The following is a 72,089-nucleotide window of genomic DNA, read 5'->3' as shown; positions in this document are numbered from 1 at the left end:
ATAATGTTGGTTTATTTTTTAGTATTTATTTTTAGAGGGGGATATGGTATGAGGAATCAGATAATGGATAACATTTTTGACAGAAAATTCAATTTGAAAGTTGTCCTTTTCCAACTACAATCCATGAAGAATTTTCCTTTACATCTGGATTTGTTCTAGTTAATTTAATAAAGCTTTGCTTTGAATTTGCTGTGGTGTAACAGTGCAAAGGCTTTGTGAAAGGCTATCCAGTCCCTCTGCACATTTCCTTTGCACAGGTTTATCAGGGGTGTACTCCAAGGTTTTCACTTGCACTTTGTTGAGGAGATTTATTCCTGGAGGTCCCACTGGGAACTGAATAGCAACTAACAGCAACTGTGACTCCTGGCTCAGGAGTGTGGAAAATGCTGTAGTTACACTGGAGAAGCATCCTTAGGAAGTGCAGACTTCTCTAAGGAGCTGTGGGAATTCTGTCAGTCTTGAGTAGATGGTGGAGACCATCATTGCACATAGATTCTCTGATGATTGGTAATGCGTTTGTAGATTATGGAGTGGGGGGTGTTACCCACCCTAGGGTGTATCCTAGGACTATTGAGATAGTAATCAATTATTCCGGGTTCCAAAGAGGAAGATGAATTGGAAAAAGATGATATCTGTGGGGATCAATCATTGTTGGGTTGTCTTGAATATGGTAGAATGACAGACAGAAAATGCAAAAGCAGAGTTGAAAGTTAAGGGCAAAGGGGGTGACATGAAGCAGAGATGGAGCTACAGGAGACAGGCAGTGCCCCATCCTGAAAGGTAGGGAGAGCAGAAGAAATTTGTTATTTCAGCAGGGATGTTAAAAGAAAAAAGTGAAATAGAAAAGTGGGAAAGGAAAAGCTGCATACAGGAAGCTGAGAAAGCACAAAAATATGTGAAAAGGATTCAGTGAGATAGAAATAGATTCTTGAAGAAGCGACTGAAAGGTTTGAGACTGAATCAATATTTTCCCTTAAAATTCTGCTGAGATTAATTTTGGCTTAAATGTAGGAATTACTTTTTGCAAGGGAGGAGGCGACAGATGGACCCAGAGAGGGTCTTGACTTTCATGTCCATACAGAATCTCTTTTTTATTTGTGTTTGTTGAAAGCATTAAAAAATACCTCTGGCAGTTTTTCCATTTCCTTTGGCTTTCGTGTCTAAAGAAATATTCAAACTGGGAGAGGGGATGGGAAGCTGAGCCAGGTGGCAAGTCTATTTATCACCTAGTCGGTGGTGGAAAATATTGAATGATCAAATGAAAGTGTTTTAAAATAACATGAACACAGAGACAGAAAAAAACTGCCAAAGGAAGGAATTTATGTTAAAAGAAAACTTGCAGTTTCCTTGTCCAATTGTAATAAGAGACTTCAACATTCAGTGGAAGGCAGTGTACGTACCATCTGCAGCCATGGATTTTTGTTATTGGGATGGTTTTTTAAAGTAGTTAGAAGGTAATTTAAAAAATTCTTTTATCTGAAAGGCATTCAATTTGAATAACTTGATGAAAAATACTTCTTGTATGTGAGTATACCTGTACACAATAGGTTAAAGTCTCTATATTTGATTGTAAAGAATAAAATTTTTTTTGTCCATTTATGTAAAGAAAAATTATTTCTGTAAGTAATTGAATAAATGGTTTGGAAGCTCTGTCAACTTTAGAATGTAAGCAAAAAAAACAGGAGAAAAAATCGTATTTGAAATAAAGAAGATTCAGATCTTCAGAAACTGTAACTGTGTGTGGCATAACAGCTACAGATCTTCATCAGTGTGCACAATTTAAGGGGGTGTGGTTAGTTTTATTATAACCCTTTGCCTATCCCTTATTTTCACAATCTGAAAAAGATCATGTGGTAGCAAAACTTACTTCTCACCTTTCTATTATTTCTTTACTTTGTATTCATGAACTGGAGTACAGTGTCTGCTAATAAAGACTACAGTGTTTTAAAACTGTTCTGGGGTTTTACAGAATGTTCAAAATGTATCTACTGGGAGCCTCTAATATTTTGCTGACAGTTGATATGCTCAATTATTTTTACTGCATTCAACTAAATTTTAAGGGTTTAGCTAACCATGAATTTTTGGTTATTTTATGCTCAGGGATCTCTTCCTTAAAACCCAGACACTTTAATCAAAATCATGCGGCACATGGGAACAGTGTAGCAGCAGGATTTGAAAATCGATTTAATGCTTTGTATTCTTGCAAATATAAAACTCTGAATTAATTAAATTGATATTTATAGGTAGGATTAAAAAAAATTGACCCTAGCAAATGCTGCTAGACTTCAGCTAGTTTTCTGAAAGATGGGAGCTCTACTAGGAGCATTCTGCAGTAGACAAAAGAGGGCTTAAAGCTGTAAGATCTGTAATTCAGAGAAGGCACAGCCAGAAGATACTGTTGTAAACATCTGCATGCTACCCAAATTCTGTATTAATTAGGTCCAGTCTATTTAATTTGTTGTTTAGTGTCTTAAATACAAAATGGAGTAACTAATTGGTTGGCAAGCATGGAAATAATGTGTGAGGAGAAATTAATTGCTTCAAAGTCTTTGAAGAAATGAAATATTTTTGAATCACAGATTTGGATTGATATATTCTATAGAAAGCAAAAACTTGAGGGGTTGTTTTTTTTGCTTTTTTTGGTTTTCTTGTTTTCTTTTGTTTTGTTTTTTGGGTTGGTGGTTTTTTTTTTTGTTTTGTTTTGTTTTGTTTCTTTTGTTTTTTTGTTTTTGTTTTTTTTTTTTGTTTGTTTTTTTGTTTTTTTTTTTTTTTTGTAAAAAAGGTACTTTGACCAAGCTGTTTTGCCAAAAGTATTTGGAAGATTTCTTCTTCCATCCACCCCCCACCCTAATTGTGAATGCGAATGTAGCTCAAGCTGCAAAAGCTTTAAAGACAGCTTAAAAGAACTATTCTCCATCCAGTTCTCAAAATAAATAACATCCCATTTTTAGCATCACTGTTTAACAGTTTGTCAAACATGTGAAATAATGTCATATTAGCATTTATCCATTGTACAGATGCCATTCATCAGCCAACACTATTTGCAAACAAGTAATTCTAATGGATTTTTTAAATCCAAACTGCTTAAATTAAAACCACATAGCTTTTGTGTAGCAGATGCTGTTTTCTCTGCAAAGACCTCTTGGGAACGTGAACTGTCCTAGCAAGTATTGCTCAAAGTTGCCCTGCTTGGTGACAGAGTTCTTAGGTGCTGCTGTGGTGCAAAAATCAGTGATGAACTGGAAATATTTTGGCATGCACGTAGACAAATAGAGGAGTAAACTGTTTCTAAAGAAATAGGTTTTAGTGTGAAACTGTCTGTGGCCATTGGGAAGCAGAGATTAGCAATTAACTTTATTCAAATATTCTTTGCTGGTTTTAAAATCCAGTGTTGCATATGCATTCTGAATCTGGAGTTTAACAATTGTAACTGAGCTTGAGCTCAAATGATTGAACCAATTTAATTGTTTTATGTTAAGTAGCTCTTGGAAATCTCCCTGCTTGAATGCTGGCTTACTCCTCAGCAACCTGAGGGTCGGTCTTAGAAAGTTCTCAGACTTATATCCCAAATGTATTTTTAAATCACATGCTGTGCTTAATGAAAAGCAGAGAGTTGATTGAAACAAGTAATATAGGAAAATAGTTTTCTACATATATGAGGGAGAGATTTATAGTTCCTGTAGTATATTTTGTGTCTTTGTAGGCTGGGAGGCAGCACCCTGTGACATGAGAAAGTTGGCATGAAAGAACCTTTTAGATGATAAAGGGAAAAGCAAAGAGCTTTCTTGTCCCAGACATTGAGGGTTTAGATGTGGCGCAGTTGTATTTGATGGAATTAGTGGGGAGTAGTTTAAAAAAACTGGCCATTTTCACCATAACTGCATATAGCAATATATTATATATAAGCACATTGTTTGGTAACAGAACAGTAAGTTTTATTTTGGGGTTCAAGTAGTACTATATTCAAATGATTTTCTGGAAGTAGATTACCTTGATTCCAACTCTGCCATCTACATAATAATGAATCACCTCTGTACCTTATTTATTTATGGCTGATATCTTTAATTTCTTTCCATGGAAAGCTTCTTAGGTAGAAGTACCCCCTTGCTCCATCCAAGTGATACCCAGCATAACAGCAAAAAGTTGGCCTAGCACAATATAAATATTTGATAATCAGTATTGTAGACAAATTCGTTGATATTCCAACAAGGAAACTTCGCTTTTCATTTTATCTGAATTTTTGCCCTAAAAATCTTGACTATTACAAACTAAACAGTGTCAGCTTTAAAGTCTCTCTTTCTAGAAATCCGTGGAATCACAAAGACTACTCTGGCACTTTCCTCCAGAAGCTTCAATCTTTACCAGTTTATGTAGCAGGGACATAAAAGTAGACAAGTTGACAGTTCACCTCTTTGGACCTGTGAGGAATCCTGCAGACACATTTTGTGTGGGTTTTTTTGACTAGATTTCCATGGAGAAAAAATTCTGCAATTGATTCAATGAGATGGATTCTAAAACACACTGCTCTTGATAGAATTGCACCTATGTATGCTTAATGGCTACCTAAACAAAGGTTGAATGCTGGGGCTAAATCCCATAAACACACATTAAACAACACTGTCTGACCCTTATGTGAACTGCAGGGTCAAAGCCCTCATAACATAATTGGTTTATCCCCTTGTGTCTAAGATGTTCTGTAGTAAACAGAGTGTTTTTTTGTCTTGGAATGTTTAGATTACAAATGAAAACTTTTCTGAATTTGGTAGATTTGATTAGTTGAAGCTAAACAATTTGTGTGGCTAAAAATGCTCTTTTAACATTTTGGTAAGTCACACTAATTCTGTATGTAAAACCAACTTTTGTTTAAGTTGCAGGGTCAGAGCTGTCACCATGTAATTGGTTTATCCTCTTATGTCTGAGATGCTCTGTAGTAAACAGACTGTTCTTATGTTCTGGAAAGCTGTAGCTTGGACACTGCTATTTTTGGTTGCTCTTCAGTAACTCTTGTAATGGGAAGCATGATCACTGATCATTCTCTGTTAATGCTGAATGGGCTGGTGATGTTGGACAACTTCATAAACATTTTCTCAGGCTGGAAAAGAGAGCACAAGTCTATGTGATCAATTCTTGTATGTGAGCTGTTCCAAGTAGTTGGTTGTGCAGATTGCCCTCCTCTGTACTTTTGTTAGCACTGCGAGACCTGCTCTGGAAAGGAGCAATCCAAAGACATGTTTTTCTGGTATAATTGTGTTGCCATATTGCAATTCTTGTATTGCCATAATGCAATAGCAAGTAAGATATCTCAGCTGAATTTTTTGTATTAGGATATGATTTTCAAAACTCATTTCAATACCTTAGACTATTGAACTGAAGTTTAAATTAAACCCAGTAACATTTAATACGATCTTATGATTGCAAACTTTTTGAGGAGTGCTCTTTGTCTGACCAAAGGGCAAATTCTGAAGTAATCTCTGCCCCAAATTAAGTCTTCTTCTCCTTTTTTCCTAACTCTCATAAACAGTTCTCCCAGGATGCATGTATGCATGAGGCTAGACTTAGGAACCTATGTTGATATTTATGCCATCTCTTCTGAAAATCCATTCTTGACACATTTAATATATAAGAAAACCTCAATAGACTGGGAGGAAAAAAAACCTTGCAATTAAATATTTCTCAGTGTGATTTTTAAAATTAATTACAAGATTTTGCAGAGGCTGCAAATGAACTTGGAATATATCATAAGGCCTTCTATCACCAAACACTTCCTAATACAAAGGGAAATGAGAAAGTTATGTCTTACATATCTAGATATAGACAACACTTGGGACAGTATGAAAAGGTTTTGTCTGTAGCTAAGCAGATTTTTATGCATGAGGGGTTTTGTCATCCCCTCTAAAATTAGCTTTAATTGCTCATTACTCATCTTGCCTGTGCACTACACCAGGGATGACAAGCCTAATAATTCTTCATATGAATAATGTAAGGTGATCATAGAGGTGTTTTCCTTCCACTGCTACTCTAAAAATAGGGAAAGTGGTATAAGGACTCTCAAAGCAACAGCACGATCTGTGACTGCAGAGTTGGCTTGTATTCAGTTTAACTGGATAGAAAAGCTAAAAAGTGTATCTTGGGCTGTACTCATCTTAAAATTGTGCCATTTGTCTCATCTTCAAAGAAAACTGTTGGAAAAGTTAACATTGAGGAATTTATTCAAGTATAGTGTGTATAAGGAACAGGATGTAGCTGTCTGATGCTTTTTCAATCCTTTATGTTGTTGCCATTGATTCTACAAACTTTCCTTTATGCAGTAGCATTGAGTGTTTTATCCCAAATTTGGAAAAGATCTGTGTTCTCTGAAATTAGTATGAGCTGACTTGCAGACTAATTTTGTGCCAGATGTTGGTGTGCCGAGGTGGAGTTGTGTTTCCAAACAAGGGGCCCTGGATGTAACTTTGTAGTTTGACTTTAAATACGATAAGTATTCCTAATATATCTTCTTAAGTTTAAACAAAATCAACTTATGTTTCTCCTTGCTCTGTTTTAGACAATGGATGCTCCATATTACCAGGATTCAGTTCCCAGAGGGTTGTGTTGTCTCCCTCATATTTAACACAAATAATACACTAGTGCCCTGTAAGGGAGATGGTGGAGAGCTAAGCAGCGTTTTTTTGGTTCTGCAGTTCTTTGCACTCTGGTAATGCTCTGTTTTGGAATGAATGAGACTTTGCAAAGGGCTGATGGACTTCATTGAACTTTCTAGAAAGTTAATGGGAATGGTTGAAGTTAGCTGGGCTCTCCCTTGAAATGGTTTACGGGACAGACAACTCCAAAGAACAGTTCATCCGGTAAAATGATGATTGTGTAAGACAGGAAAAGCTCTCAACTGCACGACGTTCTTATTAACCAGAATTAATAATTCTTCTTGCTGTGTTCATATTATCACTGATCCGTTTCGTTTTGGGGATGGGAAGCATGACAGCATTTGCTTCTGGAAAATCTGTATAGAAGATATATATATGTATGTAAATAAATTATATATAATTGTCAGTAGAAGGATGAAATAATTTCACAGTAATAGCTGCAGAAAATTCCCTTAGTGTCATCATGCATGTTGTAGGACTACAACGCACATGTGTGATTACAAAGCATTTTAAGATGCTTACCTCCTGAAAACTTTTCAAAATGGTTCCAAATACATTCCCTGCAAGCCAAGCTGATGAAGATTAAAATCAATTTTCATGTATAGCTGGTAACCTCTTATTTTGACCAAGAGAGTTACTTGGTTTTTATTACTTAAATTTGGAAAATAGGTAAATGTACTGGACAGTATCCACAGAGAAATGACACATGTACTTCAAGCTCACAATAAGATGTTGTGATTTTTTTATTTTATTTGCAGATATCCTGTTTTCCTCGTTTTACAAAGACAACTCAGTGTCGAGGGAACTGAAGACTGGCGTGTGCTGGGCTAACACAAATTTAACTGAAGCCAAGAATGCCCTGGTTTGGCTCTGGAAAGAGTACTAAGCAGCCAAGGACATTTGGAAGGCCAAATCTAAACCAGGACGGTGAGTTTCCTGTGCTGTACTGGATAGAGCCATAATTATATATGAGAATTTTATTTTCTCTTGTCTTCATATCTTTTTTTAACAGATGGTATTCTGCTTTCTGTGTGCAATAGCAGCAGAACAATAACTTCATGAGTGACACAAAGTATCTGTTCTCCTTTTCTAGGAAGAACTTTAATTTCTTGTCACTAGTTCCCTGCTTTTTAGACAAAATTGACTGTATGGCTCTAGTTTGCCCTGGTCAGGATGTGGGGAAACCTAAATCCAACATACAGACTGACCTAAAAAAGTTATATTGGCACTGAGAGAGATTCAGTAAGTCGTTTATTTTGCAACGTAAGTAGAAACCAAGGTAGTGATTAAAAAATAAAAATAAATTGCAACAATTGTTCATCTGCTTGTGTAATAACTGAGAAGACCTGGATTTCTTCAGAGGATTCTTATTTACTCCTGATACTGTGCTTCCAAAATATCTTTTTCTGTACTCTTCCTCTAAAGCTGTCTTTGTAGAGAATGTCCAGCTACATATTTGGTGAAACACTCTCTGACTTTTTGATATTGTATTCTGTAGATTCTCTAGCACTTTGAAAATACTTTAAACACCTAAAGCATAAAAAATGCCTTAGACTGAATGAAATGTAAGATCCCCTTAGTGCTACCATTCTTTAATGTAGTTCCTGTTCTGATGTTCCCTGCTTTCGTGAATGCACTAATATTCATGTGGAAACAAGTCTTTAGCTTATTCATACATATCCCTGGTTTATGTTTTCACCAAACTAATTATTCCATCTAATTTCAATTATTTTCAAGTTGTTTTCTAGAAGATCTATTTGCACTTACTAATTTAAAGCTTTCTTTTTTCTTTCCCATTTTTCTCTCTTCTTGCTTGTTATGCCTGAATTAAAAACATCTGGATTAAAAATGTTGAGGTTTTGATAATAAGTCGCTTACTCATTTTCTTGTAAAATGCCACAGCATCCCTTCTATACTTAGAATCCAAGAAACATTGAGACATATTGAAAGTTTTCACAAGAAACCATTTATTTAATAGAAAAGCACTGTTTTGATCAAGTTTGGGATTTTTTTAAATAAGAAATTTTTGCTTTATTTGGAGAGTTAGCTTTTCATTACACCTCAGGGAAAGAAAACTGGATATTTTTTGACTTTCAGCATCTGAGACAAAAAAATGAAAAATTGCAGGTGTTTTTAATCACTACATTTTGAATTATTTTGCTTCTCTGCTTGCATGTATTTTGTCAGCAAATGCTGAAGGGCAAAATGTACACACATACACAAAAAATAGATGAAAAAAAAAGGCCTGAAAAGAAGCTGAAAAAAACCTATGCACTGTAACATACATTAGCAAACCATTCTTCTTTCACTCAGCTGTAGCAAAAAGCTGTGCAAAAATTTTGCATATTCCTACATACTAGGAAGTAAATTCCATGCTACCAAGACAAGATTATGACAGAAGGAAAATGAATACAAGTACAGCAGTCTGGCCAAGGATCTTTTTAAAATTATTGTTGCCAATCTACTTCTGCTAGGACCTGCCCAGAAACAAGGACAGAGAGTGTAGAGGAGGGAATGAGCTGGTTATCATTAGGTCCAGTGCTACCACTTAAAAATGGATTATGCAGATGAGTAACCTCGGTCTCTTGACACAATTTGCAAGAGTGAGATTGTAAATTCAAGTCAGTGCAAATGCTGTTCAAGCTGGAACAGTTGCTATTGCAAAAATAAAATGGGTAAAACCAATTATGAATGGCAGACTTGGGGAGTTTTTGCAGTTTGTTTACTGCATATCATGTGCTCAAATCTAAGGGAAGTTGTTTTTCAAAAGTTGCTTAATTACTGACTCGGTCAGAAGCATAACAGTGATTCTGAAAATCTAATTATCAACACAGAGTTCTGTGTCTTCACAAGTTTTCTCTCTTCTGCTATTGGACTGCAGAACTGAATTTCCTGCACGTTCTGGGACAGTTCAATTGCAGCCTGAACGTTTCAAGTCAGATGTGCTGTGTAATTGGAGTATTTGTTATAAGATAAAAAGCTTTTGATCTCTGCTGTTGACTCATGAACACTAAATAAATATTATATGACCAGGAGTGGTATCCATTCATATCACATCAGGAGGAATATCCATTCATATCACATATACTCCTTTTAGTTTGTACTAACTCTTGTGGAAGTGCAGGGCCAAAAAGTCTGTGGCTCTGCCAAGGAGTGACTGCCTGAATTTCCACTGGAAATTCCAGTAAGCATTAGCACATAATTACCAGACTCTACCTTAAAGGCAGGAATTAAGTGATGTGCAGCACAGCTATGGCCTTCTGCATGTCTTAATGTGTCACACTACAACTGAAGTGTAGAGCTCCCTTGTTAATAATCTGTGCTTGGCAGGTCTGCAAGTACATCATAAATAACTGACTCCCAATTATGTAACATAAATTACTCCTGTTTCTCAAGAGAATAATTGCATATTAATCCATGCTCATTAATAAGTATTGCAGGTACTGAAAAACAACCTAATTTCCTTTCCTTGTTTATAAAGCTAGACTTACCTATTTTCAGACATATTCTACATACACAGAAGCTTATTCTGCCTTGACATAGTAATTCTCATAGGCAAAAGACATAAAATATCTGTCTTGCTTAACATTTCAGTCTAGAGCTCTGACCTCATAGGAATTAGGGTCAATTTTCAGGATTTTGGCACTCCACATGGTGCTGTGTAATGAATGTTTAGGCCCTCAGAACAATTGTGTCTGGATTAGGTTTTGCTCACATAAAAGTCAGGGAGGCAAACAGCTTCTTCCATTTGACTCCTCACAGGCAGAGTAATACTGCTTTCAATTAGCACTCTCCCCTTGTCCACCCACCCAAACCTCCTGGAGACCAGGAATGGGGTAGTGAGAAAAAGGAATTTTCATACATCACAATATCAAATTGATTCCAGGCTTTGCAGCCATTTTTCAACCCAAATTTGTCATGAAGTTTTATTTTAAAATATCTGGTATATTTATTTTCTCTGTCTTTGCTGCTAGCACTTCTTAAAAATGTATTGGCTAGGTCACATGCAAAGGTGAGGAAAGATTTTTAGTGGTGGAAGGGTGCTTTCATAGCATGTAATAGATTGTAAGCTTAAAATGATAAATGTTGTACTGCTTCTTTCCAGAGCTCAAGATCATGTAATTACTTTGAATAGGAACTGTACAGATAATTATCCTTTATTCATGATGAGAAATTCAAGTTACATATTTTCCAGTTTGTTCTTGTGTGTGTGTGTATATTCTATATCCATGTGAAGTCTTACAGAACTGAAGTAATGGGTTCCCACTGTGAAATTTTATTCAATGTACACTTAACACATGTAAATGCTTTGTCTGCAATCATGCCAGTCACCATGGAATAACATGCAATGAGTAGGAAACAGTTTTGTGGTTACTGTAGCCCACAGTGGTTTGATGAAAAGTCCTAGTCAGAAATTGCTTTCACATCAGAAAACTCTGTATCATCAGAAATTCCTTAAATGTCAGCAAGGGTGTAGTCCTAACAAAAATCCTTGAATACTCTGGGGTTATTTTTACTTATCTTCCTTTATGTCTTTTATTTTTTTTAATCAGGCATATAAGCAACCAAGTGTATAAATATTATGCAGACTTGTGTACTAATACAGAATAAGTCTTATTCCTTGGTTTATTTAAGCTTTTTGGGTTTTTTTTAAGGTAAGAAGGTTTTTAAAGAACTGACACTTCAAGAATCCTGTCAAAGGGCTGTCTTGTACAGAACCTTATCAGTTCTTCCTATATAAGACAAATACATACAATCTTCTGTTTGGTATTTGGCATTTTTTGATTTCATAGAAGAGCTTGAGGGTACTGCATGCTTATCTTTGCCCAAAAAAACAAAACTAAAAAACCACCCACCCAAACAACAACAAAAAAACCCACAGAAACCAAACAAGCAAAAACAATAAAAAAAATACAGGCAAGAAAATAGAATGGAATTGATTTCAAACATTTTTCCCAAATTGTAGCTAGAGAAGGTAAAAAGTCCACCCTGGTCTTTTTCTGACTGAAAGCAAAAAGGACTTAGAAAAATACGTCTTAGTCATCTCAAAATATTTAGAGAGCACTCTTGCCTTTCAGGGATGTCTGTGCCCTCCAGGGTAAGAGCAGGCTTTGAAGCTGAGGGTCAGAGCTGGACAAGTCACCCTGCAGAGGCTGCAGAGCAGGGAATGGGCTGGATGTGACATGGGTGGGCTCTGCTCTTCGCAGCAGGACCAGCAGATGTTTCTGCTCAGAGTGACTTGGTACTTGATGTGGGAGGGGTAGAGCCTGGAGGGGAAAGGAAGGAAGAAGAGCTTTCCCTTTGCTTTAATTTTTGCATGTGGTTCTGCACTCAGGTGAAGATGTCTGGTCCTGAATATTCAGCTATTTCAGTGGTCTATAGTCAAGGGCAGACTATTTGAAAATCCTAAAGTCTAAAAAATATAAATTGTATTTTATAATGCTTTCTTTTAATAGGATATAATTCAGGGTCAACCATCTTTTTCACTATGAGTTTGTGAAAATATTAGACCTTCTTTGTTACTATTTATTATAACAGATCTTATGAAATATGTGGTTTTAAAGAGAGGGATGTGCTTTTGTGCATTCTGGCTCCTTTTGAACTGCATACTGATGAACAGTAACAGTGTAGCAATTAAGCTCTATTTTGATGGGGTAAATCAACAGCAAGCTGTGTTTTTTTTAATTACAAAAGAATTAAAAATTATTTCAGACATTAAGCAGATGACACACAGAACTTTCTTTTTCCTTACACTCTTACACCTTAATGTGTTTTGCTTTTCTTTGTGTTAACTGGAAATTATAAGCTGACACACCCTAATTTTGACTATGCCTTTTACTGTAAATTTTAAGCACTTGAAGCAGTAGTCCCATAAATCACGTTGTCTGCCAAGGAACTATCTTAGATTGAGTTTTTTGAACCCCTCCCCACCTCTCTAAAGAACTCCTTAAAGTTCTGGTATCTGTTGGTGACAGCTGAAAAAAAGAATTTGCTGCTCTCATAGTCTCACTGTTTAGTTCTTAAGATTGCAATATTAAACCTTTTAAAGGTCTGATTTGACACACCTGAGCTAGGAGGCATAATTTTGGATACCGGTTATTTTAATGAGCTGTGAAGGAAGAAAATCGGCTTTATGGAATCATAGAGTGATTTGCATTGGAAGGCACCTTAAAGATTATCTGGTTCCACAGGCAGGGACACCTTCCACTAGAGCACATTACTGAAAGCTTCAATAGCCTGTATTTGAAGACTCCCAGGGATGGGGCATCCACAGCTTCTGTGGGCAACCTGGTCCAGTGCCTCACCACACTTTGAATAAAGAATTCCTTCCTAACATTTAATCCAAATCTCTTTTTTTAATTTAAAATCATCCTCCTTTGTGCTATCACTATCTGCCTATGTAAAAAGGTCACTCTCTCATTTTTTTGTTGTTTTTTTTTTTTCTGTAAACTTGCTTTCAATACTGGAGCCTTCTCTTCTCCAAGCTGAAAAACCCCAGCTCTGTCAGCCTGTCAGTATTACAAACATACATATTTACATGTGTGTGTGTATAAAATATATATTACATACACATTTCTATTATATGAGCATTCAGAGATATTGTCTGTGTTAACTCAGGTGTAGCATCTACAACAGAGCTTTTGTTCCTGTGTGTATTAATGATGCCTCAAAAATGGCATTCCACACACACAACTAAAATCAGCAATTGGTTATTGGTTGTTTTCTGAAAATTCCTACACCATGTTGGATGTAGTTGTGGTGAAGAGAGATTGGACTTCAGGAAGGCATTCACAATGTTTGATAAGTGACATTTGTTGTCATGCTTAAAGAATCACGTGTTTCTAAATGGTATGAGTATTGTATGTACACAGGGAAAAAAGCTTAAGTAGAGGACAGCTGAATCTATCATGAAGAAAAGGTTTATGAATAATAAGATGGCTTCCAAAGTAGTCTGCAAATTTGAACCAGTTGCTACAAGATGGTAAAAGCCCTAAGGCAAAGACCAAGTTTTAAGTGCGTACTTTATTACTCTTGTGTGAATGCAGCTTTATTCAGCTCAAACCCTGTATTTAACTATAACTGCTATCTGCCTTGTCTGGAAAAAAAAAGTATCAGGTTCAGTGAATTCTGTGGTAGCTCATACATCATCAACAGAGATTTTAAAGGACAGGGGAAAAAAATTCTCTTACTCAACTAGTATGTACATATGCAAGGAAGGAGAGGAGGAAGTTTTGAACAATGTTCTCTTTCCATTAGCTAAACAAACACACTGCTCCCTGTTGTAAAAATTGCTGCATTGCTGATGTTTAGGAAATTTTTGCATTGCATAGTAACCAAGAGAATCTACTATTTTCCATAGTGTTTAGTCTGTTCAAAACCTCAAATCTCCTCCTTGGATGTGAACAATTATCTGATTTTTTTTTTTTTTCTGAAGATTATAAGTAGCTTTAAATTTGCCAGGTTAGGGTCTTTGTTCAGGAAGAGCAAGTGGTGTGTGAATGATGGACAGTGGTGCTGGTGGCCAATGAAATAATCTTTGTTGTAATCTTTTGTTGATTATTAATCCTAAATCATCAAACACAGAAAATGGATGGGCTCAGATGTAGAAAATACAAACTTTTGCAAATATGAGCTGAATTGCAAAAAAAGACAAAGATATAGTTACCTGAACTAGGGAAAATTTTCTAATGGAAGAAGACATGTTTGCCTGCCTGAGACTATTCTCTTTCAGCTAGTGCTTGTCTATCAGCTAAAATGTCACATATCCATTCCAAAGATAAGCAAGATCAAACATCTTCCTTCTGCCTTTCCCAAAATTGCCTTGACTGATGTATATATTGCTCCAAAGTCTTAAGTCATGTCTCATGATTGAATTGCATGAAGAAGAGTGTTCTCAGAGATTAGATTAATAATTGGTCTGACTGTCTAACCTGTACTCACCTTAGTAGTCCCTCAGAGGGAATGGCATCAGGAATGACTCAGATGTGAAATGACTCTTCCAAAGTTGAGCCTTGTTTCATCAAAGGTAATCCATATTGCAGCCTTTTGGAATTTAAAGCACTGAAAAAACCTGAGTCTCCTTAAGCTTTTGCTATGACATTATATACTAGGAAGGGCAAGAAATGATTCTTTAAATTTTACTAAATAGTCCAGTTTTACAAACTGACTGCAAATCAGGGCATGGTATAAAGACGACTTGATTCTAGGAACTAGAAAGAACTACTCTAACCTGAGCTATTTTTCTTAGCTAATTTGAATTTCAAACAGAGAACTAAAACTAATTATGATGTAGTTCAACTCAAACATTTTGGGAAGATGTACCAAGTTCTGTAGGACATCTGATTTTCTTTAGCTGGTCCTTATGTTATTTATGCATGTTGATATTTGATTAGCAAAACTACAGATAATATGGCTAGGGATGCTGGTTTTTTTGTCTTTTTAAAAAGTTTTTAATTAATTGCATTGCAGAGGAGGTGACTTGCTGTTTACATGTTGGAAGAATGATGTGCTGTTTAGGGTCTTCCCCTTAAAGAAAATGTATGAATTTAGAGTGAGGGTAAATAAGACAGAAATATATCAACACAGTGATAAGGAAAAGCAGATGTGGAGAAGAGCAGTGTTCAAGGTTGAATTTACAAGCTGTTCATTACTGGTATACAGTCAAAGTACCCTACTGGGTTGAGCAGCATGGGCAGAGTGCTTTGAGTTGCTCTGGAAGCACATGGAATAAATCAGATAATTTCCTCATTTCCTTGTCACTGCTGACTGTGGGCAGAGGTTCACTAGCATTGCAGGTATCTCCATAAATAGAGCACGATGGCTAGTCACAGAGTAGCAATCAACCTGGGATCAATCTATTTATTCCTGTTTCTCTGTAGCCTTTACCCCCTGTATACTCTCAGTGTCTCCTAATTTTCCACCAGCTGTGTATTTTGTGGGCACTTTCCTGGTCCTTGGGATGGGTACCTTGAAAGAAAACTTGAAAGATCAAGGAACTACACCAGTGATACTCTTCATTGCTTTTCTAGTCTCCACTAATTTTCCTCTCATCTTAACCTTGTTCTAAAGCTGGCCTGCTATCAAGGTGTTTAGAAATTCAAATATCTTTAGTCCTTCCCCTTGTCAGAGCATTGCATTTGCTAGTCTCTTGCCTTAGAAATTGAGAAGGTAATAAAGCATTTCTTTTATTATCTTTCCTTTATTATGTTTGACTACTTAGTAGCATAGAGTAAAAAAAAAAAAAAAAAAAAAAAAAAATGTTTGAAGGGCTTTAGGGGTTGTTTCTGTGAACAGAAGAAAAACATGCTTTTTTACTTCACTTGTTCCTGTTCTTCATGTATGCAGCATTCAAACTACTACATTAAATATGCTTTTCCTTCTTTCATATGTGTGAATATTTTTTTTTTTATTTTTTGTTACACCAGAGAACTGGACTTGGAGGTGTATGTAAATGCCATCTCAAGTTCTTGCTGTACTATGTCAGCTGCATATATGATCTTTTTGGTAAATCCGTGGTCTTTTACAAAAATTCTCAGCTTTGCCTTTTGAACATTTGCTGCATAAAGGAGGCTGAGCTGTGGAATACTGTAGTATATATGTGGTAACTTAACCACTAATCTAAACTTCTGTTTTGTTTTCCTTTGGAGATGCAAAACCTTCCCTCAGTGAATGGAGATTTCCACTCTAGTCTGTTTCTCTGCTTTCACAAGTGGTGCAGTGTGTTTTATTTTTGACTTAAGGGGCAGGAGGGCATGGGTTGAAAGATAAGAAAACTGTGTTGTAGTATACTGGTTCCAAAAATGATAAAATGTGAAAAATAACAGACTTATTCCAGGGCCATGCAATCAAAATAGATTTTGCACTGGAGATATAAAAAGAGACTATGAAAAACATTCCTGAAATAATTTATGCTGAGTTCAAGTTTAAGCCAGAGGTACAGCAGTATATTATGTGTTCTTTTGGCATTCTGTCTTTAAATCAACAAAACTATCTCAACTTTTGCACTCTGGTCAGTGCAGCAATTCCCTTAATATTGTACAGTCAGAGCTGTGGCTCTCCCAGACTTTCAAATGGTTTGTTTTCAAAATCAAAAGACTTTATTGTTTTTCAGTGTCATCTATTCAGTTTCTGTTATGGTGATAGGCTGTGGTTTATTAGTATTCATGGCAGAGCTATCCACTTCTTTAATTCTGTATATTGCTCTGTGTCATGGGCTGTCTTGGTGCCCTGCTCACAAAGAGAAGCATTCATGTCTCTCTGCTTGGCAATTCCTGCTTTTCTGGTTATGCTTAGTTATGCCAACCACCTGTGTAACCTACCTGTTGGTAACCCAGTGAGTTGGCAACATTTTCCAGGCCTGGGCAGAGGCTGAGTCCTGCTTGGGCAAGGCAGCTCCACTTCTGCAATCCTGCTTTGGGGTCTAAAATGTTTTAGAGTGCGTGTGTGTGGCCTGAAGGCCAGCAGACGTGCCCTGGCTCTGCTTAGCCTGTTAGTACAGACACAGGGATAGCCAAAGGGTAGAAGCCTATCAGGACATCTCCTGAGATTTAACAGTTTTGTTGTAAGGTATTTATTCCTTCCTCTCTCTCTATCATTTTCCTCATTGCTTCCAGATATTTTATCATCTTAATTAAAATATCAGGAAAATACACTGGAGACTACTATGACTGGAGGGGTGTTAAATGTGAGTTAACTAAACTGAAGATGTACAAAGCCATCTGCCAAAGACTTCAGGAAACAAACCTAAATTCTCAGAATAATAGAACCTGTAAGTCTGCAAACTTAGTTCAATCTCTGAATAGCAGGGATTACTCCTATTTATTTTGAAGTATCTTCAACTGGAAAAGAAATTGTCATTTGAATTTGCAGTCTGGTGCCAAATCTGTTGAAACACTTGGTGGTTTTGTTGGTGCCCTCAACTGGGGCTAGATTTGGCCTCCAAATACAAGCACTATTAGTATGAAAAGCATTATAGTCAAGTGGAAATTACATTTATTATTCAAAATAATCTCTCTGTTCAGAAAGGCCAGGTCCTGAAAGTGTCCCAGAATTAAGACTTCACCAAAGAGTTGTAAAAGTTTCATGCAAATTTGTACACACTTCAGTAAGAAAAAATGAAAAGTGCATGGGAAACATACAAAGCTAACGGAAAATATTTTTTTTTCATAAATCACTTAATATGTGCGACACTACAGCAATCAAATTTAGAATAAGCCATTTCCATTCATTGAAGAAATGCTCTCCACATCTCTGTATGTTCCTACATGTTTATAGCATTTTGAAACCGAGTTGGTGTAGTGCTAAAGCAGCTCTCCCCCAGCACATGTGACAGAGCAGAAAGGAACAGCTACTGCTAAGACTGGTCTGTCCCATAACACCGGCTACAGTTTCACAGCCTGTATTTCCATCAAGGAATTTCCCAAAGATGCATTACTATTTTTTTTTTTTTCTGCTCTAATTGCCTGCAGTGGAAAGAATAGCTTTCATCTTGAAGAAATTTTGGTTCTGTTGTGTGCCAAGAATGGCTCATGAGGTGTATGAAGGGACAAAACTACATGAAAACGTTTGAAAGACTTCCCCAGGCACAGGGATGAAACATGGCATAGTCTTACCAGGTCCCAGATATGAGGAATCTTGAGTAACCCACATTACCAAGGTCCATAATTTCTTCTTTATGCTTGCAGTAGAAAGTATCTTAGAGGGGACTGGTGTTGCTCACAGTGTGAAGAGGCTCAAGGGCCAATGAGGGAGTTAAATTAAAGCACAATGTAGGTATATCATCTGCAAAGGTTGAAAGGAACCTGAATCAACCCTTGAATTGTAGCCTAACATGAAACTGCCTGGAACTTTTGAAAAACTCAGATTTGATCTCCTTTAAAGAATTCATAACTAAAAATATGTTTGTGTTAGGACTCAGACGTGTTGATGACACGAGAATGGGCAAATTGCATTTACTGGATTGAGTTCCTGCTCCGTTTATTTTTATTGAATGACATAGTTTAATTATGCTGCAGCAGGGGATAATTTAACTTGTCCAAAAAAGTTAACTTACTGCCAAGTTCACATATTTATAATACCCTAGGTTAGGTTGAACTAGAGCTGTATTTAGAAAAGGAAAGAAAAAATTGTATTTTGCACTGGAAGTTTAAAATTTTTAGGACATGAGGGTAGCAAAAAGTGTAATTGGGTAACTTCAGTTAGAATTAATGAACTAATTATGTTTGTAATGGCTAATCAGCTGCTTACTGATATTTGGATAGTATGCTGAATTTCTTGTGTAGCATCCCTTTGAAAGTGTAACTTCAATATTCCATAATTTATCATTTATATGTCACTTTAAAGGAGCACTGCCTGCTTATACCCTTTGTTTTGAGACCTCTCTTTACATTTATGCACTTATTCTGTGTGTGCTAGTTGGAGGCTGTTTTGTGCAAACAGTGGGGAACAAGGTTTAATGAATAGCAGGAGTGTTCCTTCTGCCTAGGGGGAAAAACCCAGCACATTTAATGTACTTTTATATAAAGAACTAATATTTTTAAGAATGACTGAATTATTTTTTGTGTGTAATCAGAACTATGGAAAATATACAACATCCTGTTTGTATTATGTGCTTTCAGATGTTCCTTATTAGTAGAATCATCCTTCCTATCCAAGCATTCCTAAATCCAGCATTAATTATGTATTGTTATCCTACCCAAACTCAGAACAATTTGCTGGTATCACAACTAAAAAATATTGAGGACATATTTTAAAGAAAGCTATGCATAACTTGGTTCATCCATGAGAAAAAACCTCAACTTGTTGAAGTCATGGTTTTATTTTTTTTGGAGGGAGAAAGGTTAGATTTAATCTTTTGTAGGAGAAAAATAGCACTTCTTTCTCTTTTCCAGATCTCACAAAGCTTTCCCCATAACTGAATTGTCAACTTTTGCATAAGTGGGCAGGCAAATGAGGTGATGAGTTTTTCCATGAAGATTTATCAGAAAATGCTTAAATATGTTAAGAGTATATTGCAAAAAAGAGGAATAAGATAATGATTGACAGCACTTTAAAAAACATATATTACACATGGTGAAATTGTTAAAATATTATTGGCCCTAGCATCAGTAATCCTGATTTCCTTTTTTTTTTCTCTTTAGCAGTTTTTTCAACTTGGCCATTTATCAGCAGTAAGCAAAAGAGACTTGCACTCTTACAGGGGCAAGAAAAGAGGAAATCTAGTTAAGACTAAGTAGATTTTGCTGAAGATGAGAGACTTGAAATCCATGAAAAAGGCTTTGGAGAGTGTTTGAGTTGATAGTTAAGACAAAGGTATGACAGGCCTGGTTTTAAATATGTATGAAAATATGCATATTTTTAGATCAGCCAACATATATTTAAAGTGTAACACTGCAATGTCAGCTTACATTAACTATTGTTATGTAGCAGAATGGGCAGGCCTTTTGTCTTTTATTAGTATTTTGTCTTTTAATTCGTAATCTCCTGGCTAGCTGAGACCTTAGTCAATGGCTGATCCTCTTAGGTTCTGCCACAGTAGACAGCAGGGGACACAGAAGGTACTAATATTGGCTCTCCAAGATAAACTTCCAATTAATTTCAAAAACATAGCCTCAATCTCCTACTCTGTGTTTTTCAATTTTTTTTTCCCAAATTTTACTCTAAAGTAACTGATAGGATAATGTTCAGCATTGCTACTAAAGACTAGGCAATATGCATGGGTGTAATACGCTGGAACATTTACAGAATGTTACTTTTAAGATAATTTCCAGTACCTCATATCTGTTATGTGGTAATACCAAAAGACCTCAAATCTGTAAGTAGTCTCTGAACATGATTAAGGAACAAACATATTTGGCAGGGTACCTGTACTTCATCACTGCAGTGTATCATGATGTGAGGTTAATATGGATATGAACAGTAAGATAGCTTGTGAAATAGTAGGATACCTTGGATGCATATATGTAGTTTCAACTAAATATATCTTTTAAGTGTTTTTAATGAACTGTATTACCTATTGCTTAACCTAAACTAAGACGTGAGGTTTGTTTTTTTTTTTCTCTCTCCTTAAAAAGAGGCAGTAGCTTTCATGTCTTCTAGGCTGGTTGGTTTGTTAACTTTGTGTTTCTTCCTAATTAATCTTGTTAAAACCACTTCTATGCAAAGTATGTTATTGGACTCAGGAGTTCAGTGCTAATTGTGCTTGGAAAGTTTTCTCTGACTTGAAATTAGGGGTAAGATGAAGTTTGTGATGGAAAATTTAGGGGTAACCTTGGCCTGTGTACTATGAGATGATATTGCTGCAATGCATCAGCTTTTTTTTCTTCCAAACATGCCAAATTTTGCTTTCACAATGAAATATGATAATGCAGTTAATTCTGCTTTTACCACACAACCTTTCTCTGTGTTCTTGAATGGTGAGAACAGAATTAGAGTCCATGTACATAAGGCAACAAGAGCTCTCCATCATAAGTTTTTGGTCTTTGTGTGTGCTATAATTCAGCTCACTGTGGTACTTGATGAGAGCAGAAGGATTTGGCCTTGTCTCTCCTGTAAGAAATACTGCCAGTGGAGGTTAGTGGTGTGTTGTAATCTGCATTGTGATATGCTGGGGGAGGAGGGAGCCCTACCTATCCCATCTGCCTTGGGAATCTCCCCAAGGTAAACAGGAGGAGAACGGCATGTATGAGGGAGGACAGCCCCAGTGTGGATGAGTAACAAAAACAGCCAATAAATCCACATCAAGGATGCCATCCAGGACACCAGTACACTGAAATACGGGATCTGAGTGCACCACAGTACATGTGAAAAAAAAGAAATCACCCTTGAATAAATGAGACTAACTGAAATGCAGAGCAAAGGGTCAAATGGTTACAGAAAGATTAAGGGGGAGAGGAATTAATAATGAAAGTGATGCAATGGTGGAACAAAAAAAAGTCAGAGAGGGAAATGTTTTCATGCAAGATTGTCAGAAAGGTTGCCCAGCATACATTATGAAATGCATCCTTTAGAAAAATTTGCTTCTTCCTTCCTATATCTTTTTATAGCTATCATTTGTAGCAGTTGTCACAAATTATAATTAATAAGATAAATGATAGTTTAATTAAAGTTCACTGTGGATTTTTCAATGGAGTTCAGCTTGACTTGATTTAAAAGGGAACAACTAGCAAATAGTATTTTTACTAGAGCAAATTTGGGCTGAAAAAGTGACCATAACTTAAAGAGAAATAAATCCATCTAATTTCTAGTTTACTTGATCTAAAAGGTCACCCAGTTACGACACAGTTGTTGATCTCAATTAATAGATTGAAGAATTTTTTTTTTCTGCACTTCTTTTCCCCTGAGGGGGGGAAGAAGAATTGTTCAGAGTAAAAATCACAGTGTGTGATTTACTTATTTTTATGCACAATGTGAAAGAAAAAAAGAATCAATAAATACCTAAAACTACTAAGTAATACGCATAATATTTGTTGAAAATTCATTAATTTTTTTGATTACTTCAGGAGGCATACTCATTTTATTTTCTTCTATGGTCAGCACTTGTGAAGAAAATTTATGCTTTCCTAAGGTTTTGGTGCTCCTTTCTTTTGAAAATATTACCTTTAAAAATGCTGGCAGATTGATTTGATTGATACTGTATTGTATCAATGAGAAGTCTGGAATGTTCTTGAACACTTCCAGTGAATCAGGGACTTGCTGTTTAGTTTGGATTTGTTCTTTAAGGGTACTGGATCAACCCAACTGATGCACATCCTTGTATGCTCTATTCACTCAGGATAATAATACTATATCAAATATGCAATACCAAACAAGGCAAGATGCTTTAGAACCCCATAAAATTATGGTTTACAACATGAGGTTTTATCCCACAGTATTGGGATTGCTGATACAGTGGGGGAAAATGAGTGGGGCAATACTGAGTAGTGGCTTTAATGCATTTGGAGCATGAGAACATGGACAATTAAAACAATTAGGCATTCTTCTCACAGAACTTGAGACTGATCCAACCCTGTTTCAGATTCAGCTCATATTAACTTTACAGCCACAGCTCCAAACATTCCCAAAGGATCTTATTAGAGACCTCTAAAAAGATCTCATGGGTTACCAGATGATAGAAGCAACATATTTGGACAGAGAGTTTTGGACGAACCACCGCGTTAGTTTTGATTGGTCAAGTCTGATTTATTCATTGTATAACCAGCATTTGGTTATGTATTTCCACAGTAAACCAGAACAAGAAAGAGATCATGGTTCAAAAATCTGAAAAAGCATAAAAAAAGACATCTTGTGGAATTGCAGCCAGAGTAAAAATAGATACCTACATTCAAAGAACACTGAGAAGCTTTTTCTGAAATTTTGCTTGTCTCTGAAATTATGATATATATATGTTTACTGAGAAAAAAATACCACAGTTTTAAAAAATTATTTAACCTAAAGTATTTGAAGTTTCAAATTCCCAGTACTACACAGGGATTCAGTTTTGCTGTATAGATGCTCAGCACCTGGTAAAAATCAAGAGGTTTTTTTCCTGAGGTTTCTCAAGCAAGGGAAATAAAAATGAATGCACTTGAAATTACTGATTGCCTTCTGAAAACTTACATATTTATAAAGATTAAATTTTTTGGCCAGGGATGGAGAAATAATGTGTTTGAATTGAAACTGGTTGGTGCTATAGGAGACATTTTAGATGTTGGGCTACGTTTTCTGGACTTTAATTAATGGAATAATTGAATTATTGATCTTGCTCTCATTCCTAGATCTTGATAATTTTGTCACATGTATTGTTCATACTCTCCTATGCATAAAAGCACGATAGGACAAACATTTATCTACCTTTTAAAATTACTTTAAAGGAACCAAAGTGATTTAGGTAATGGTTTTGAATGTCTTTAGAAATGTGTATCATCATCATGTGATAATGAGTTTAATAGCTCCTTAAATTATGAAGAATGCTACTGTCAGTTTAGGTCTACACTGATCAATATAGAAATCTGATACTGTTGCCTTTTTGAAAATAGGGAGATCCATTGCTTATTGTGTTTAAGCAGGTATCAAACATTCAAAAAGTACTAAAATAAAAATGCCATTAAATTATACTGATTTGTTGTGAGTCATCTAATAAATATATAGAGTAAGGAAAACAAAACAAATTATGCCTCAGATCTATGATATTCTCTTTTCTCTTCATACTTTCTTATTTTGAGTTAAACATGCTTGAATGATGTATTATTCAAGAATACTTTCATTCTAAATTACCCTTACTGTACTTTGTAGCTCATGTAATTAAAATAGTTGCTCAGAGAATGCAAATGACTTGCAGTTTGTGAGATCATTTCTTTAGGAGATAATCATGAAGTAGATTGCTAACTGCCTTTGAAGCATTTCAAATTTATATAAATACAATAGAAACAACCACATCCTCTTGACACAATTCCATTCCATTGATGTTCCTGTTTGCCCTCAGAACTGTCCATAGCTACCTTCCAGTGTTCTTTGAACCAGAATCAAATCACAGAGTTTTGTTTTGAAGTTTCACCATTGTGTACTGTGTTTTCTTCTCTTATCAAACACGTGCTCTAATTAAAAAAAAAAAAAATTAAAAAAGGAAAATGAACAAAACCGTGACCAAAATCTGATTTAAAAGTTTGGAGACAGGATTTACAAAATAACTAAAAAAACCAAAAAGCTTAAATCCTGTTAGTGAGTCTAAACAGAAATGACATTTGAAAGAAGACAAGGTGATTCTTGGTTAAGTATCTACTTAAAACCTAGTGAACAGTGGTATGTGCTGGTGCTGAGGAACTCAGATTTGGAACTCAATATTTTTGTAGAGATTTAACTGCAATCAAGCTTTATAAATACTGAATGTACTTTGCAGCATGGAATGATCAGTTATTGGCCTAGGCTGAGTGCTCCATTATCTAAATTATTTAATGTAGTTTATCCTATATGCAGCTTCAAAAGTTTTAAGTTCGGTTGTTGTTGCTGGATTTGGCCCTTTGTAATATAAATGCAAAACTCTGCTTCTGATTTTTATAAGCTTAATAACTTAGTACAGGAAGCACACTTGGAAGGCACAAACCAAAGAAAAAGGCAACTGAAACATTTCAGGTCGCTGCAAATACTTCCATTTTACATAACAGATCATTGCGGATATCAGAATTTCAAGTCTTTTCACTGGGTTTTATTTTTACTAGGTGCATGTGCTTCTGACCCATAATTTTAAATCTGTTTTTTAAGCCAAAAAGAATATATCCATTAAAACCAAAACATTTCCTTAGTAGTTACAAAAAATCTCTCTGTGTTTCTTTTTTTTTTCTTTTGTGCTTCTTGCATAGATTTTTAGAAAAAGTCCTATACTTGACCATAATCTTATTCACCTTTTAAGTGTTCATGTATTTCCATTATTGGACAAACAAACAATTTGGACAAAACAAAATAATTTTCAGAGCTAATAATATATATCTGTCTTATGGCTTTAACCTGAAGGAACTGAGCACTGTAAGTAGTGTTCATTGCATTTTAGAGATGGCATTTGGAAACTGGCAAAATAAGTCAAAATATTGGAAATGCTGATTCAAACTCTGGCTCTGACTAACTTGGAATTTCTTGTTATTTATATAAACATTTAAATATCCTTTAATTTTGGATCTGTCAGCTTGGGGAGGTTCCAGAGGCTGTCATTTAGGTCGTAAATATGGTATAAGTCATGGTTCAGGTTACCAAATCAGAAGTGTGGAATACATTATATATCAAAGTAACATTTGCCTCTGTAGTCAATATTGCCTCTGAGTTAGAAATTAAAGCTCTTGATGAGCACTTTGGCCCAGGCTGCCTTTGGATAGGCTGGCTTGTTCCAGGCTCCTCATCTGTAGGTACAAGCTGTGCTGCCTGGGCTGTGCAGGAGCCTCAGTGCATCTGGGCCAGCAAGGTTCTTGTCCAGCATGCTGTGACCAAACAAGTAACAGTGCTGGTGTACTTGGATGGTTCTTTGTTTCTGCCATGGTGCTGGTTATTCTGGTGATCCTGTCATGTGCATGCCTCTGATTAGGGATGGCCTTCCTTCGTGGAAATAGCTTTATGATCTCTGTTGTGCAACAATGTATGAAACTGCAAACACCTGGAAAGATTTTTCCATGGTGCAAGCATTTGTGCATCAGTGCCCAAACATCTGGAACTCATTGGAAGATTCTCAGTGGTCCATTCAAGTGCTGATTGAGATTTCTTTCTTTTAAAAGATGCACATCTCTCTTGACGTTGATTCTGAAAACTGGGGGAACACAGGGGGATGGAAAGTTTCAGACTGGCAAATATTATCTACTGCCTGAAATATTTTCTATTAAAAATGAAAATTGTCCACATGCGTCTATATAAATGTTTTGAAATAAAATACTCACTTAAAAATAATACTGCATTTGTTGTAGTTACCAAATAACAAACTTTCAGAAATCAGGATGAGTGTAAATATTTTGGTGTAGAAATACAGTTTAAAATTAATTGCTTTTTGAAGAAGTGGTAAAACTGACCCAGGCCTCAACACAGTAACTGAAATTTCCCAATTTCGGCTGGTTCTCATATTTACATTCTTGTCCTACATTGTGGCTTTCCTTTTTCTTCTTTTTCTCTGTAATGATCTAGAAATGAACAGTGAAGAGAGATGAAGCAGTTCCAGTTCTGTTTATTATTTCCAGCTTGTTGGGTTCCCTCCTTTCTGGCCTTTCAGACAAGAGTCTTTATGGTGACTTGTTGCTGGTACCTGTTGATATTGGTGCTTGGTGCCACACCCTTTTGTGGCTTCACCACATCTGGAAGATGGTACAAAGTGATTTGTGCTAAAGTCAGTCATTTTTGAATCACAACAGTGGTGTACTTTTCAAGACTGCATGATCACATATGTGGAAACTTTTTGCATTCTTATCTTTTTAATCTATTTTCCTTTTATTTTGACTTTTCCTGTAACAAAATAGTGCTTCATCCTAAATATTTTGATGCTGCTTAACGTAGGACATTTGGTGAATTCTTCCTTGTCAGGCTGAACACTTAGCAAGTGCTGGAGGAAGAAAAAACCCTCCTTATCGTGCATCTTCTCTTTCCTCAGCATGTGGGCTGTATAAAGAAACTGGGAGGCAAATATTTTGATGACTTTATGCTAGTCAAAAATACTTCTTACAGGGAGATAATATTGTATATCTAGCAGCTGCCTCCATGTTCTGTTGGAGTGTCAGAAACCAGACAGAACGTGGATTTAGCTTTCTTTGTAAAAACTTAGGTTTAAAGGCTTCCATATGGATATTTTGGTTGCTTATAATATTAGTTTTTGAGCAGCAGGGAGATACTGATTTTTGGGTTTTGGTTTGTGTGAGTTTTTTTGTTTGTTGGGTTTTGGCTTTGGGTTTGCTTTTCTGTTTATTTTATAAAAAGAATGTAGATTTTTAAATGGATGAAGTTGCGTATCTGCAGTGTGGTTTAAGTTCCTCAAATCTAATGCATTTATGCTGAGTTGTCATTCTTGATTGAAAAAATGAAAGCTGAATAGTCATTTGCATAACTCATATCTGTTACACAGCTTTTTGGATTTACCATGAACATATAGAAAGTATTGTTATGTAAATCCAAACTTGTATTAAAAAACAAAAGACATCTGCCTTGTCTTCTAACTTAAGAAAAATATTATTATCCTGGATGTATTGTAAGTGGTGTTTCTTTGGGAGCATGAAAGTAAAAGTTTTCAAGGATTGTGAATTGAAAAAATCCTTTTGTTAAAAAGGTGAAGGAAGAGCTGGACGATGTTTCCTCTCTCCACAGTAATTGTTCTGATTTAATTGTATATGTAACCGTTCCAAACAGAAGGAAAAATAACCATGTCATAAACTGAGCTCTGTATTCATTTTCTTTGGAGCAAAGCCTCAAAGTCTCATTGAGACATTGTCTTCATTGAGAAATATTGAGGGCTGGTAGAGACTGAAGTGCAGAGCAAAACAGAGGATACAGTGTGAGCATTTTGAGATGATTGACTTCAGCCTAGCTCTCACGTGGTTCCACAGGCTGCACCTGTGGCTGGCATGTCTATTCAGTTTAAATTCAGCTGAAAGAGATCCAGTTCTCATGCTCCAAATCAATAGTCGCTATGCAGGGACAACTGGGAGACATAACCTCAACCTGAAAGTAATGCCACTCATACATTGCTGACTGAGAACTTGCCTAGGTCATTGATTACTAATTTTGACAATTTTTACTGGTAGTAAATGTGTGTGATCTAAAAATGAGAATTTTGGAAAAGATTGAGCTAGATATGCACACCTGTTTCACTTTTCCTATGGAATTTGGGATTCCTTTTTCAAAACCATAAACAGTATTTATCCTCATTTTTCAGGTGTCTTTGTTTCTTAATACAAAAGTTTCATGGTGGTCTTAATTTTAAATGAATTAGAATATGAGAAACCTTTTCTAGAATCTTATGATCTATAATTAACTTCTTGGACTGCTGATTGTTCTAAACTGCTCACTTCCAGAAGTTTAACATACACAAACATTTAGATAGAATATGTTTGACAAAAAAGTTACATATGGACACAGCAGTGACTTCAGTGATTTTGTATAGAATTGATAAAATTTTTTTGGACAGGTACTGATTTACAATGAAGAAAGTGTCCAATATAATTCTGGGTGGCAAACAAAATTCTTTTTAAGAATACACATATGCATGCACATGGTGTGTATATGTACATATATTTAAAAGTAAGAACACCTCTATTGTCTTTTCTGAGGTAAAGGAAAGCTTCATTCAGTGCCTAGAGTAGCAGGAAAAATTTCAGCAGATTTAGAATGTCACAAATGATTCAGGTCTTGCCAGAGACTGAAGTCAGTGGGATGTGCTAAGTATGTTACTGGCCCAGGATCTAAGACTTTTCCAGACTCACATAGACCTGTGTGGCACTGTGGAAGCTTAGTTCAGATCTTCTGACTCCTGGTCTTCAGACTGCAGGAACATTCACCCTTCCTCTGTTCCTCAGCTTCCTGTTCTAAGTTTTCTTGTGTGTTCAGCAGGAAAAACAGGTTTGTAGGTCAAACAGATGAGCCACTGGTAGATTTAAGTATTTCATCCCATATTCCATAAACTCCGCTTCTATTATTAGTGGAAGTAGTTTATAGAGAGAGCCCTTAGACATAAAATGACAAAAATGTGCTCTTCATCACTAATGCTCACTTTTCCTGTCACCTCCCAGCTTTGCTGATACTATCAATGCATATCTCATGTGAGGCCTTGTGGAGAAATGTAAACTTTTAGTGCACTGAGACACACCAACTGTAGAGCAACTTAATGATAAAAGAGCCATTGAAATATATTGCTGGAAAGCCAGACTACATTTTTCAAGCATGTGTTTATAAACTCCTCATTCTAAGCACAATGGCTGCATTATAAACCAGAGCTAGGGAATAGGCACAGCTCCAAGCAGAGTCAGGAGTGGAGAAGGAATAACAGCTGACTTTTGTTTATCAGAGCAGCTTGAGCAGGATGTGCTTTCACATATCTAAATATTTATGTAAACAGATGCACGTTAAACCACTTAGAAATAAATAAAATTTTCTGAAAATAGAACTCCACAATGATGTCAGGAGCTGTTTATCTTCAAGAACTGTGGGAATGGGCTTGAATATGCAAATATTTCATTAAAAAAAAAGGCAATAGAACTAGATTCAGATGTAATTTTTTCAGATTATATGACACAGGCCATTTTACTGTGCTCAGTGTATAGATGTAGTAGCTGGATTTTTCTAAAACCAGCCAACATCACTTTCTTTCCTAGCTTCTCATAATAGTTGGTGGCATTTCCTTGTTGGTAGTGTAGGCTGTGGGAAAGCTCCTGTCTGTTTTTCTGCACACTGAGGCAGAGTTGGAATTGTGCTAGGCAAGGGCAGAGCCTCAGTATTGGCTGTGTCTTGCCTGCACAGTGCAAACACCCCAGGCCAGCATGGATTTTATCTCCTTACATTGCATGTCTGTAGGGAATTGTGCCTCTGCAGAAAGTCCCACAGTTTGAAAGATGCTATAGCAGAGCCATGATTTAACACTTGCTCTCTTTACTTTTGTAAACTTTAGGTTTTGTTGCTGGATCAACTTCAGTGGTGGTGGTGGTTTGTTTTTTGGGGTTTTTTTTTGTCATTCTGTTTTTGGCAGCTTTGTGAAATTTTTCTTTTATAACTTACAACATGCACTAGATGTTCTTCCCCTTCTATTTTGTTTGGTGCACCAATTCAGGTTGTTACTTTTTAAATGAACTTTCCCAGTCTCTTAAATTTGAAATATTACCATGGACTTCTCCATGAACTCGTTTCCCCATGTGCTCTGACAATGCAGCTCAACCTGTCTTTAAATTTATTTTCCTTAGAGCATTTATAAAGGTTTTCAGATAGATGGTTAAGATGTTTTATAAATACACTGCCTTAGGAAATATTAAAAAGACCTATGTCAAAAATTTATATAGGAGGAGGAAGAGGGATGCTGCTGGCAGCAGGCAGCAACTCTTGGCATGAAATGGCAATTTATAAATAATCACTCCTGGGTTTCAATTCCATTTTCTGTATTTGATTTCTTCTACTTGACACATTAGTTCAGTTTTTTGATAGGTTTCTATTCTGCAACCTTGCTTGCACTGTTAGCCCTTGATGGTTTCTAGACCAGCTTCATGTGAGAGAAGCTAGTAAAAAAAACTTTCAAACTGTTGTAAATTTGGGACAAATTAACTTTAGGGGATATAATAACCATCAAGACATATTAACAGATTTTTATGATCATTTAGCATCAATAAATGCTAGTCCTTATTCCATGTGTTCTTTCTGTCAGAACAGTGCAGCTGGTCAAATGATTAAAGAGTTTGTGGTTAGAAAAGGAAATTAGTTCTGCTCAGTCCTGAGTTGAAGTAGACAAAAGCAATTTTTTGTGTTTTGGGTTGATTTTTTTTGGTGGTTGTTATTTGTTGTTGTTGTTGTTTATTTTGGTTGTTTTTTGTTTTGCATGAAGCACTATGTCTTTGAAACTTAATGGTTCAATATCTTAGGTTTGCCCTTGCTTCCAGTAAATGTGGAGGTGCTGGTACTGTAGGCAACTCAAGAATTTGTATTGTGTGATTATGAAATTCTTGTAGTTCTTTGTTCCCAAAGAGCTTCTTTTTGTGAATGTGACAAACCAGACTGTAGCTGTTTTGGCCAGAACACTCATGGTCATAATGATAGACTATCCTTCTCCCCATCCCAATTTACTTCTGAATTTTTCTACAGTTAAAATATATCTCTGTTTTGGCACCCTGCTATGTATGAATAAAGTCAACAGTCATTGATTTTGACCAGTTAGGCCTGATAAATCCAAAAAGGCCAAAACTACCATTACTTCAATTGCCAACTAAAAGTGTTCAGCTTTTCTACCTGAAACAATATCCTAGACTGGGGACAGAAATTGCTCTCTAGATTCTTCCTATTTCTTTGAAACCTTTTTTTATGTTTCTCCTAGTACCTTACCTCTGTTGAAGATTATTAAAAAGAGAAAAAAAAAATCAATTAATAAAAACAAGGTACTTGTTCTGCCAATTTTAGTTTACTCAAGTTTTATGACATATAACTTGCAGAATAAAGCAATGCCTCAACAGTATCAGAAGGCTATAGGATTGCAGCATTAGCATCCTATGCTGCACAGGATTTATCTTAGAATTAAATTGGAACTAAATAAATTTTGTTCAATAGTAATTCCAAATACATGATGACTATGTGGATTAAAGTGGTATTGTATTGCTATACTGGAGTTAGTAAGTAGTAATGTAATTCTAGGTAAATTCTGAAGTTACATCTTCTAGTAAAGTCAGGAAGTTTTAGTTTAAAAATAGAATGTCTTGAAATACAGACAAAGAAAAAAAGAAAATTGTTTCTCCTATGAGGAAAAACCTGATAGTTAAATCTTGTTTGTTCATATTATCCTCCTTGCTACTTAAATTTTTAAAGTTTGGTTAATGTAAAAGCAATATTTATACTCTCATGTAACAATGGATAAAAAAAAATATTTGGAAATTGTATAATTGTTTTTTAAAAGTGACCCTGATATTTTATTAAAATATTGATTTACACTTTCCCTTAGATACCTTTAGGTATGTGTGAGTGGAAAAGCAATTTCTCATCTCTTTCCACCTGTCTTCTGAAACCACAAAGTTCCTTAATTTGGTTTTCTTTGTTGCACTTCCAAGAGCTACAAGTTTATAAAGAATTTATTTCCTTGGTTCTGATCAAATCTGAAAAGGAGGAAAATTGAAAACTTTAAATCCTTCTAATTTTTGTGTGCTCATTTGAACTGTTGCAAAATTAATGATATGGATATGTGTATATGTATATATTTTAATTTTTCATGCTTTGAGAAAACTGTACAAGACATTGGGGGAAATATATTCCATAAGTGTTTTCCAATGTAATTTTATCTGCTGTTGTTAGCAAGTCAAAATATGTCACCTGGATGGATATATTTAGCCTTCATTTGCAGCTACAAAATTCTGAGGGATTTAATTCCTCTTGAAGAATAGAGTTGTATTCCTAGAATTTTTCCAGTTTTCTGTGCTCCTTAATCAGTGTCATCAGTTGAATGTTTTTTCTGTAAGAACTCTTCTCACGAAAAACAAAAAACTCCTTCATGGATGCTTCTGTGAGAACATGTTGAAGACAGCATGTGAAAGAAAACTTAGGAGTTTTTTCCTAAAATTGTCTTGGGAAGCACAGTTTCTGTCCCCCACTATTATGAATATGTTCTATGTCCATACAAGTGCCCATTAACAATCAGAAGAGTTAAAATAGCTTCAAGAATTTTAGATTATTTTTGAACATTTTGTAAATTTGCTATTTTACACGAGTGATACAATATCAAAAATCCAGAAAGCCAATCTTTAATCATACTCAATTTCATATTTTCTTTAAGTCTCTGATTAAAATAATGTAGTGTGTGCTCTACAGAGTATTCTCCCACTCCTTATTAGTGTGTGTGCTGCTAATTTGCATTTCATTGGAGTTTTTAAACTTATTTAGAGATTCATTATGGATGGTGTCTTAACAGATGGTATGTTTCTTGACTTTATGTTCATTATTGATCATGATGGGCTTTATAGACACACACATCTTTTGTGGCACTGAGATTTTCTCAAGCATACGCATCAACTTAACAACTCCCTGTTGTTAAGGGTTGATTTGCTTTATTGAGCTATATTTCAGTTTTTCCAAAACTCCCAGTATTCAGTAGTAGAGTGTGCTTGGCTTTGTGGCTGCTGTTCTTGGCTTGACTATGACTATCCTGCAACTACTCATGTACTGAGAGAGGAATCCATTGGCATAATCATGGAGGTGTTGGTTGTCTGAGACCTTTCACGATCATTCAGTCCAACTTCCTTCTCAAAGCATGAACATCAAACCAGTCATGGCTTTAGTTAGCTTGGGACTTTACACTTGAAGGTCACATGCTGTAGCCCTCAGGTCGTGTTACAAGCTTGTAACCTCTCCAAAACCCCTCTGTTCTTCTTGGAGCAGAGGTTCAAGATGGATGAAGTTCTCCAGTTGCTGCCTTTGAAGAAAGTGTCCTCCCTTACCCTGCTGCCAGTGTTGCTGCTGCTGTAGCCCAGCTGTGCAGTTGCCCTCATTGCCATGGAAGTGCACTGTTCCTCCTTTGTGGTTGGCATCTGCTGGAAGTGCCAAGCTTCTTTTCAGCAGGTGCCAGTTCGGCCTCTGCTTGTGCCCTGGGAGCAGAACTTTTCACCTCTTGTTGAACTCTCTAAGTTTTCTGCTGGGCCAGGCCACAATTTTCACCACCTCCCATTTATTTGAAGCTCCACCCTCTAATTTCTGTTAGTGTTTGAATTCCTGACAAAATGTCTGGGTTTGCCATACACTGAATATTTGTGGCTTGTGAGAGTAGAACAGTCACTACCTCATGTGGTGTTTCTGCTCTGGACAGAAAGTAACAGAGGTAGTATTTCAAGTTATTATCCAAATGACATTTTTTCATTCATTAAACTCTATTTAATGACATTTTGCTTGATACCAAAAGCATTTTGAAGGCAGATTTCCACATGGATATGGTAATTAGAGATAGTGCAGATAGTGATTAAGCTTGCTGCATGCAATAGTGGAGGCCTTGAGAAAGAAGTTTTGCAATGAACTTTGTCTCTGTTGCAAACAGATTACAGGTATTTTGTAAAGCTATGATCCTGGTTTGTGTTCATTAGCATTCATGAATGATCATGTCATACTGCTTTACAACAAGATTAAAATCCTCAGCTATTACCTGCTTGTTTTGAAAGTTTGCTATTATGATGGCCAGATCATTCTGACACCATTCATGGTAGTCTTACAGAGATGATGTTGACATGAGTTTGAACCACCAAACAAAAAAAAAAAAGTGCATTGTGAATAGCATATATGAAAACACCACACAGAATTTCTTAGTGTTCCATTTTGCATTCTTAAGAGTACCAGTGTGACAATGTACATTACAACAATGCTCTGGGTGTTGGGCTTGAGTGTTTTTGAAAGAGTCAATATACAATGTTCACTATAAAATATAAGGAATGTAAAAGTCAAGCTGACCACTAGGCTTTTAATGGTAATTCAGGAAACCAAAACCAAAAATGTGTTCTGTAGTTTCGTTGCCTCCCTGAAATCCACCCTTCCCACAGTGTTGACATCTCTGCTTGTGTTCTGCTCAGTGTCATTCAGACCTGTCTGTGTCAGCCAATGAATCTGGCAGATCCACAGCTTTATCATGTGGGGTTACCTGACAAAAGGCAGACAAACATGGCAGGGGAGTAAAATTTGTGAGTTTTTGCTGGAGTCTTTGATTGTAGATAAAAGAACATCTGAGGAAGGCTTATAAACATTTTTGAGGGATATTGCTTTTGCTGATTTTGTGTGCTGTTTTAAGAGTGGCTTTGGTCTGCCTGTCAGTGATTTAATTCTATGTCCATAACAATAAGACTGTTTATCTGTTGTTTTAATTTCTTCATAGAAATTTTGCCACACAGCTGATCTTGAGGTGGTGCTGCAAGAAAAGATCTAAAGGCCTTTAGTAATATCTTAATGGTGACATTGCTGTCTTTTTCTGTTCCATTTCTTTAGGGAAAATGTGGAGTGATAAGTTTCCATAAACTGCATTCTTTGTGCGCTGTCATTGATGAAATTAACTTTGATACTGTAGAGAGAGGGGACACAGTTGTATTCTGCTTTCCTGAGGCTGCTCCTCTTCTTCATGGAAGGATCTGTGCTGCCTTCAGGGCCCACTGAGGAGCCCAGAACAACCTGTGGGCAATGTAGGGAGGTGATCCTATCTTGTGGCAAGGCGTCCTGGCTATGGCCAGGACAGGGTTAATTTTCTCATTAGCAGAGAGGGCACGGCTAGGACATGGAGGTTATTCTGTATCCCTCACATCATTGCCAGGCTCGAGGGGAAGGGAGTCTCTTCTTGGCAAAAGGGGTTCCTTTCAGCTGAGCAAGGTGGCAGAGGGAGCAGCCAGGGAATGCTGGCTCTGAGCATTTTGCATGAGTTACTCAATTCTGTCTTATGCACTTTTGTTATTAATATTGTTCCTGTTAATTTTCTTATCTCATTGCTGTTTCCAGTAAATTCTTCTTATCTCAACCCATGATCTTTACCTTTTGTGCCTCCAGATCTCTGCTCCAGTCGTCACCATGGGGGTGGGAGTGGGAAAGTGAGGGAATGTGCAAGTGGTTTGCAGAGTGTCAGTGAGAGCACTAAACCACAACAGAAGTGAAAGCAGTCTTTATGTACACTAATAGGGTACATCTTATGTGATATATATGGCTATTTTCAGCTATCAAAATGTTTTTGAAGGAGGAAAAAAAGAAGCAGCTGATATTCTGTTGGACTGTAGTATTTATGGGAATAGCTGCTGATAGTCCAAGACTGCTGGCAGGGGACTTGGACCATCATCCATCATTTCAGCCACATCATTTACATACTGTATGTTTACAGGTCTTGGAATGCTTAAGAAAGGAAATGACAATACCAGAGTGAATTTTTGCATTCTGGGGATTTTGGTGTTGTTTAAGTAGATTTAGAAAGCCCTATAATAATTTCTGTTTAAAATCTTAGCTTGTGTACCTTAAGTGAACTCCAGAGAATGGTACTACTGACTTCAGAGATGTATGTCTTTGTGAAAACCTTTGTGTTTGAAATTATTGAATCAAAAAATAAAAAATGAAAGCCATGTCAAAATTCTGAATTGGTTTCTAAAAAACACTTTGGGAAAAATAATTTCTTATTGCTTTTTTACTGCTTTCATTCACACTGCCAGATGCTTCTTCTATGTGTTGGTAAAGTCCTGTTGGACTGTGGGTACTTTTTTTTCCCTCTTCACTTTCTGCCTTAATTTCTTATATAACCATGGGCTATGAAACTTTAACCTGTTCACATAAACCTGAAGGTGTCAGTATCATTTTTGGATACCAAAGTGTTTCATCACAAGAGAAACTGATGGTAAATAAATTTTTTTTAAATGGGTGGAGATTTACTGCTCTATTCATTTTTATAGTTTCTTGAATCTGGCTTGAGTCACTGGGAACCAAGCCAGGGATTCTTTGGTGTGGAGCCTTTGAGCAGCCTGTGTGTTACTGTGCTGAATTGCAGCACCTGCACAAGCCTAAACAAACCATTTTTCTCAAGCCCCTGGAGATCTTAGGCTTATGAATCGCAATTTTCTAGTCCAACCAATATAAAAGCATGAAATAAAAGCATGAAATGTTTTGAAACAGATAAATATTCATCTGCTTGTGCCTGATCTGAGCATAATTAAATTACACCTGATTTTTGTGATTGATTCTATGAAGATTCGCAAACTATGTTCTTGGGGTAGGAGAAATATTTTGAATGGTGAATTGCTTTGTGTGGTACACTTTTATTATTATTTCCATATGCACAAACCCTGGGAGGTTTTTTTTATCCATTGAACTTCCATAAATCATTATAAATTACCAAAAATTGTTGCATTGGTCAGATTACATTTTTCCATAGTTTTATTAAAATATATTTTGTGGGCATATTTTTTCTTATTTTCCATTCTTGCTTCCCTGTGATGTTTTTGTATAACTTTCATCACTACTACTTGACAATTAACTAAAGTGAAGAAAGGAAGAGGAGACACAAGTTCTTTCTTTAAAACTGACTCATATTTCCTATGTGAGTTTGGGCGAATCACTTAACTGCTCCATGTCTGTTTCCACATCTGTACAGCAGGAGTAAATTTCCCATGGGCTTTATAAAAATTAATTAATCTTTGGAAAGTACCTAGAAACCCTGAAATAGAAGGGCCTGTTGATTCCAACATCTTATAAATTACATCATGAAGGCATTGACTAATGTAGGACTTGGTTAAAAGAATGTGCTGATTATTTGTCTATTTGTGTCAATAGCTGTAAGTGGTGTTAATATATGTTTCACAGGAATATATGATTATCACGAGCCTTCTACATTGTTCTCTATGGTTAAATAATGTCAACAGTAAAACTGAAAAATGTTAGCCCTGGAAGACTTACATCATTGCTAAAAAGTTCAGCTACCAATAAAAAAAGTTTGGAGCAGGACAAGAAGTCTGGACTTAAAAGAAGAACTATTAAAAATGTAAAAGAGAAAAGATAATATTTATTATCAAGATAAATACTCTTGAAATGCTTTGCGTGCATTTTTTGTCACTGTGGTTTTATCTTGCCTATTATTACTCTGTATTTAATATTTCTCTTTTGGGCCATAAGAATAAAAAGGATTGGATATTTGCAAAGCACTGCTACAGCCATCCAGAGAGCTGTGCTTTTGGCCTACTTCTGTCTTTTTCATGATAATTGTACAACTTGTACCAGGAAAATAGAACTACATATTGATTCTGGTTATTATTTTAGATCTTATTAGGAATAGAAATTAGTACAGCTAAGTGCCTTTCAATTTTTTTTTGGGTGGACCTGGGAGGGATAGTTAGTCTACACTGAGGAAGGGTGTGACAAAGCAGCTGCCTTAGAGAGTTTTTGGTGTCCTTCTAAATCCAGTCAACTGAGGTTGTTGGTCTGACCCAGCCTTTGCTGAACAAGCAAGATTCTTCTGGTTCTGGAGACTTCACTGAGCTGTAAGGTAGAGCTGCAGTGTAATGCATTATTATCTGGGCATTGCCGTGTGAGAATTACTCACCTGAGGCCCTATGAACATAAAACAAAATATATTTCTTGATCAACAGTAGGAACAAAGAGAAAGTCCACCAATAATTAGCTGCATATTTATGTTTGGTTAGACCTCTGGAAAAACCATTTTGCCCACACCCTATTCTTCTTCATCCCCTTTGAAAATTAGCCCTTGCCCAGCCCAAACTTAAAGCATTTGGCAGGCATAATTGGTCATCTCTTACTCTGTACAAAGTACCCTCCATGTGAGGCACACATATAGAGAAAGTTTGGGTAATGGTTGGCTTGGCAAAGAGATTTTTTTGGACGGATAAAAATTCCCAAGTCCTCTGTTTATTTATATAGTTCTTGGAATAACGCTGTTTTCAAAAGGCTGCTCGCCAGCTGCTGAGACAGCGTTCCAGCTAATATATTCCCAATGCAATCACCACACTTTGCTTTTCCCATCATAATATCCCCAAGGCTGTTCTTGGTTAAATCTCATGACTGGAATATAGGAAAGTTCACATTAAGTCAAAGCTCACAATGCCACAATGTTTCTTATTTTCCTTCTTTCCTTTTTTTTTTTTTTTTTCCTCCTCATTTTCTTAATTTCTTTTAACCAAGCCTCTTTAAATGGAAAGGTGCCTGTTTCAGCTGCTCTGTATGTGGGGAGAATAAGGCTGTATATATAATGCCAAAAATAAGTGGGTCACTATGGTGGATCTCAAAAAGTCTATGTGAAGAGGTTACTTCTAACAAGTAGATTAAACGTTCTGTTTCAGTGACTAAGATAAAAGCAGAGCCAGTGCTAAGGATTTCTGTGGTATAAATGGCCTTTTAGCATTTCATTGTTCTTAGCAACCAAACCACTAAGGCAATGAGCCAGGACAACAAACTACGCTTTTTCTGTTTGTTTTTATTTGACCTTTTTTTTTTTAAAGTTGTAAAATTAAAGAGCAAGGCTCGTATGTCTCATGGTCATAGTGCACAGAGAGCCCAAGGGACTCAAATTTATGAGACTTGAGTTTACAAGATTTTTTTTTTTTTATTGGGTGAACTACTATCTTTGAAGAAAATTCTTGCCCATGTCTATCCTTCCTCCCCATAGCACTTGTATTTTTTTCCCAGGCATGAAAGGTGAAGTAAATAAAACACCTAAACAAAATAGAGCAATGAGCCTAAGAATTAGTTCAGATTCATGGTGGTGGTACCTGTCTGCCCATGTGATGAAAGCAGAACTTAAGGTTCCCTAGGCAAAAGTAATTCACATATGCTTTCAGAGTCCAACTTGACACAGGAAAGATGGTTGTTACATGGGATGAACAGCAGAATTCATCAGAATTCATCAATACAAGCAGAGCCAGGCCCAGCAAACCTGTCCTGTGATATAACTTTACTCAAGATACTTGAAGTATCTGCTGTTCTGCCACTGCTTGACTACACCAAGTAGCCAGTGAGACTGTTTTGATTTTATTTTTCTACATAACTACTTTTCTTGATTCTTTTATCCAGGGTGAAGCTAGTTTTGCCACAGATTTAGCTGGTTTCTCTACATTCAGTATCACCAATGTCTTTACTTGTTACAAGAACATATCAAATTCAGTGTTTAACCCTTCCTTCACTCCAAACCTCTGTGTTTAGTTAGAAAGTAATTTAAAGTTTGGCCAGTTCTTACCAAAATCCAGTCTTCATTTTCCACCTTTATAGGGTCTTTTGTGCTTATTGTTGATCACAGTTCATCCTCACTGTGATGAAGCAGTGCCAAAGACAACTCCTGGTTCCAGTGAAGGTTTTGTATTATGGTGAATTCTGTGACAAATATATTTCTAAGACTTTAATTCTAGGTAAGCCTTGACTGGGCTATTGACTTGTTCTACTACCCTGTCTTGAAGCTTTTGGATGGAAAAATGCTGCAATACAAGAGAGGAAAATATATTTAGAAAATATGACCTTTTGTCATCATATTTAGCAGAAAAACTGAAATTGGAATAGAATAAGTAATGGGAAAAGAGGCTAGCAGATAGCAAAGTACCATAAATTAAGTCAAGATCCCCAGTTCAATACCCAGGGGGACTTCCAAACCCAATCATTGGGAACTGCAGGGGGGCTCCAGCTTACATAGAGGTCACGCTACAAAGACAATTACTTGAATTATTATGTTTGTATTTTGAGAAAAACAAGGGTTGCTTGCTTTTTGGGGGGTTATTGTAAATATTTTTCATTCTCATCCCACTTTATTAAAATTTTGTTAGTTTAGAACTATTTATTGAACTCATCCTTTCTAAGAGGAGTCAAGTTTTTCTGAGCATCCAGAGAAGTGAATTTGATTTTTCCCAAAAGACTGGATATGAAGCTCAGGGTGCTGCAGGTTGCTTGTCACAGGCAGAGTTGCAAGGTCACTGTATAATAAAGGTCTTGGCAGCCTTTTTGCTGAGAGTCCCACTGTGTTTCACAGATGGCACTATTAGAAAGCCTCAATGTTTTTCCTGCTGTTTCATTAAGCACACATGGGAAAGCAATATTTCTGTGAAAATGAGCTCAGCTCACGTGCACAGTCTGATTTGTCTTATCATCGCTTACATCTTCTGTGCTGAGAGTTCTTATATTTACAAAACCTTTTGTTTGCAACATCACATTGCATCTAGTATCTATACTATTGGATTGAAGGACAATAAAAATGTCCCATCTTCATTTGAGATACAAAAACCAAAGATTACATAGATTATTTTTGAGTTTTTCAAAAATCAGAGATTATGGTAGAGTGAGGAAGATTGGGGAAAAAAACCACAGCACTAATTATTATGACTATGACTAATTTTTTCCATCACTGAAAAAAATGTTGCCTTGTTACTCTGATTTCTGAGCAGGAAGATATGTATCTGAGATTATATACATTTTTATGTGTATTTGTGTATAGTTAATGAAGCAGATATGGACACCATATGTACATGCTCTTACCAATCAAAAGTGTAGTTTTTTTTAACTTGTACAGGTTATGTGGATTCTTTTTTCATGAATGTATGGAAAAGATAGAAACTCTCAGTATTAGATGTATGTAAATACTTCACTAGCCACTGTTTCTTTCCTCTGCATATTTAAGCTCATAAATACACCTAGCCTAAATGTTTCAGTATGAATAGCTGGTGGGGGAGGGAAGGCTCAGTCAGGAATAACATAGATAGATGTGATTATTTATTTAAAAGCTACTGGCTGGGCTACCTTAATAACTAGGTTTAGTCAGTTCTATCTGGTTTCCACATGTGTTTCCTGTTTTTCTTCTAAATTCTATACTGCTCAGGGACCTGGGGAGTGCAAGTCCAGGATTTTCCTGAAGGGAAGGGCTGCTTTGTTCATTACTGCTATGGGAATGTGTTAAATTTAAGTATGTGCTGTACAGGTCTCAGCTGTGTTTCTCCAATGGCAGATACAAGCTCAGCTTATTGGAAATGTAAGAATGGGGAAGAGAGCAAGTGGAATATTACTTTTTTATTTTGGTGGATAGTAAGTAAAGGGAGGATGTGTGTGTGTGTGTATGTGTATGAGCTGTTTACTCTAGTCCTCCTTTTTGTCTGCCAAAGTCAGTGTGAGTAAATTAAAAAAGTGACTTTGAAGTATGCAAACTAAACCAGCTCTGTTTTTTAGCCTAGCATAAACAATGTCAAATACATCAGTAGTCTTGAACACTCAGGAAGAGATAAAACATCCCAAACAGAAAACCTGGGAACATTTCAAAAATGTGTTTATTTGAAATCTGTGACAAGGCACAATTGTATTTTTTTTTCCTCCCTAGACAATAGAGTTTTAATTATAAGTGGTTCTGTCTCTTATTATAGTAATACACTATACACCCCTATAAATTGCTTGTTAAGAATTAAGGTTCTGAATGTCCAGCTAAGAGAAACAAGATACTAAGCCTGTGGGAGCCAGTTCATTATCAACATATTTTTCTAAAAGTTGCATGCACACTTTAGGGGAATTCTCACAGTAAAAAGCAGAGTTTTCCTGTCTACTTTATCATGAGGGATGGCTATAAATTATATTCCAGTATCAAGTAGCCTAATACACCCAAAAGAATGAATTTCTACAGTCCACTTCAGGCCTCTGATATCAAGTGAAAAAATCAGAGCATGATTTTTCAAAATTCCTTTTACAGTTGATATGTTCTCCTGCAGAAATAAGCACTGTAAAAAGCAGTTGCTACCTGAAACATCATCTCCATTGAATCCTAAAATATTATCATGTTCAAAGTTAACCACTTCAAACTTTATAGCTTCCAACCCTCTCCTGCTTTTGGAGCATCTCAGTGTCACTATTAGGGACCAGGCTTAAGTACAGCCTCAAATTCTATTTGTTTGTGGTCCTCAAACAGTTAGCTAAGCTTTGACTAATTAATTTCACTGGCTTCTCCTGACTGCCCAAGGCAACAGAAGAGGAACTTACAGCCTCCTAGCACACACTTTTTCCATGCCAACTCCAAATTATTTTATTTCATCAAATTGTGTGGAAGCATGTAGGTGTTTTGATTTCCTGGCTCCCTGCCCTCTTTGTTACCAAATTGTGCAATCAGTTCAGCTCCTTCCTTTTGAGGCAACTAAAGGCTGCCTTGGTACTGAGGTTCAGAAATTTACCTGATATCTGGATGGGTAGGGAGGCTCTCTTGAATTGATGGGACAGATCTGAATGACCTGGCATTGCATTTTCCCAAAGCTCAATCCTCCTCACCCAAGGCTGATGATGTGTGCATGTGTGTGAGCAATGGAGTGGCCATGGCTTGGTCTCACACTGGAGCTGTGATTTTGGTGCTGGAGTCTCTTTGCATTATCCAGGTGTCATAGAGATGACAACATGATGAAGTCATACTTGCATTAGTTAATTACAGTCTTTAGGGAGGAGAGATGGAAGCATTCTTAATCATATAATAAACATGCTGCATTCTTGTTTAGATGACTGAGGAAAATGTTGCCCAATTAGGGCTTAAGGAATCAAATTAAGGAATTAGGCAAGATCTAAACTAAAACCATATTTCAAAATGTCAAGGACAGGTTTGGGAGATCCAATCTGGCTTTTTAAAAGTATTCCAGAAAATCATTCTTATTAATTTTTAAGGAAACCGCAACTTTTGGAAACAAAGACAATAAAATATCTGTATGAGACTATAGTTAATCTTCCTTTCCACTCAGAAGATTTTGCAGAGGACAAAAACTTGCTCGAAAATCCTTGTATATGTTTCACTAAACTTCCTGGAAAAAAAAATGAAATCAAGATATATGGCCAAGGTATGTGACTTGGAAAGTGGAAAGCATAAGTGATCACCTTGATAAATGAAAGCAAAGGTAGAGAACACTACTGGAGAAAACAGATCTGTGAAAATGGGAATTTGCTTCTCAATTATTAAAAGTAGAGTATAGAGATACTGTAGGAAAATATTATTTTTTCAAAACAGTTAAACATGAATATTTAATATTTTCAGATAAACATAGAACTGAACATCAAGATTAGGTGCTGTTGAGGCAGGAAAAGTTTTATGGCAAAGTATTACAAAACCTAAGTGTGTGAAGGAAATTTGTGTTGTTTTCTAATGATGTGCCAGATTCAAAATACCAGGGTGAGGAAAACTCTACCATTACTCAGACAGGGGCCAAGAACTCACCTAAGGTGCCACCATAACTGTGAAGCTGTTATTGAGTTACCCACTATGGAGGAAATACTAGAAGTGCTTATATGACTCGACCAGCTTTGCCAAATCACAGTGTAAACAAACATGAACAACCAGGGTGACAGAGGAAGTGTTTTGGCAACTTAATCTTGGTCAGAAATTTTCCTTTTGCACAGTGGTCTTGACCTTGGTTCAGGTAACAGTAGAGATTTTTGTTCAAATCTAGTGACCATGGGTTTTTGAATTTTAAAAATATTTCCTTCTAAAGAGAGCTAACTTATTTCTCAAGGGGTGCCAAGTCAGCTCTGTCTCTGCCACATTAGACAGAGCTCTGCACCTAAGCCAGTTTTGGGGCAGGATGCTGCTGCTGGCATGCAGTTACACTCTCCAGTTTTAACACCTTGACTATGTCTAACTCTGATAGAATTGCTTTTTCTTCTGGATAATTCCAAGAATATATTGTAGTACCGTGATTAGGTGTGTGTATTATTTTACTGAATCTGTTTCAAAATTTCTTCAAGAGCAGACTTCCATAAATCAATGAACATTGATTTTTATTTTTACATTTATATCAATAAATGCAGAAATATAACCACATTATGATTTTTTTTTACTTGAAAATAGGGCACATGTATGGAAATTTAAAGCCATTCTATCCATTCACAAAAATAGGACAAAATAGGAAAGGATCAGCTCTTCTCTTGATGTACTTAAACATTGTTAGCTTATTCTCTGACCTTTTCCAAGGACTGGAATGCAGAATCCAGGGAGCTTTCTGTTAGCTCACAGTAAGTTAGCATTCCTGATGAGGCCATGTAACTTCTTTGTGTCACTATAGATATTTCTTCTTCCAGGAGTCTCTTTCATTTGTCACACTTATTTTCCATGTTGAATAAACAGCTAAAAATGTTCAAAACAGTTGTCTTACTAAAGGAAAGTAAACATCTTTAGTGTTACCAGTAATGTGTAAAATTACAATTTTAAAAGTCTTTTTGGAGAAAGACTTCTCTTCCTTCATATTGACTGAGCTTAAACTGAACCCAGTGGGAAAAGCCTATGGAATTCTCTCTGCATCCACTGAAAGTTTTCTGAAAACAATCTGGAAACTCAAGTTCATACACTAGCAAAAAATACCCCTAGATGAAACCCAAAAATCAACAACATAGTGCTATGTGTATGGTATTGAAGTGCAATGCCACCAAAGGTAGATACTACAGATAAATATCTGAAATTCAACAATGAATGCTGTTGATGGCGTTGAATGACTCCTCCAAATGCTTCTTGTTTGCTTGTATTTGATCATTGCATTGGTAACTTGGATTCCATTACTACCTGGTTTCTTACTTTTCTGTGCTAATTTTCTTTAGGGAGTTAGTGCTTTGGGAGCTCTTATAGCCTAATAAAGAACTATAATGAGAAAAGAAAAACATGAAACCTTTAGGGGATAATGCTGCCTCTGAAGATTTTTAGGTTAACCTAAAAGTTTTCCTCTAATAAGTATGTTAAAACCCTATCAGGGTACTGTGCAGTATGTTTCTGGTTAGTGCTGACACCTCATTGATTTCTGCTGTATTTGTCATTAGCTTTGTTATAAAATATATTTAGTTGAGTAATTTTTTCTTTTTATTATTGTAGTAGAAGTGCTCCAGATAAGTTTTTTGGAACTCTCTAGATACTGCATCTCTCTTTATAGCTTATATTTTTCTCCTGAAAAGTGAATAATTAATGCAATGTGTAGAGGGAGTTGTTTTTATGTTCAGACTATTAAAAAAAGTGTCCTTTCTTCCTTTGGGATTTTTTTCCTATTTTAGCCCTGAAGTTCAATTACAAAAAGTTCAAGGACAGTTTTGAATGGAACAGATTATTTCTTGGCTTCTAAATTTCACCTTGAATGGAGAAAATTAGTCTGGACTTAGTCCTAGTCAAAAAAAAAAAAAAAACCAAAAAGACATTAAAAAAAGATGGATTGCATAGTTGTATTGTTTATGTCCAAAGGAAATTGCTTTTTCTGCTTTCTCACTTGCATTGTAACAGAAGGGGAAGAAAATGTATATACAGTGATTTCAGGTACTGATTTCAGGTATTGAAATCAGATGATGCAGCATGGTGATTTGTGAAGGGCTTAAATTAAGAAGGAATTCTAATTTCTGAATGGGAAGCAAAGTAGAAAGACAAAAAAATTTCCTCATTAAAAATGTCTGTAGTCAGAAAACTTGAAGAAAATTTTCAAACATTCAAATCTGATCTGATTGTGGAAGTGCAAAGGATATTCACGTTCAAAGTTGTAGCTGTGTGAAAAGGAAAATCCCAGAATAGTAGAGAAAAAATTAAAAGGAGAAAAAAGTTCCCAACCAAAGAAAAAAAAGGAGAAAAAGGCTAAACTTGCCTTTTGGCAAGCATGGAAGCCCTGTTATAATATCCTGAAGTATCTGTGCTTGTGTTTGCATCATATTCAAACAATACTCACACATAATTGTATCAGGATGCATAAAATAAGGTGGTGTGTGTATATAGTTGTGCATTTATATATACAGTTAAGATCTATGTGTATGTACATAAAAAATAATTAAACTTTTCTTAAACATGGATTAAGGCTTACTAATTAGAAAAAAAAATTATCACAAGTTACTCCTGTGGAATTGATCATTTTTTTATAATTCATTAGTAAGTAAAAGTAAAAAAAATATTTTTTTTTTTCAAATCCTGAGCAATTCCTCTTCCTAGAATATTTTTTTTTCATCAGAATTAACTCTGATATTTGCTGTGGGCATGAATTGCTTAACTTTGTGGAAATGCAAAATATCCTTTGAGATTTCAACTTCATTTTAGACATTTAATTCAAATTAAAAACAAAACTAAAATACCTTCAAAAGTGAAACTAAACCCCAACAACTTCAAAATATTTTTCCAAAAAAGTACTGTAATTCTGGATGCTTGTGTAAGGTTTATGACTATATATTTGAACTTTATCTTGCTTAATTTGTGTTTTCTTGTAAATTCTTTGTGTTCAAAGTTGCCTTATTTTTAAACAGTATTGGCAAAATCTGTGGTCGTCTTGTTCTTTTCTTGTAATAATTCTGCAGCAAACATTTAGATTGGTACCAATTAGGATGCTCTATAAAGATAAATATTTGTGGCAAATAATTTCCAGTGCATTCCTCTGAGGCCAGTAGTTAATACTAGAAGCTGGTTTGGGGAACTTTATCTCCTGTAGATCTCAGAATAATGATTGAGAGAATGTCTCTGCTCATTGTTTGTATGCTCCAGGAAGCCTTCATGAATAATACAGCTGTAGACCTGAAGTCCTTGGGAAGTGCAGTCTGTTTATATGTCCTATGATAGAAGACTGTGAAAAGGAACATGATAATACACTGCAGAAAGGAAAGTTGCATAAGGAAGCTGAGGTGCTAACCCATTGCTGGTACAGCTAATTCCATCATAGTAACAATCACTTGGCATTGTGTTTAAAGGTCTTCCTGCCAGCTAAAATGGTCATTTCCAGACATGATCAGATAGCTCTGCTGAGCCAGTGTGTTGTGATTGTTGTATTTCTGTTGCTATGCATGTCTTACACACTGTCTGCTGGAGAGCTCTTGCAGGAGGTTCTTTGGAAAAAACAGAAGATGAGATAAATTTGGTTTTTATTAATTTCTGTATTTCATATTAAACATTAGCATTGGTTTCACCTGTCATGACAGTGATTTCCCTTTAATAATTACTGATAAAATAAGAACATCACTGAATTTCTGGACTTTTTATAAAGATTCTTTATTTTCATTCCTATAATCTTGAGTAACAGCTTAGAAAAGTGGAAGGGTGGTAGTAGGTAAATTAATCACAAAAATTTGCAAGCAAAGTTTTGTCTGAATTTCTGTAGTCTGTTAGCCTGCCATGGTTAAGGCACCTCAGTTTCTGCAGATAATTTCATACAGCAATGTGATGTCTGTATTGCAGTACCCACAAGACCTTGTCTCTCTACTTGGGTTACCAGTAGGAAGATTCAGACAAAAGTTCTGAGCGTGCATTAAAGTAATGCCTCTGGATCCATACCAAGATTCTTAAATCTTTCAGAGATCAATGCTTGGAAACAGCAATATCCTCTCAGAATCTTAATTTTTGCTGCAGTACCCTTTCTCCTCACACATGGACACATGGAGTTTGCTCTTGCTGTCTTGGAATTCCCAGTGCATTTCTTTTTATTGTGTAGCCATTCTGCAAGTGTCCTGGTGGGCTGCAAATTCTCTGCATCCTTCAGGCCTTCCTGTCCCAGTCTGAGTCTGATGCACGTGGTTGCCTTGAATGTTCTGTGAATATAGGATCAGTTAGAGCTGCAAATTCTGGTTCCTAACTCACACAAAGAACACACTTTAGGACTAATGACAGGGGAAATTGTGGGAGAACCAGAGGAATAGGTGCCATTAATGTGGTCAAACTGTATTATTCTTATTCACAGTTAAATAGCCTTTAATTAGTTCGACCACAGCTTCAAGATCATTCTTCAAAGTGTTCCTGAAAGCAAGTTGCCTTGAAAAGGAAGACTAGGATGGAAAATAGGATGACCTTTAGAGCAGTTCTTGGGATGAACTCACTCACGCAGTGCAGCTCCTGGAGCTCCCTATCCCTGAGCTCTTTGTGGTATGAAGTATGTGTTCTGTGCACTTCTTGGGGTTTAGGATGTGGCATGGAGGATTAATAGGGCTGGACACTCCTAACCTAGGGCATTTTTAAGTATTTAAAGGTTTCTCTTTCCTAATTCATACTTTTTCAATAAAAACACAGTTATCTGATCAGAAACTTGGTTTCTTCTTTGTTTATTGATCCACAAATAGACTGTGAAGACATAACTATGGTTTTGTGAAGGAAATCTACAAATTAATCTCAATTTTATCAAGGAATTTACTTACTCTGCCTTGTATTACTGTTCCACATTTTATTGTGTTGTGCCCAGGCCAAAACAACACTGGATGATTGTTCTTCTTAACTATTTCTAAGCCAGCAAAAAGAAATAATTGTTTGACATTTAAAACCTTGATTTAAACTTTGACTTCCTCAAGATTGCACGGCATATACTATAAAATTCTTTAATTCAGCAATAGAATTCTGGATTTATGTTAATTACCCCTCTCCTGGTTAGACAAAAAGTTCTCATATCAGATGTTCCCTCTGATGGTGATGCAGAGTATGTGAAATAATCAATGGTGTCATAAAATTATTGTGTAAACTTGTAAACTTCAAATAATCTGTACAAATATTTTGGTTCTTCAGGAGAGTCTGTTATTAGGATTTGCTTTAGCCTGCCACCATGTGCATCAATTAGCAATAGCTTCATGATGCACAAAATGTGGCATCCATCTAAGATTCAAAATAAATTCTTGGTTTTCTGATGCTTTCATGCACCAGCTAACTATTACATTATAATCATAAAAACTAAAAGTTCTGGCAAGCATTCAGACTCTCAGGAGGTATGAAATATTTTAGTTCTGAACAGTGATAGTTCTGGGCCACTGGATCTGGGCTTTTCCAGGATAATTAAGCTATTTGTAAGACTGTGGAGTTCCTATGTTTCAAATATATCCTTTACAGTTGTATTAGTAGTTCATGCTTAATATGTTGTTTACAGGAGTTTCTCATTATATTATTGCATTTTCACTGTTTTCCTATTCAAACATTGCCAGAAAAATGATTGGGGTTTTTTATTATTTTTTTTTTAATTAGGATAGGTTCTATAAACATGAGACTGTGAGGGAGGGTAGACATACACTGTGAAATCTTACAGATTGATTATTTCAGACAGCTCACCTGTCACTTTAATAAGCATCTCAATCAGAAAAAAACCAAATTTTTTATTTTTGGCTGCCATGAGAGAGGTCAGGAACAAAATAACTGATACTTTATAATGTAACTTTTTTGAAGGGTTTTTTAATAACAAAGGCATAACTGCAGAACAAAGTATAAAAAGTCAGTTCTTGTATAAATTCTGATGATCTAACCATAGTTGGTCTATTACAGCAATTAGAAGGCAGAAAATAATGGCAGCAATAAAAATTACTGCTCAAAAGAAGAAAAAGAGTTCTTGGCATCAAGTTTTCACAGGCAGCTTGCCAGTATCCTGATTCAGTGTTTATGGGAGCATCTTGAAATGACTCCCAAATTAATGACTGTATCTTCCAACACTACAGTCTGATGTCTGAACATGAGAAGAAATAAACAATAGTTAATGATCTGGAAGCTGCTGGCACTTACTCTATTAGTTCTGGTTCTTATTTTTCACTTACTAACAGCAAACTGTTCTGATCAGATGTTTATCTTTGAAAAACATATGCAATGGAAAATTGCACCTCGGATTGCTATCCATTTTACAGTCTCTTTCACTGGGACAGTTTCTCACAATGAATTATCTCATTTTGATTTCATAGCTAGGTGGATTCGAGATTAAATAGACAGTGTTTTGTGTTTTGTTTTGTTCTTTGTTTGGTGTTTTTTTTTAACTGAGAGACTCAGGGCACCTGAATATACTGTACTGTAGGGTTTCCATGTAACCTCTGTAGGGATACATGCACAATAGGACCAAAAAAGGCTTTTCCTGCCATTGCCCAGGTCAGGCTGCTGGGGAGAGGCAATCTGTTTCTTAAGCAAAGCATGCAGATGATAAATTGCCATAAGATTAATGATTTTTCATTTCACATTGAGTGTGCATATATGATGTAAAGGGTTTCTGTAACATTAGCTGTAAATGCAAAAACAGCTTTTTACTTTTTGTCCTTTTCATTTATTTGGAAATGAATGTATAATTTTGCTGGATAATGTCAGAAACTGGGGTTTTTTACAAGTTTTTGCAGGCTCATACAGTATGTAATTGAATGCAGAGGTAAGATCCATGTGATAGATTTCACAATCATGTGATAAATATTTTCAAAGTCAGCTCCGTATTACATAATTCTAACACTGGAACCAAGCTTCTACAGGTCCCTTTGCAATTTCATAGGCTCACATGTTTCTGCAACAGTGATTTTATTTTTCCAAATGAACGTTCTGTATCAGCTAGGGACATGGGACTGGAAAGATGCCTTCATTTGTCAAGCCCAGAACCTGGGTGTTAGAGCTACCATGTTAAATAGCTCTTTGCCTGTATTTACAGTGCTGCATTTTAAGATTTTTTTTTTTTCTTTTCCTGCCTCTCCAAATGTGAAACTCTTATTATTCTTCAGAAAGCATGAAAAAGCTTTCATTTCCCTAAACATAAAATCTGCAGTTTTTTCTAATATCCTCTGGGTCAAAAAGAGAGCACAAGTGCTTCATGTTGACCTTCCTCTTCAAAATATCTGTTTGTAGGATTTGCATTATACTGGTTCTAATATTCTGCATACTTGATTAAAAAGTTTCTGAAGGTCTCACATATCCAAAAAAATCTCTTCTACTGAACAACCTTCATTTTGACTTACTTTACTAAAAGACTAGAGCTGCTGTCATGTGTAGAGAAATACAAGAATGTATTTATATTGCTGTGGTCTTTATATTCACATGGTGTCATAGAGAAATTCTAGAAAACTTCATTTAGGATAATGTCTAAAATGCTTCATTGCTATGTGCAATTTAGGCTTCTCCAGCTAAGACTGATGAAAATCTTTGTTGCATTAAGATATATTAGCTTCTTGTATGCTTTTGAGTTCTAAATCTATTTGCTGCCTTACTCTGAAGTTACTCTCATTCCAGCTCATCTTAATAACTTCCCTTAGTTCTTCTCAGAGAACTGATACTATTTTTCTAGGTGCATTACGAGGAATTGCATCTCTAATGATATGCTTCAAACACTGCTGGAGTGGTGGAAGAAATTGCTAAGTGATTTAGCAATCCGGTTTCCAGGCTGAATCCTGTTTCTGGATTTTCCCCCATACTGGATCCATTCCAGTTTCTGGGCAGAATCCAGTTTCTTCTGGGTTTTCCCATAGACCAGATCCATTCCGATTTCCAGGCAGAATCCGGTTTCTGGGTTGTTTTCCCCCATGTTGGATCCATTCCGGTTTCCAGGTGGATAGCTGATATTAAAAAACAGAAAATATGAGACCAAGAGTACCTAAAAAACCACAATCCTAGACCCTCAAAAAAAAAAAAAAAAAAAAAAAAAAAAAAAAAAAAAAAAAAAAGTGATCCTGAAGCTGTATTGTAACAGATTAAGTTACTGATCACTATTTCCAATGGTTTTTAACACACGGACTGCACCAGCCCTGGTCAAAATCAAAAAGCTGAGGCTTGATGTCTTGCTAGTGAAAGAACAGATCACTGTCAAGGATGTTGTGACCTTCTTTCCAGCATACTTAAATACCTATGTGGATGGCAACTATTCTGGTTTTGAGGTCCAGTCAGAAATACTTCAGAGTTTGAAGTTTTTTATACTGCTTTTATACTGCTTTTTAGCTGCTTGATTTCTGCATGAAAGGAAACAATTCCTAGGAAATCACTTTCCAAGAACAGACAGATTCTTTTTACCCTGAAATAATTATGGTAAAGAGTGTTCCAGACAGCAGATTTTGATATTCTGCTCTGGAGCTAAGGACATGCATTTTTGCTTTCACCTGGTTTCAAACCAGAGGTTATTTTCAGTTGGACATGTTGGAAATAAGTGTAAGTAGGTATGTAGGGATTGGAAAAAGAAAAAGAAGGAAGAAGATTCAATGGTGCCTGGATATGCTGCTACTTTGTATATTAACAGCTCCAGAGACAGGCCTGCCTTAGCTGATCTAAGCTGATTTTGTAAATCCAGAGATTTTTCTATTTTTATTTATTTATTTTTTATATATAATTCAGAGTAAAGATCACTCTGGCTAAGCCTCACATGTAAGCATCTGTAGGTGAAAAATGTGCACTCACTCTTCAAGTTAAACGTTAAAAATCAAAAATGGCAAATGATGGTCCATTGAAAAAAAAATCTGTTTTCATTTCTTGATACCTGGAACCCATACTTGGATGTAGGAACTATGGACAAATCTAGGCTAATGCCATTCTACCCATTTCACAGAATGGCTGTAGAAATGGCATCAAACTTAGACAAACACTCCTAGATTTTTGAGGGATAGGTATGTATCATCTGCTTGGGTCTTTTGCCTAATACAGGTGAAACAATCTTACATATTATCTGACAAAAGGAGCCAAGACCTTCTCTTTAAGCTGCACCACATCTATCTGTAAAATGCCAAAATCTTATATAAAAGTTGTGGTGAGTGAACTGTCTGCTGTGTGGTGTTAGGTTTTTAAATAACCACGTTTTTGAAATGTTTTTTGAAATGTTTTTTGTTTGATTACTGGCTCTATTAGCCCTTTCTCTGCTGTCTGGAGAGCTGTGGGCCATTAAAAATTTCCTCTTTGTTAGCCATCTAACTGCTTTTGGGCTTTGGCTTGCAATTTTGACAGTGCCAGAATGCCCCCCACCTACCAGGCTGCTTCATTGCTCTAAAAACTCGGGAGGGATTCACCAGTCCCCTCTGAACTCTTTGTCAACAAGGAGATTTAAGGAAAACCTTGATTGCTGTTAATAAGAGGTACTTTGAACTTCTATAAGATCTGCTGAAGTTTGGCCATAAATATCCCATTCAATATTAGAACAGAAAAAGAAACTGTGCAAACATTAAAGAGTTTTTTTGTTTTTTTGGTTTTTTGTTGTTTTTTTTTGCATCAAACAATTTTCCCAGTGTATAATTATGTAATTATTTAGGTAATAAAGTTTTAAGCTGGTACACGCCTGTAACTTCCTTATACTTTTTCTATTAAAACAAAGTGCCCTTAAGCATTTCACTTTTATTTTATATTCACTTCATTTCCCAGAATAATTAAAGCTTAGTCATTCTTTAGAGTGTGATACATGTAGGAACACAGGCCTGGTTTACAATCACAAAGGTAGATCCAGGCAGTACTTTGAGTCTGCTGTTGTAAGAGTAACAAGTTTTCAACAAAGTTCTCAATTTTCTGCATTATGTAATAAAAGAGATCAAAAATTCTGTGTCAGAACATCCAAGATCAGAATTCTAGCTGTGCAAGAAATATTAAATCTCCTGACTTCAATAAAAAGTGTTAACATCAGTTAAATATCAGGGTGTACACATTCAAGATAAGCCCCTGTTGTGTAAGCAAGCAGTACTACATCACCTAAAATGAAGGAAGGCAGATTAAAAGGGTCACACTGTTCTATATTTACCTGTTGTATAAGACTAGAATTTTCAAACCTTAGTGTTTGCAGGCAATGCATGAGTGCCCACTGCAGAACTTGCACTGGTATTTACAATGATTACAGGAATCCCAGAGCAGGGCTTTGGTTCATGCAAGTCCCAAAGGCAGCTTTCTATTTTCATTTTGCTTTTTTCTTTAGATTGTGATAACATTCTTTCAGAGTTCCCTCTTAGATCACACAGCTATCTTGAAGCTTATCTAATATTGATCTATGTCATTTAGGAAATGTTGCTTTCATCTGGGAACTCAAAATATTCAGTCAGTGTGTGCCATTCATAACTAAATAGCCTCTGCTCTTCATTGTTTTTTTAATTAATGATTGTTGATTGGTTTGACTTGCTGCACATTGTTGCAAGGCATGATCAAAGAAAATCCATGATTAATCTGCTAAACTAGATGTCAGATTAGTAAATTCCTCTGTGCTATTACAACAATTTTTCTCCCTCAGTAAAGGCCTGTCAGTGGATGATGGCTTTGCTATACCTCTGACAGGTCAGTCCAAAGGTCAGTCCCTGAAAACATGCATACATTAATGCAGTAAAGCATGATGAGTCATTCAGAGCCAGTTCATAACTCCAAGCACTCTCTGTGAATGTTGGTCAGGCACCACTGAGAAAAAAGATCATTTACTTTGATTGCTTTTGAAGACAGATAAAGCAAAAATATATACCCTATCATGTTGTGGATACATGTAGGTTTTTCTCAGGTCAGTAGGGGAATCAATCAGTGTAGTAAGCCAAAGAATAGTGTTGTGATTGTCTTTTCATCAGCTGGAGTATCTCCCTTACTTCTGTGTAACCCATTTAGACAGAACTTGATTGACTATGAGAAGTACTGAACTTCAATTTAAAGTAATAAATAGTGAGCTGAATCTCTAAACATTAGCTTTTACAAACATCACTACAATCACTGGTATTTATTGATCAATTTTCTCCATTTATAAGCTCTTTCATAAAAGGGATCCCTCAAAAAAACCCAACCCAAAATGGCCAGTAGCAAAAGACATGAGGACAGTAAAGTGCACATAAGTGTTTTATTTATGGACCTTTGGTGCAGCTTTACTGGAGACCCTTAGTTGCTCCCTGTCTTCACAAGGACAGCTTGCAGTCTGGGACTGTCAGGCCTTGCTGGATAGCAGATAGACTGGATTTCAGCTGCCTCTGATCCTGTGGGGCAGCTGCTTTCATCTGGCTTGGCATGCCAGAAATCCTTCTTTTCCCTGTCTGCCACTTCATTAGCCACTGCAGTGATGGCATTGAGCTCTTAGCCAGAAAGCACAGAGTTTGAGCTTAAACACAGTCCTTCTGCTTAATAGCTCAAAGATGTTCATGTGGGTCTCCTGTTTCCATCCTTTCTTTCATTGATAACATCTGCATCCCAGTGCTGGAAGCTATTGGTTGAGATGAAGGATTGCAATAATTTTCCCCAGGGTCGACTGGGCTTCTTTCTTCTGCTTTATGAAATGCTTCCTTATCTCCAGAAATAATACCTTTTTAGCAGAAGAAAATGAGTAGATGCATTTCAGGCTCTCCCATTGGGGCCTTCCATTTGTCTCATTTTGACCATGTATCAACAGAATGATTCTGTATTTTGGCCTCCTCTGCAGTGCAATGGCTTTCATGGTGCTGCCATCTGCTTTTGCTGGTTGATCTCTGACACAAAACTTACTTCAACTTACTGTGCTTAAATTTAGGGTTGATTTTTTTTTTAAATTTTTTTAATTCTTATCTTGCTTTCTTTTTAATTTCTATTATTTTTCTTTTTTTGTTTTTTTTGGCATGAGTGCTTCTGCTTCATACTACTGTTGGTTCCAGCAAGGAGGATAAGCAGTGATCTCAGCTAATTTAAGAGATCCCATGTGAGTAATCAAAGGCAGATATCAGTATTTCCAGAGTTCACCTGTGATCATCACCATATCTCTTGAGTTGGTTTGTGTTCAATTAGGGAAATATTTTACTGAATCTTCACAAAACTTAATATTTGAAATGCCACAGTGTTCTTCTCTAATTGATTTTCCTATTAGTTTATCACATCTGGTCAGCAGATTAAATGTAATTATTTCTGTTAAATGACCATAATGTTGTTTACTCTTCAGAATTAAAGGCCAAAGAAGAAAAACTCCTAGCTTAGGATCTGTCAAGTTGAACTCCTCAATTGTCTTTTAAACTACTAGAGTAATTCATTTTCCCTCCTACTTATTGAAGGATTTCTGGACATGTTCATTTTTACAGCCTAATTATCTTTGTGCCATGAATAACTGATGTTTTCTAAAACCATAGATGGGCAGTGGATTTCTAAAGTGACAGAAATTACATAAAACACACGTGTCTTCTTTGTATGGAAATGGATGTCTCAGAGTGTTATTGAAGGGACACCATCTTTGGAAAAGTGGCAAATAATTTACCACTCCTGTGATGTTTTCCACTTATTGAAAAGTTATTTAATTACAGATGTTGTTTCTCCAGACAATTGTTGATTTTCTGCTGGGAGAGCACTGTTCATGGTTGTGTTTGTTTTATGTCCACAGTAAAGAAGATTTAACTCTTCTAAAACTGGGAAAAGAGATCTGTAATCTCCTGATTACTTATTACTTATATATTTTAACAAGCCACACTATTTTCACAGGCCATAGTACTTAAGTGCTCCAAGGATGGTGAATGGTTTCCTGTAAATCTGCAAACTGAACTAAGGTCATTTTGCACCTGAACTTTTCCAGGCATGTCAGCAGATTGCTGTTGTAGTTTCCTTAAGACAAAAGAAAAAGCAGAGCAGCTGAAAATAATTAATATTGAACTTGACACATCAAAAATGTCATTTGTCACTTGTGATTAAAGCCTTTATCTTTAGTTCTATTTTTATATTCATCATAGGTCTCCCTTAGCTATCATTAGGCTCCACATGGTTGGAGTTAGTCTGACCTTTGATCCATCACCACAGACAAAGGGATCTGTTGCTGCTAAATTGGAGCCTCAGCTAGTCAGCAACAGTATAGATCAGCAAATGTAAGCTTGGTTAATGATGACCAGCTTAGCCCCTCCATTTGATTTTTAAGACTGTGTGGTTAATGTAGATGCTGATCTGAAAAAGAAAGTTGAGATTCATAACAAAATTTAACATTAGGAATTTACATTGTGGTAATTCAATCTGAAGTAAAATGTAAAGATAGTTTAAGTGATCTATATTTTTAGTATACTCCCACATTATTCAGTTGAGAAAAGAGTGAGTGATAGTTTTACAAACTTTCTATTGTTTTTCTCATTCCTCTGAAGCCTTTCAGCATTCTGCTGACTGCCACAGATACTGTGTTTCCTTATTTTCTAAGTACAAGGAACTGAAATGTTTGAGCCATTACTGCCTTACCCTACCATTGTCCTGCCACCACATTGTAAACCCATTATGTCATACTGCATAAAAACTGAAGAAATCCTTAAAAATATGAGAAATTAATCTTTTAATTATTAGCTATGTCTTCTTTTTTCCGGCATGGACCTGGGTAGATGCAAGGCAGCAATATTTTTATGGGTGACCATAGGTGAAGTCATTTCAGAAACAAACCATTATTTAATTCACTGTTCAGTGAATTAGGCACAGAAAGGCTCACACTGCAGCAGTAAGTCACCCTGCCTACTGATTAAACTAATTTCAGGATCTCAGTTAAAGCCAGATGATGTGTTTTGTGCTACAGTTTATTGTGGATGTGATGTGAAACTCTAGCTCCTGACCCTGTGTGCTTACTGAATCACTTTCCACAATAATAAAATCCTAAGCCAAGCCTTAGTTTGGTCTCTGGTAAAATAAAACTCCCCTGTGAATAGAGTGAAGACTATTAGATTTGTAGTCCTATTAGTAAGTATTTTTGTGGTAACAACTTCATTATTCCAAGGTCATTAACACACTTCCTCTTTTACTGCAAGTGATTGTGGGTTAAACTCATTATCTTAGGCATCTACATTTAGTTTATCAACATCTAATCATAAATAGCCTGCAGTTTCTGGGGGCTGGACCAATAGCTGTCTGAGGGTTATTATCCAGGAGACCATTGCCCACCCCTCCCACTGCCTGCAGCAAGCACCTCCATGCCTGAAGCACTGTTTACTGTGGAAGTGTTGGTGATTAAAGCTAGCAATCTGAGCATTTAAAGTCTGAAAGTACCACTGTGTGTCCTTGATGTGCATAAGCACAGGTGCTGATAACCACCTAGTTTGCCCTTTGCTTTAAAGTGTCTCTCTCACTAAGGACATTAGGCTGAATCGTCCTGTCCTTTGGCTTCAGCAATTGAATAATTTACTGTTGTTTTAGGTTAATTTTGGTAGGTTGTAAATAGGCTTCACAACCATATTTTCATCACTGAAATTTCCAAATTTTCAGTGTCAAAGTTTTCAGTGTCAAATTGGAATCTCACGTCAAATTTTCTAATTTTTTATGAGTCTCTACTTCTCCTTGTTTAAAAGGGAGACATATTGCACTGATACAGGAACAACTAAAAAGTGTTTTTCATATGTGGCCTCTAGGTTGTTTGTTTGTTTGTGTGTCTGTGGCAGCACCTTCACCCTTTATTTATGTATTCTTATTTCTTTGGGAATGTTGTTTTGAACAAATCAGGGCATAAATCAATATTCCACCACCATTTCCTGTATTGGTAGGAATTGGCAAGGTCTAATTTAATCTTCAGATATCTCAAAGAAAGCCAGTGAGAATTTAGAGTGAGGGTAAGGAATACAGGATTCTGACACATCATAATAGTGCAGAAGCATTTTAAAAAGTTATTAGTAATTTCTTCAAAATCCTATAGAACTTCTATCATTCGCTTCAATAGACCAGACTCTTTCTGACTTAATTTTTTAAAATTAATTTTGATTTAGAATTCTATTTACATAGCTTGGTCCCACAGCCCTCACAAAACTATAGGATTTCTTCAGTAATGGTCCTGTACTTTCATATATTCCAATATGAGAAAGGCTTTCCATCAGTGATGAAAATGCTGTACATTGGATGGAGAATGATCTTAACATTTCAATAGACCCTTAAGATTTTCTATAGACCCTAATCCCATCCTACTTTTTTCCCATGTTTCTGTTGTCCTGGTTTTCAGTTTGTAGTTTTTATGTTTTTAAATGAAAAATCAGTAGTGGAAATAGCTATTAGACAAAATGGAATTTCTCACCACTCTGATATATGTGAGTTTTTATTAATGAGATTTGTAAAATCAAGTTATTTTTATAAATAACATCTCCTCTGTGCACTTCATTCTTCTTCCCCCAAAAAACTTTACAAAAAACCTAAAAAAATAGCTTCTTGTCATGCTTGTTTCTTCCGCTTTTTTTTGATAATTTGGTTTGCTCTTGTGGACTCCAGGTGATCATTTCTACTCTGTGTAGTATTGCCACAAAAGGCAGATAACTCTCCATTTTGCTATTTGCTTCAGATATATTTCCATAAAAGTGAAGGGAAATCCCAGTTCATATTTTCTACTGTAGTTCTTAAGTTTATTGTAAGAAACCTAATTTTTTAAATTATTCTTTTTAAATTTCTATTAGGTGTTTTGCTCAGCCCGTTCCCTGCTTCTGTGAGATCAGTGCTGACACCAGAGAGACCATTGGAGATATAAGGTACAATTTTATGTGTTATTATTCTCTACAAGGTGATGTACTCTGTGTTTTCATTATTTTCTACTTAGCAAGTAAGGTGTAAGCACCTTACTTAAGTTATTAGGAAGAAAAAGATCCAAGTAAAAAGAGAATGGATATATGGTATAATTCCCATCCTTTGCACTTATGTCCATGTTAGCCCTGATACAAAGATAATATTTGTTTTGTTTTCAGCTGTTAAACCATGATTGCAAAAAATATTATGCAGAGAATCACATCATGAGCAGTAAAGCCAGATAAGCCATTTATTTTCCAATTTTCATCATATTATTACTATTCAGGTACAATGAGAAATCAACAGGACCTAAAAGTTGCCTTTTGTAAAACACTCTTACCTCTACTAACTCCCCAGTGGCAACAATGGGAAGAAAACTTAAGTCATATTTTCTAAACAATGAGGTATGAAGTTTTCTCATAACCAGCAGAGTTTGTTTGAAGTCACATACGGTTACATTTCACACATGTAAATGTGCTCAGTGCTTATTCAGCTTTGGAAGTGTCATTCCAGTTTCATACCAATAAAACTGTTCACTGCACACTGGTGCTTTTTAAAATGAGCACATTTCAGTTCAATTTGGTTTGTTCTCCTCTTACTGCAAAGTGAAGATCTCCATTTTACACTCTTTACTCCTGAGAAGGGTGTTAATGTGCTGCTTTGGCAACTGGTGCTGCTGGCGAAACCCAATCTCTGCTTTCACAGTAAAATTGCCAAAGTTATAAAATATTGACCAGGCATGTCAGTCTGGAAATAGTTAAAGGCTGTTTACTAGGATATTTCATTGTGATGGTAAGAATAAAGTGGTTTTCCAAGATGGTCAGGGGTAACCTTCCCTGCAGCAGGGCTGAGTGCGTTGGAAATAGTGGCTGGAGCTGGTTATCAGGGCTGCATCCATGAGGTGCATCCATGCTGCAGTGCAGGCCTTTGGAGATCATTTCACTCTGTGGCTGGCCTTTTTAGCTCATTTTAAATGATTTGTGCTCAGCCATGCTGCTCCTCTGAGCACTCAGCTCACAAGGGCGCTCCCCAGCACCCTCCTACCCCGTGGAGCTCCACCACCGACCTTTACTGGGCTGTTTGCACATCTGAAGAGTGGCTCTGGCTTTCAGATCTTGGGTCCTACTCTGACTGGTACTGACTATAGTGAGAAGGGAAATTCGAAGTGTACTGGGAGATTTGATGGCCTTAGAAATTTTTGCTGCATCTTCAAAAAAAAAAAAAGAAGATTGTGAGTGTATCTTATCATGCTCTTTGTAGAACAAGCTAAACAGAGTTTATAGCTGAATAATGCCATGAATGAAAAACATTTACAAACTCTACCTTCCCACCTCCTCCTTCCCACTATTCCACTATTTCCTTCATTCCCACTTTAAATTTAATTATCTGGGTTGTTTTGTTTTTTGGTTTGTTTTTTTTTTTTTGACTACAAAGAGTTTTGTTTGTTTTCATTACCAAATTACAAAACAAAACTCAAATTAAACAGTTTGTGCAGAAAAGACAAAATGTTTTTCTCCTGCTATGGATAGTTATGTGTTGTCTGGAAAAAGAGCAGTTGCAATGTGTGTTTGTGTAGGAGTTAAATCTGGTGTCGGGTTTGCAGTGACAGATACAGTATGTTCCTATGGCAGTGACAGTGCCATTAAGAGAAAGATTTTTTTCCTGTAAGCCTTTCAGTGGGTTGTGGATTGCATTTTAAACCTTCTCAAAATACCAGGAACTAACATTTTGTGTAAAAGTGGCTGAAAGCTCCTCAGAAAAACATTAACTATTTGTCCCAAATACTGTTTATTATGAAGGGATTCAAAATGTTTAACTTCCATATAAGCTAGCTCCAGACAGGACATTTTGGAGTCAAATTGTACTGACTCCTGAGGCCAAATACTCTACCAGTGTAAGTCACAGTATGAACAGAGACCCCTGTTATGGGACCTTCAGAGTTTCACAGAATCTTTTTGGTTGAGATTGGCCCTGGTTTTACTGAAAGGAAAAGTGTCCTCTTTCACTTGTACATATGCTCTGGTTTGTATGGAATATTGAACAAGAGGTTCACAGTTGTAAATGCAGAGTAAAAAGGGACAAGAAAGAAATTAACACCTGAGTTCTTCTCATGTGGAAATAAAATATATTCCTGCTTGGAGGGCTCTACAGTGCAGCAAGTCCTGACCTGAATGAACTGTGCTGGCATTGAAACACATGAGACCATCCAATGCTCTTCCAAACTGGGAATTGTAAATCTGTCTTTTTTATAGGCCCTTTTTATTTGGAAATCTCTCCTCTGTACCAACACTTGTGGAAGCTGAGCCTTCTTCCAGAGTTCCCAGATGTTAGTGAGGTAGCTGTTGTGAGACTGGGTCCACATCAGCAAGTGTGCTGTGCATGGTACACTTTTGTCTTGCCAGTTTGTAGGGAAAATGCATTCCTAAACTTCCTGGAGAACATGGGGAAAATGAAGATGAGCAGAATTCATTGGAACTAAATAAACAGCTGTATACACTGGCATTAGGAAAGTTGATGAATGTTTCTGCCTTTTATGCTTTGGTACCTAATTCTGTGCTACAGACACAGCTCAGAGGAGCTCCATCACACAGAACTGATATATTTATTTTCTTCTTCTTTAAGGTCCATTTTATTTCTGTTGCAATTAAAGATCTTGTTCTTAATCTTGAGAAAACTTGGCCCAGATAAAATTTTGTTTCCTTAAAAAAATTGTCTAGCTTCTAGGAATGTGGAATTATTGTAATTGTACTGCTGCTTAGGACTGGGAGAGAAAGCTGAAGGCAGGGTAGAAAGAATGAATCTAGAGCATAGAGGGTGCATCCACTCATAGTGAATTGAATTTTCTACCCTGAAGCCTAGTACTAAGCTGTTTGTAATGTTAAACTAATCTGTACTATACAAAGCTTGATCAAGACATTTTGCTCCCTATAATGTATAGGCAGAACTCTCAGAAATTAATTTGTCATTTGAAGTGAGAATAAGAAAACTTTCCAAGGCACTAAACAACAAACACTGTTCATATCACCTCCAGATGAGAGAAGGAATCAAGTAATTTTTTTTACTCTTAATTGGGAAAATCTTGCTGTTTGTCCTGTGAATTTGACATTTTAGATGCACAGACATTATAAATTACAGTGGTTTCATATATGGAAGAGTATTATTTAGGATGGTGTAAATCATTGCCTTTTGAGTAGAGTTGGGCTTTTTTTCCTCCTGGTTTGACAGTAAATTAGGGACAATAGGGCTATTTGCCTTCAAGTCACTCTGCAAAGTAGCATTTGTCTCAACAAGTTTGTCAGGCAGGATCTGTTGATGCATGATTTCAGACATAATGGAACAACAACACAAGAAAACAAATACACATTAGGTGCAGGGTAATTTTGCTGGGAATTGCAGAATAGACTAGGTGATATAGAAAGCAAAAGAGTAAATGCCAAAACTGAAGCCAGGAATTCAGAAAACAAGTAAACATGTACTGTTCACATGGTAGTGTAGTGGTACCCAGCCATGTTAAATAGTTAACATTTACATTCATATGAGGAATAGATGTCACTGTGGAGCTTTTATTTGTTATTCTGATTTTTATTCCATTGAGCTCTTTCAGTGTTTGTGAGGGAGCACAGAAGAAAGGAAAATGAAGATGAGGTTTCCTCAGGAAGTGGCTTTGTCTCTTGTGGAGGTGTCTGTCCATGTGTGTCCCACCTCTTCCCTCGGTTGGATAATGTATACAATGAAGCACTGCTAGTTGTGATTGAGGGAGAAAAAATCAGTGGGTCAGAAACACTGGAAACACTGAGGGTGTTCTGGTTTGAGGCTGTATTGTCCTTTTAAATGGAATATGGGAGGGAAATCCTGACTTCACTGAGGTAAATGAGATTGAAAATCTATAGTCAGAGTATGCTACTGTTTTCTGTTAACTGAGTAGTGTTTGAAAAGTACTGAACAGCCAATAATCTGGTGAAACAAGGGAGAAAGACTAAACTTTTTTAGTTCACTGTTAGTTTTTGTTGGCCTTATCAGAAGACAGGCAGTGGTAAAGTTAGGCAGGGTAACTATAACTGTAAGACATATTTGCTTCAGCCTTTAGCTCACATTGATCTTCCTCAAAAAAAGCAAAAAGGCTTATTTACCAAGATGTTATAAAGATGTGAAGTGCCATTAATTATATTTAGTCTTTAATTTATCCATACCTTCAGGAATCTGATCTTCTAGGACAAGTGAAATACTTGTTAACTTGGAATAAATGAGAATTTCACTTTTTACAAAATTTGTGGATATTGTCGATTGGAAACATCCCAAAATATCTAAAAGTAGATACAAATTATTCAGAGAACTCCTCACCTTACTTACTCACTCAGGATTTTCAGGAATGAAGGTGAAGCTGATTTAGGGGTGCTTTATTTGGGAGTCTGTCACTTGTTCTCATTAATTTTCTTAATTGATCTTAGAAATGAAACTCCTTTCTAGAAGGACATTGAAAACAGTTATTGAAATGCAGTTACATTCCTTTTGATTTTTAGCAAATGGAAAGAATCTGCTTAACTTTTGTGCAGACTGAGTTTCTTCTGGTTACTCACAGTGTGTGGCTTGGTTTTGGTATGAGTTTATCAGTATTTTTGGATGATGCTACCATGTCATGTTATTGAATATTCCCTCTTGAGCTTTTGCTTGAGTTAGAATACATTTTAGTCTCCTCTCTAGTTCTGATTTTTCCTTCATTCTTTCATTGCAGTTAAGTTCTCACAAAGTTGTTTATTTTCTTTCACAGTTCAAGACAATGCCCTTTCCAGAAAAAAGGATTGTGTTTATGGCTTCTGCAGTGCATGGCATACAAGAAAAGAAATTATATACCTTTCTTATTTACTGCAATAAAAGCCAATATACAGTGACATAGTTCTTTTTCAATTAAAAAGTTTGTGTTTTCTTGAGAAAGGACAAATATTTCTGAAATCACAGCATACAGTAGCATTTATTGTTTTTCTTGGATAGTAAGTTATAAATAAGTAGCTTGAATCCATAGCTAGAAGTTTTACTTCCTGGTTTTTATTAAATCCTATACTATTTGCTCCTGATCTAAGGCCCAGGAAAAACAATTATAAATTGCATGCACTAACTTGCTGAGTTACTGAGCCAGTTTACCTTTGCTTCTCTAAACAAAGCATAAAAAAGTGATTCAAGGAATTTTTGCATTGACTTGTCACTTTGAACTCTTACAACCACAGAAAGCTACCATATCTCAAATTAAGGAAAAAAAGGAAACCAAACATAATTTTCTCTTTTGGCGACATTTAATGTCATTAAGAGATGACACTCTTTCTCTAAGAGTGTTCTGTAAAAACACTTAAAAAGTTTCTTGAAACTGCACAAAATTTTGTTTTAGTCACCTAAGTTAGATTACAGCAAGTCAAACACTCTGGATGTTTCAGAAAAATGTGCTGATAGGTGAACCTATCAAGAAAGGATTTACCTAAATGCTCTTCTCTCAAGATATAGTAGTAAATGAGTCCTTTGTAGGATGACTATTTCAAAGAAAAAGTTATTACACTACATATATAATAGTAATGAACTGTTAGAAAGCTTCCTGTTCTCTATGAAGTTTGGATAAACAGTTAAACCTTAAGTTATTTTTTCATGTCATGTTACCTGTTCTACACAGGAGTGTGTACAGGAAGAATTTATTTGTTTTTTTTGTAATTGTTTCTGTACCATTATGACTTTAGAACCATTTTCCTCCTCTTCTCAAGCTCCATGGGAATGCATGTGAGGTGAAAGAGTGGCTGTGAGTTACCCTATGGATGTACCCAAAGCTCTGGATCTGAATTCTAACCCTGTCACTTGGGTCAGGCCTTTGTGTAACCACTATAATTTACTTATTGAATATATAGACATAGGGCTATCTCAGTTTATAAACATATTTTGTGGAAAATAAAATGCAGTCTTTTAAAAAATTATGTCTCAAAGATTCTAGGGACAAAATGGGGGAGCATTCAAGAAATGTATATGACTCTCTTAGGATGTGGACTAAGTACCAATGATGATGTTAGAAAAATACCTTTTTAGAAAATCAGCAAGTGACTTGTGAAAGTATAGAGAGGAAGTATAGAGAGATCATTTTTCTGTTATTGCTGTGGAATGAAGGGCAGAATTTCTCCTAGAAATATGTTGTTCTCCAAGTATGTTTAACAACACTTGGAAGGTTTTGATTCTCTTAGTTATGGTTCTTTCTGTTCTATTTGTTCTTGACATATTCATTTATAAAATACAAGGAAGACCTATTTATGCCTTTATTTCAATTCCAGTTCTATTCTCATACTTTCTGTTTCAGGGAGAAGTACAACTTCTGTTTTAGGACTGGGAAGAGTAGAATAAAGAGTAGCCATGTTGCTTTAAAGTCTCTTTCCATTTTAGGGACAAGTGTTAAAGGCAGAACATACTATGGGAGGCAGATAAGAAAAACAGTTTTCTTCCACTGGGGAGGGATTTGCAAATTTAGCCTCCAGACCCGGTGTGACTGAGTGCAAATCTCTACTACTTGAACATATTGAGACCAGGTGTGAGTCTGATCCTTCCTCTCTTGTGGGTCATGCAAGTTTCTATTCACTGTTTGAACTTGTGCTATGGCTGTCATCAAACTATTACTCCTCATTATTTAAGAGGCTGGTCATTAAAAGGACTGAAAAATGTCAGATTTGTAGCTTGCCAGGCAATGCAGCTGAGTGGTAGCACTGTTGTCATTTAGCACTAGTGAAATTTATGTGGCTGCTCTTGGAGATAACAAGAAATAGCAACCTCTTTGTAGTGGCATGTGCTCTACATGACGTGGAGATTCTGGTTTCCTCTTTAAAGAAGCACACAGCCCTCAGGTACCTCAGAAGGAGCTGTGTTAGGCAAGGGATGGGTTTTGAACATATCAGAATAATAGAAACAAAGTCATTGATGTCACAGACATTTTTTTTTAGGTGCAGGTGAAATAGTGAGCCTCTCTGACCAGATATTTTCCCTGGAACATTACAGAAGTATTTTATTAAAGTACTAGGACGGGAAACTTTTGAATAATATATTTTGTGCTGTGCTAGAGGAAAGCTCCGAAACTTCCCTTTTCCATCCCTCTTCAGAACTTTGGCTGGGATTTAACATTTGTGTTTTTTCTAGAACTTCCTCTGTTAGCCTTTCTGCATAATAATTTAACAGTATTACATTGACATAGCCTAGAGCTAGGAGGCATCCTTATCCTCGTGCACTATAACAAAACACAGATACACCAGGACTAGATAAAGACATCTGTCTCAGTGTAACTTGCCTAATTTCACTAAAATGAGAGCTTTAGAACAAAATAATAATGTAATTTAAATACAAGGCAGAAATCAACACAGTGCATGCTGCAGTATCTAAATTAACCTCACAAATTTTTTTTCAATATTACCTTCCTTCTCCGTAGCTGTTGCCTGTAGAGATCTTAAGCTGATAAAGGCAAGGAACACATGAACAATGTTTACTATATTCCTATACAGGATAGGCTGTTCTATAATTGACAGTGATTTGTCATTTTCCAGAAATACTTCTTAAAAATTAGAGAGATGTGTCTTTCTGAACAGTAGATAGATTAAAAAAAGGAAATATACTTTACCTTGAAAGAAAAAAACTTATGTCCTAAGAACAAATCTTTGGTTGCTTTAGTACACCTATTATAAATTTTTATATTTTTTCCTAGTGTTTTAAAACTCTGACTTTTTAAAAAATAATTGTTATTAAAATTTGTTAACCTAATGTTATTAAACTCTTGCTTTTAAACAGTATTTACTTGAAGGAAAATCTTACAATAGAGTTTTCCTGATAAGTTTGGGAGGTTGTTTTTTGTTAACTCTCATCAAATGTTTTGAAGTAACTTTGTGAGAAGGACTTTGCTATTGCTAATATTTCTCTATGTGTTTTCTGCTCTATTTAGAGATGACAGTAGATAGATTTTTCTATCAAAAGCACATATCATTCCTTTTTTTTTCATAACAAGTAATTTCATGGAGTTATATTTAGTTTATATTTAAAAATGACCAGCACAATGGCTCGCAATTCCGAGGTCTGAAAGTACTTACTCCTTTTGAAATTGTTTACAGTTGTATCTCACACCTATTAAAAAATTACAGCAATTTTATTGAATGGAAATACCTTGTCAGTTCAGAGAGTCTGTTAGCTAAAGAGACTTAACTTTTTTAGATTTTTCCTTTAGATGCTCAACCACCAATATTTACTAAGAACACCTATTGTTTTCTCCTGTCAGTCACTTGGGAGAGTCACTACATGGAATGGAACAGGCTGAAACAAGTCAAGGAGCAGATATGTGCTGCACATATGTTTGAAGGTCAGGTTCAGTGGCAACCAACATCCAGATTCAGTCCACAGCAGAATATCTCCTGGTCCTGGAAAAGTTTTTGTTGTCTTTTTCTTTTTATCCCTCTTTTGGAAAGCTGCAAATAACTCTTTGAGATTTTTGCTGTAGAGAATGGCCAATTTTTGCTACTTGGGCATAGGATGTTGTAAAATTTCAGGTATTTAAACAACGAGAAAAGAAACCAACTCTCTTTGATTTTGACTCTCATAGAAAATAAATCTACTGGTGCTGAACCTGATATCTGTGAATGTCACACATTTAGATACACAGTTCTCTTTTGGGTCTGCTTTTGAGAATCCTGAACCCTATCATAGGAAAGCCAAGGTTGTATATTTTGTCAGCAACCAATAACTGAATTATCAGGTGGAGCAGATAGCACCAGGCATGTCAGATAGTTGTGACACTTACTTCAGAATCTCTCATCATAGTAAAACTTGCTTCAAAAATCCTATTCCTTTTGAAAGGTCATTAATTTCTGTTATCTTCTGTGATAATTATCTTCTCTTTCAAGTATTTCTGAGACAGAAAGCTTCCAAGAGAGACAAGAACTGTGAGAAGTAGGTAAACTCCAGATAACAGCTGGATCTCATTTGCATGAGAAATAAAATATTGTGAAGAGATTGACAAAATATGTCACATAGCCAGGGATTGAAGAGCTTGAAGGTTATGTCCTCCTTATTCATCCTTGTATTTTGAAGTAGCTAACTATCTCTGTCTAATACTAATTTATTCTGATACTGCATTCAGATTTTGTGGAGCAGACTTGTTTCTCAGCAAGTTTTATGTGCTCAAAAGATTCAGTAGTTGTTTCAGAATCTGGAGGGAAAGTGTGCCTTGACATAACTTCTTACCAAATGTGAGTATCCAGTGGTGCATTGGATATCACTGCTGTCAGTCAGTGTGCTGTGACCACAGGTACAAAATATGGCCACTTGAACATTTCAGCTTTGAAACCATATGATTTCTAATGCTTCAGGGAAAAGGCAGTTTCAGGAGCACTCAAGGTGAGAGCTCTCTGCTATCCCATAGTCAGAGTTCATCATATTTTGCTTTTCAGTAGGTCCAGAACAGGCCATATAGGTAAAAATAAAAAAAAAAAACAAAAAACAAACAAACAAAAAAAAAAACTTTAAAAAAAAATCCACATTCATAGTCCAGCTTATTTCCTTTCAGAAGGCTACATTTTACCATTTTTGTATGTTATATCCTGTAATTGAATTTATTACCTGTAATCAAAACAATTTAATTGTGCTTGAATAAACAGAGGAAGAATCATTCTTATGTTCTCCTTCTTGGATTTACAACTTCAAAATTATGGCAATATTTTTCTAAGAAAACTTTAACTCATTCTAAAGTTGTCCCATAAACAAAGAATATTTATTTATTTTCTTAGATCTTCACCTTTAGAAAAAAAAAAAAAAAACTTTTAAAATGTTAAGATTTGTAAAATGTGAAATGCCTGTAGCTGCTAGTTGGTAACTAATATTTACATTCTTTGTATGCAGTACTAGCCTCATTTAGTGGGTCTTCTAGTATAAGTAATGCAGATCAAATGGCTTTCTGGGCTTTATTTGATTTAATAACAACTTATACCAACTGTCACTGGAGGAATTAAAAGAAGTCATGATGATCTATTCACTGAACTGTTAATAACACTAAAGTCTTTAAAATGTTTCTGTGTATTTGGAATTCACATGTAGAACTCCAAGGAGCATTCACTTAGAGCCATTCATGCTGCTTCTGTGCAGCATGCATACACCAATTGCTTGGGACAAACTTTTCTTGTTTTGAAGCTGTCTCTGTTCCCAAATAAATATTTATACTGGCAGTCACCCCATTTGTTTACCAGCCATTCACAGATTGAGCTGCATTTGAAGAATTAATTGCCTTCCATAAAGATGCTGTTTATTCTTTGACAGCAGGTTTTTGCATTGCCCCTCTAGATGGCATTTCTAAAAACAATTCCAGATGGAAACATGCAAGGTATTTCTGTGTTCCCCAACAGCTTTAAAAATAGATGCCTCTGCATGTTTCACACTGATCTCTATGTGCACCTCTGAGCTGACCTGAGCTATAAACACTTTATAAATAAAGTATGCTGAAACAGTAGATATATATTTTCCCCCATTTCATACCAGCTTGCTTTCCTTTTATTTTATTTTTTGTTTTGTTTTGTTTTGCTCAGCTACATTAAAAGGAAATTATGCTTAGGTAAAATTGGAGGATTTTTAGATAGAAACATCTTGCAAGGTTTCCTTGTATTTTGGTTTGGTTTTGTTCATGTTTTACCAGAAAGTTGTAATCAGAAGATATTCATTAATCAATCCTTAGCTAAAAAACTGCAAATCTCATTTTAATGTACCTGAAGATTTGACTCTGTGGTGTAAGTTAAAACATGTTATGTACAGAAGCATGATTTGTTTGCTGAAGTTGGAAATGAAAGCTTTCCTATGGTGTGGAACAATAGAGAACCACTGCAGCCATAACTGAGCCTGCAGGCTACAGGAGATGAGGTATCCTACTCCTATTCCTCTCCCATGTGCTCTGTACTACTAGACACAAGACATAGGAAGTCAGCCCTCTGCAGCTTATCTCGTGATTAGATTGAGAAAAATCATTTTGACACATTTCCCACCTAGATTTTAAACAGGCTGTGAAATCTCTGGCATTCCTCAACCAAAGCGATCATCTGTTATAACATCATCACTTGTTAATGATTTCCTTAAATTTCCTGTTAAAATAAGGTAATCTGAGAGTCAGCATTGGCATCCATGCTCACTGCTTGTGCCCATAAGGAATTCTTTAAGATGAATATCCCATTGAGGTAAAACTATCAGCCCTGAAATTTTTGTTCTTTGCATGCTAGATAAACTTTAATGTTACTCAACAGCAATGACTGTTATTCATCAAAATGTTTCATGTCTCTTAAATAACATAGTAATGTTCTAGAGAGCTTTTAATGGGCAGTGTCATAAAATGTGGAATATTTTCTCAGTGAAAGATAACAGTCCAAATCACAATATTTCCCAATAAGGCTGTAAGGTGCTGGCAGTGTTCAACTTTTCTGATGGAATAAAGGAAATCTGAAAGGGCATATGTTCTAACATGAACCAAAGTCCTCCTTCTTTAGCAGTCACACAGTTAACGGAGTTAGAGATGTGTGAATGCTTCTCAACTGAGCCAAGATGAGAAAAACAGAGTTAAAACTCACAGTGTGGTCTTCAGACAACTTTCAACTCTGACATTGTATGAAAAAAGTGATGTAAAATATAGCCTGTATCTTTCAATGAATCAGAGTGAAAGTGAAGCATGCTCGAACTGCTTTTATAATAATAATATTACAGTCATGAAACTCTTCTCTTTTGACTTGTTTGAGGGTAAAGGACTCTTAGCAGCCAAGCTGAGGAAATGGGGGGAGGACGAGGGAAGGACAGACTCATTCTCCCACTAAAGCTTTTCAGGGCCAGGGATCTTTTGCTGCCTGGCAGCAGGCTGAGACATAGGACTGTCTCCACTTGAATATTACTTGTAGAGTCTGCTGGGAGTAGCAGGAATCAGAGATCTCCATGTCAGACCTAGCCTATTTTGCTTTATAAAATAGCAAGAGGGGAAAGGAATATGTTAGGTATTGTTGGATATTTTTGATTTGCCTTCTTGGTTGTCTTTGGATTCTCACTGGGAGGGGGGAAAATACCTTCTTGGAAAACATACAGTGTGAACACTCAGTTGTGGATCATTCTGTTACTCTGCTGTGAGAGCTGTGTGTCCTAAATAAACAGCCAATAGTTTTTGAGACAGTCCTGTGAGTTTTTTCTCCTGATTACTTTCTAAAGTTTACCAGGTAATTTAGTTATATTCTCTGAAATGAAATATGTGGTGAGATTACTAAATAACTTAGGATGTTCTAAGATTTTTCTTTTGGTCTTGCTTGGCTTTGGAGTGGGGGGGTGAGATGTCCAAAAAGAATTCCTGCTGTCCTATTTACAAAATTTGGTGAAAGTTTGCTACTTGGTCCTGATCACTTTTCACTTTCTAAATATTCTTACTTGCAAAGGAATAATTCTGGCATTACAGCAATAGTATAATTTTGTCTACAGAAGTCTGATTTTTTTGTTGTTTTTTTTTGGTCAGAACAATTTATTCATTTTGAATATGAAGTGCTTCTTAGAAAACTAGGAAGTTTTCACAGCTCCAGACATCACAAAGATTGAAGAGGTGATGTTAATTTTATAAACATCCACTGCTTTACGTATACCTTGTCCTGCCCCATGCCCTGCCATAAAAGAAAGATACATGCAGTGTTACTTTCAAAGGAAGAAATATTTTTCCCTTATCTTTCCAAGCCTGTAAAAGCATCCCC

The sequence above is a fragment of the Oenanthe melanoleuca genome, chromosome 3 (genome assembly GCF_029582105.1).
Source record: "Oenanthe melanoleuca isolate GR-GAL-2019-014 chromosome 3, OMel1.0, whole genome shotgun sequence".
Classification (NCBI taxonomy): Eukaryota; Metazoa; Chordata; class Aves; order Passeriformes; family Muscicapidae; genus Oenanthe; species Oenanthe melanoleuca.
Note: the sequence above shows the minus strand (reverse complement) of the source record.